This window comes from Trifolium pratense, linkage group LG2 (genome assembly GCF_020283565.1).
Source record: "Trifolium pratense cultivar HEN17-A07 linkage group LG2, ARS_RC_1.1, whole genome shotgun sequence".
Lineage (NCBI taxonomy): Eukaryota > Viridiplantae > Streptophyta > Magnoliopsida > Fabales > Fabaceae > Trifolium > Trifolium pratense.
The window spans coordinates 24,960,986-25,033,074 of record NC_060060.1 but is presented as its reverse complement, the minus strand read 5'-3'; the positions used below and the strand labels follow the sequence as shown (position 1 = coordinate 25,033,074).

The 72,089-nt window shown below is 33.4% G+C and overlaps 4 protein-coding genes and 1 long non-coding RNA gene across 20 annotated transcripts in view; 3 read left to right on the top strand and 2 right to left on the bottom strand.

The window, feature by feature from the left end:
• Positions 1-22,614: 22,614 nt before the first annotated feature.
• Positions 22,615-25,718, bottom strand: LOC123909424 (protein SPIRAL1-like 2). The gene is made up of 3 exons (XM_045960255.1): positions 25,582-25,718; positions 23,639-23,915; positions 22,615-22,918 (listed from the first exon to the last, which is right to left on the bottom strand). Exons 2-3 carry the CDS (start codon positions 23,876-23,878, stop codon positions 22,832-22,834), a joined length of 327 nt encoding a protein of 108 aa, XP_045816211.1. The 5' UTR covers positions 23,879-23,915; positions 25,582-25,718; the 3' UTR covers positions 22,615-22,831.
• A 13,726-nt stretch (positions 25,719-39,444) lies between these two features.
• Positions 39,445-44,199, top strand: LOC123909073 (ninja-family protein AFP1). The gene is made up of 2 exons (XM_045959847.1): positions 39,445-40,696; positions 43,515-44,199. Exons 1-2 carry the CDS (start codon positions 39,877-39,879, stop codon positions 43,937-43,939), a joined length of 1,245 nt encoding a protein of 414 aa, XP_045815803.1. The 5' UTR covers positions 39,445-39,876; the 3' UTR covers positions 43,940-44,199.
• Positions 44,200-54,331: 10,132 nt separating this feature from the next.
• On the top strand, positions 54,332-57,275 carry LOC123908012. 13 transcript variants are annotated; one of them, XR_006809538.1, is made up of 5 exons: positions 54,353-55,066; positions 55,160-55,240; positions 55,313-55,422; positions 56,367-56,864; positions 56,952-57,275. XR_006809538.1 is itself a non-coding variant. In XM_045958511.1 (4 exons), the coding sequence occupies exons 1-4, from the start codon at positions 54,851-54,853 to the stop codon at positions 55,899-55,901; spliced, it is 384 nt and encodes a 127-aa protein (XP_045814467.1). In that variant the 5' UTR covers positions 54,353-54,850; the 3' UTR covers positions 55,902-56,359. The 13 variants fall into 13 exon arrangements, 8 of the variants coding, with proteins under 8 accessions (XP_045814465.1, XP_045814467.1, XP_045814463.1 ...); XR_006809537.1 differs by having other exon boundaries at positions 54,354-55,066; positions 55,139-55,240; XR_006809534.1 differs by having other exon boundaries at positions 54,332-55,240.
• A 788-nt stretch (positions 57,276-58,063) lies between these two features.
• LOC123908014 lies at positions 58,064-58,503 on the bottom strand. The gene is made up of 2 exons (XR_006809539.1): positions 58,379-58,503; positions 58,064-58,113 (listed from the first exon to the last, which is right to left on the bottom strand). It is a non-coding gene; the product is annotated as an uncharacterized LOC123908014 (long non-coding RNA).
• A 7,799-nt stretch (positions 58,504-66,302) lies between these two features.
• Positions 66,303-72,089, top strand: part of LOC123907846 (pentatricopeptide repeat-containing protein At5g50280, chloroplastic) — a 6,369-nt gene continuing 582 nt past the window's right edge. Inside the window, exons 1-3 of one of the 4 annotated variants that reach the window (XR_006809517.1) lie at positions 66,303-67,253; positions 67,804-69,119; positions 70,970-71,121. Coding sequence is in view for 1 of the 4 variants with exons in the window: in XM_045958242.1 (XP_045814198.1) it covers positions 66,400-67,253; positions 67,804-69,091 (2,142 nt within the window). In the remaining 3 variants the exon portion in view is untranslated. Of the gene's footprint in view, positions 67,254-67,803; positions 69,120-70,727; positions 71,122-72,089 lie in introns of all 4 variants that reach the window. The other 3 variants (XR_006809515.1, XR_006809516.1, XM_045958242.1) reach the window with 3 other exon arrangements.

Genomic DNA, 72,089 nt, shown 5'->3' with positions numbered 1-72,089 from the left:
TTTTAAAACACTGTTTTTTTTTTTAGCATGTTTTCCAACAAAATATTGAGAGTTAAATATTTTGTATGTTAGTAATTTGAAAACATGCTAAATGTAACTTTACTTTAAAAACGTGCTCATACAAATACTACAAGAAATTTTGAAAAGTTATTTTGAAAATATTATATTTAATTCATCATACGTAAAACATTGCGAGTTAAATATTGTGATAAAAATATGGTGAATTAAATATTTTGTATGAGCATGCTCATGTGTAACATATTGTGAATTAAATATTTTTCTATGAGCATGCTCATGTGTTTAAGAATTTTTTTTTGAATAAACAAATTTCAAAAAAATATTACTATATTTATTTAATTAACATTAACTTTATCCGATTCATATATATATATATATATATATATATATATATATATATAGAGTCAGGATCCGTTGACACCAACTAGTTTGACACCAAATGTTACACCTATCAATAACGTTTTAACCGATATAAATTTTATAAAATCCACCGTTAGATTGAAAGTTTACATCATATAGATCATTTGTGTAAAATTTCAGACAAATCCAAAATCATTTGATATGCTATTGAGACACATAAAGATTAACGGCATTTAAAAAAATACAAAAACCGTTAATTTTGATGTATCTCAATAACATATCAAATGATTTTGGATTTATTTGAAATTTTACACAAATGATCTATATGATGTAAACTTTCAATCCAACGGTGGATTTTATAAAATTTATATCGGTTAAAACGTTATTGAGAGGTGTAACATTTGGTGTCAAACTAGTTGGTGTCAACGGATCCTGACTCATATATATATATATATATATATATGGGGAATGCTATAACACACCCATTCATTTTTATGAAGGTGTGTATTAGCATGGTTCACCTTCTTGAATTGGGCAAAAATACCCCTCTTTTTAAATTAAAAAGAAATGAATTTGGGGTAAATGTGTAATTTTCTTGTTGATTCCACTCACTTCTCCATCAACCTCTGATCTCTCACGACACTGTTCACATGAGAGAAACTCGGCATGAATTGTTTCTTTCTATATACCACCATTTTTTTCATCATCCTTTTCTCCAAACTATAACCAAACATATATGGTTTTTTAGTAAGTGCCAACCAAATTGATTACCCCAAAACCTCATCACCAAATTAATCTTATCCGCGGATTTCAAAAGTCTCAACCATGTAAGTAGAGGATTCAAATTTCTTAAAAAAAATTCTTGCAAAGTTCCCGATTTCTTAATTTAATTCATCTAAAAACAAAATAAATTTCTTAATTTGATTTTTCGTTTTAAATTCACAACCTGAATCGAAGCTCTTGATTTTATTTATTTTGAAATAAAAAAAAAATCATGACAAAAGGTAGTCTTGGTAGTTTCAAGTTGACTTTGTCGTAAGAGCAAGAGGGAGAAATAGAAGGAATCAACAAACAAAATGTCAAAATTACATATCTGCCCCCAAATTCATTTCTTTTTAATTTAAAAACATGCTAATACACACCTTCATAAACATGAATGGGTGTGTTATAACATTCCCTATATATATATATATATAAAAATAAAAAATTATTTTTTAAATTTATTAAATGATTAATGTATAATAAATTAATTATTAAATTAATTTTTTTAAAAAATTTCTTTATATGAGATATAATGAGACCAGAGAGTATCTATTAGTTCGAGTTAACAATGACTTACTGATCCGATCAGTAATTCAGTAATCCAATATCTTGATTGAATTGATCACCGGTCCGGATTTTAAATCTGCGATCACACTGGAGAGTATCTATTTTTCTTTACATGCACAATAAAGTTGTGCAATAATATAAAGTTGTGCAATAATAATGTAGTAAAAGACATGAGTGATGGAACTGACTAATGCAATGATGACAATATCTTTTAAAAGAATCAACAAGGCAAGTGAAGTAGTACTACTAGTACTAGTTGTGTAAGTAATGTATGGCTAGGGTTAGTTTTACGTACATTAAATTTCCTTTTCTCACTCTTTACATTACTGTTATTGTTATTTAATCATCATCATCATGCATGGTGTCTGGTCCTACTCTATTTCTGTACTACCTCATGGCTATGGCTCTTTTCCCAATACATATGCCTATTTGTAGTTGTCCTTTTACTCTACTTTACAACTTTCTTTACCGAAAACCATTACTATCTGTCCTCCCTTTACCACTTTTTTCACCTTCTGTTTTCTGCCTGTGTTTGCACTGTACTGTGCATGCAACCTGCTCTCTGCCACGCGCAACAGTTCCATACGCAAATGTCATATGGTTACACCCAAACTACTCTAGTTACAATGCAACAAATACCTTTACTTCATTTTTTTATTTTTTTTTTAAATTTAAATGAAATACTGTAGATCAGGAAAATACTAACTACGGCCATGAAACACTGATTAAAAAAAAAAAATGCTATGTCTTCGGGTTCGGGCACTAATTAGTGATATAAATATAAAAATTTTATCTCATAAGTTGTGCTTTCAATGTTTTAATAATGTAAAAAGATATTATCTTTTATAATTAACTTTATTATTTATTTTCTTTTTTAGTATACTTAACTAATGTTCAGGACACTGTTTAGCATGACCCTTAAAAAAATTAAATATAATAAAACTATATTAAAATTTATGTAGTCAATATTTACAAAATATAATTTTCAATTGAAAAAAATTAATTTTTAATATTTTTAATTAGTGTTCGGAACATTAGTTAACATGATCCAAAAAATTATTAGCACTTTTTCAACATTCAATTTAAAAAATTAGTATTTATTATAAAATTTACACATTTCAATTTTTAATATATTAAACTATACAAATATTTATTAAAAAAAAATAAAAACTATACATATTTTTTTTAAAATTTAGTAAGATTTAGAATTGTTAGAAAGTCCTCTGAAGTGCTCCATCCTTAGCATTTTTCACTAAAATATGAGTCTTGTTAAAGGCTGTCCACTAAACACTTTTTAAATATTCTATTTAAAAAAGTATTTATATAAATTAAAAATTAAATATTTTAATTGTTAATTGGCTCCACAAATTTTAATAAAAATTCAGCTTTAAACAAAATATTTTTTTTGAAATTTATAGAATAATTGATGTATCATATTTTCAATATAAATCAAAGAATTTAATTGTTATACACCGACCGTGTAAAGTTATTTTACATATGCATCGAATAATATGTTGCTACATTATTTAATGAATATGACACGTCATGTGTTTTAAAAATATATTACATGATTTTTTGGGTGGAACAATTTTTTGCCCAGACTTTACTTATCTCGCGACCGAACGGTGGATTACTAGGCCCCTTTTCCCTATAAACCAGAAGATTATAAACCAAAAAAATAAAATAATATTACATGATATGTTAATATGTTATTGGATGCATGCGTAAAGTAATTTTACACCGATAGTATATATAAATTAAATTCTAAATGAAATACATTAATTATTTAATATATTCTAAAAAATATACATTATTTGCTTATTATTAAACTCAGAACTTGGTAGGGATGACCGCGGTTCGATCCCCCGCAACTGCATTTGGGAGGGGATTAAAACCACTTGATGTCAAAACTCGCCTCGAACTCTGGACTACTAGGATCTCTTCTCCTGAGAAACAGAGCGTGAAAACAAAAAAAATCAGAAAAAATCTTATTTAAAATTCTTAAAAACCCCCTCTGAAACATTTGTTATCATTTTTCAATAATATTTTTTCTTTGATTTTAATATAAATAAATACATGTGAAGTGTGAACGAAAGAGATAATATTTTCAATAACACAGTGCTATATTTTTACAGTATATAGTACAGACATTCTGTCAAAAGATAAAATATACTACAGAGTACAGACATATTTGGTCCACCTGTGTATAGGGATCAAGTAACGAGTCAACTGCTCAATAAAATTGTATATGCTCTGTCTATTTCGTCTATTTTGATGACGTGACTGTTGACTGCATACGTGATACCTACGAATGTGGCGTCAAACCACAGAGATAATTGATGAGGATAGACGTCACACCGGATAATTGACTAAAATTTACAAAATTAAGGAGCCAATTTCAGGATGTATTTGCTAATTTTTAAATTTTAGAGGGGTATTTGACGAAATTTAAGTAGTTTAATTTGATTATTTTATAAAAATTAAAGTTGACATATATTTACATATTCAGATTTATTTTTTATTCAATTTATTTTTTTTAATAACAAATTGTTAGTATATTAATTGTCACGTTAGTATTTTTATATCTTATCAGGACTTGAACCCTGAACCTCTAACTCTTTTAACTCTTAATTCAATTGGTAAGCAGTTGAGTTACACATTTCATCAATTTAAATTGGATATTGAAGCGAGAAAAATACAACATGTAACTGAGTCAACATACAAATAGAAAAATGTTAGTTAAAAAATTAAATACGATAAACAAGTCCTGAAACTTGTGTATTTTTTCTTGGGTACAAGTGTATTTTAATTTTTAAAAGTATAAATAATGAATATTACGATCAATTAAAAAAGATATCTCATTTTTTTTCTATAGTCAATTTTATTTGGTTATAATCACAGCGAAAACTAATACATGATAGAAAGTATTTTTCATCTCAAATTATAAATTATTTTGACCATTTCAAACACTTTAAGAAATATAATTAATAAAAGGGCAAGTGAAGGATTTGGAGTATAGGTTAAAAAAAAGATGTATAAAAAAGAAGAAGATAATATACATTATTTTATGATGACAGTTAATTATATGATGTTTTTAGTAATAATTTACGGTAGTTTTAATAGTAATTGAAGCACAAAAGCAAGCAAATACTTGGAAAAGTGAAGTTACTTGACCCAAAAAACAAGAAAAGTGAAAAAAACATTAAAAAATGGCAAAAACGTAATAAACAACGCAAGTCATCGTACCTACGATGAGATCTAGCGTGGCGCGATGAGAAGGATGTTTAAATTGAAGAAAAACTGCAACAAATGTTTTCCATCGTACCACGATGACTTGTCATCATGACACGATAAAGGCGATTGAAGAAAAACATAATATCTAGAGAAGATTTTCTATCGTACCACGATACGATCCATCGTGGCCACGATGAGGAAAAATTACACGTCATCGTGGCCATGATGGATGCGATGGACGCGCAGAAAAACCCAAAACCCAGCTGAAAAACTATAAATAGAGTCCTCTTCCTTCACTATTATTCATTCCAAAATATTGAGAACTATTCAATATTCAAGAGAGAGTTAGAAGAACTCGAAGGAGAGACAAGGAGGGTGAAGGAACTCCAAGGCCAATAAGGTTATTTTCTTTATTGTCTTTGTAATTTATTTTTCCTAGGTTAGGTGAAGTAGATGAACTCCCTTGTGAATGCTTGGTATTGTATAGGGATGGCAACGGGCGCCCATGGGTGCGGGTTTGACACTTACCAAACCCACACCCGAAATCATCACCCAAACCCAAACCCAAAGGTTGTTCGGGTGGCAAAACAACACCCACGCCCACACCCATTGGGTTCGGGTTTTTTCCACCCAAACCCAAACCCGCAGCACATTTGAAAATAATTTGCAAATTTAAGAAATTAAATTCTAACATAGACTTTGAATTAAATTACAACTAAAATTAAGGTCTTCCAAGGAAATTCAAACATAGACTTTCAAGAAATTACAACATAGACTTTCAAGAAATTAAATTACAACTAAAATTTAAGGTATTTCAAGGAAATTGAGGGAGACTATGGGGGTAATTAGGTAATTATAAAATATTTCGGGTGGGTGTATGGGTTTCGGGTGTGGGTTTGACTGATACCAAACCCACACCCATATTATCGGGTGTCACCCGAACCCAAACCCAAACCCAGTCAAATCGGGTTTTGCCCGTTGACTTGGGTTTGGGTTCGGGTGGGTCTCTCGGGTTTGGTTTTTTTTGCCATCCCTAGTATTGTATAATTTAGTGTTAAATTCAATTGTTTTTATATAAACTCTTTTATTGTTCGGTTTTTATTCTTTATTTTAATATTGATCATATTAGAATAAACTCTAAGGAAAATTAGTGGATATCGGAATTAGGAAACAAAGCTAATTGTCCCGAATGAAGGACGTACACTCGAATCTCTAGGTGACCATTAAATTCAGTATATGTGGTTTGAGTGTAAGATTAAAGCTAATAAAAAAACAATCAATTCTACCTGAGTTAGGGTGAGGACTAGTATAGGCACACGTGACAACTTGTGAAACCATTGAGCTTCAAGGGTAAGAATACCTAAGTATAATAAATACGAAAAAGTGGAACCGACAGGGGCGATGATAATTATAAGCAAAGTAATTGGCAACCTATACTAGGCTCTAATCAGATTGTAATAGAAATAAGCAAAAAGTGCTCCTGAACCATTTTTATAAAGACTAATCCTAATAGAGGGGAACAAGAGAAATTAACAACTAACTACCAAACATGAGTAAGGGAGGGGTTCGAATCACTTAACCACCTTGTGTGGACACACACGCACCCTTTTACTTTTATTGTCCTTTACTTTCCTGCTATTTACCTTTAGTAAAGCCATTTTCAAACAAACAAAGCGAATGCAAAGTATTTACTTTTCAAATTCCTAAACGAAACTAGTAATTTTGACACAATTCATGTGGAGAACAATAACTTATCACTTTATTACTTGGTTGCGATTTTGTGCACTTGCAGAACCACCGTCATTTTACTAAATTATCTTTCACTAATTATATGAGAAAGATAAAGGTAAATTTAAGAATTAAAAAAAAGAGAAAATAATACTAATAACTCTTTGGTAAGACCAAGGTTATCAAAACCGGACCGGTCGGACCGTGAATCGGGAGTGAAAGCGGTTCGGTTAGGTGCAAAAAACGGACAGCAAACCGACCGGAAAAAACTGTTCGGATCAATTACGAACCGGTTCAAACCGGCAAAACCGGTCGGACGGTTCAGCGGTTCGGCAATTTCATTTTTTATTTTTTTAAATCTGAAACACCAACGAGATTGTTTGCGGGTAAACCGGTTGGTCTGAATTTTATTTTTTAAACCGGGAATACAAATCGTTTTTGTCTGTTTTTTTTTAATAATAATTTTAATTTAACATCTCAAAAAACGCAAGAAAAAGCAGAATTACGTGAAAGTGAAAGTGAAATTAAATTAGGAGGAACGAAACAAAAAAAAAAAGATTAAGTTGTTATGGTTGTGCTGTATTGAAATAAATAATAGATGACAATTTATTTTGTTTGTTTTCATAGATGCAACAGAAGAAATGGAAAAAGATATTAGATGGAGAGGGAGAAAAAGAATAAAGCCATGATGCTTGTATCGAGAGATGACGTGATAGATGAAAATAAAAAAGATGGGGGAAGAAGATAAAAGCAGAGAGTTAGAAAAGAGACATACTATATAAATGAAAAATGAGAGTGAGAGAGTATGTATGGATAAAAATATTAGAAAAGAAGGCGGCTGCATCACTTTGTGTTATAATTTGGGTTTTTTTTTTATGGGTTGAGCTTTATAAAACAAGAAGTCCATAGTAATTTTTTATTTATTCAGAATATTAACAACTATTTTTTTTCCTTTTTGAGTAATTGTTTATATAATTATATATATATATATATATATATATATATATATATATATATATATATATATATATATATATATATATATATATATATATATATATATATATATATATATATATAATTAAAAACGGTCTGACCCGGTTGAATCCCGGTCCGATCAATTAAACCTTGAACCGATAAGCTCACTGGTTCGATGTCCGGTCCGGTTATGATTACATTGGGTAAAACTAAATTTTGAGCTTATAGCTTATAAGCTCATATGACTAAAAAAGACATGTTTTGGTAAACATTTTTCAAAAAAAATTTATATCTTATTTTACTTATTTTTCAAACGCTATTTTAAGTAGCTTATAGCTTATCATTTTTTCGTCCAATCTTATCCTTGACATCTTACTTGAAATAAATTAAATATTATTAAACATATATTTTTTTTTATGTCATTTCATGTTTATAAGCTAGTTCAACCACTAATTTTACCAAACATTACAAATTCAATCAACTACCTTATTCGTTATAAGCTAAAAGCTACTTATAAGCTATTCACTATAAGTTCATCGTTTTTTTTTTAAACTTGGTATCCGGAAAGAAATTGTCAAAGGCATGTTTCGAACCACTGACCTCTCTATAAAAGATGAGGTCATCTGCTTATCAACTATATGCTATTTTTTATCAAAACAGAGCCTAAATGTATAATAAGAAAAGTAACATTACATGTTTCATTTGTATCGTAAAATGACTTATAATGCGGGACATATATTTTCTCAATGCGACTTATAATTTAAGATGGATGCAATTTTTGTTATTATGAAAATAATGTTTAGCTCTAGCGAAATTATTAGTGATTTTTGCACTGTTCCAAAAGATACTTAACACCCAAGTCTTCTTTCTCCATGACTTCCACCATCTCCACAGTAAGCAGCCATCGGTCCATATGTCTCTCTTGTACCTACACATGAAGAAAATGAAAATTAGTTTTTATGAGATTAACTTTGATGTCCACTTAGATCACTATCGCCTCTTTTCTTTTTCACAGCCGCCACACCAACCTTAGCTTTTTTTTCTTGGTTCATCCATTAGAGATGAGTGATTTAATATCAATTTTGATCCGGAATCACCCCTTTTGATCGTTCTTTTAATTTCTTTTTCAATTAAATAAGTGATTTACACATAATTTTATGTTTTATTTTTTGTTTTTAAATTTGTGATTTCTTGTCGTTTTAATCCCGCCTTGGTGTAGAGTTGTTTGTTATCCCGTCTTCGGATGGTGTTTGTTTTGATTTCCCGTCTTTGTACGGTGTTTGTTTTGTTCAGATTTGCAAATTTGCTTTGATCCAAATTCAATGCAAATTCAATGATTTTAGAGTCGTCAACGTTGCAGATCCGAAGACATGACTATTCCAGACACTTGAATTTTGTTATATTCATGGTAGGCTTTGTCATATTTGTAGACATTATGCCATTTTATGCTATTAACCCAGGTGTTGTGAGCTTGTTCGCAGATTATCCTTTTTAATTTTTAGCAAATTTGAATATGTAATGATTTCGATTGATGTATACTCTACCAATTTGAATGAATGAATATCGTTGTCTTTTAGTCAAAAAAAAAAAAAACTTCGATGTCCATTTTATTCCACATTATCTAAGTAGAGATTTACTTTTTACGCCCCCATAATTCCTCACGCACACCCTGCAATGACTATAATAACCTCCTCACTGTTGGCGCAACAATGTTCTTGTGCGTGTGCAGGCCTCGTGAGGCTCGGCGGGCTTCGTGAGGCTCGGCGCTTGCACAACAAGCACTGAACAAGATGAAATAGAACGAAATAATATATTGAATTAAATTTCTAAACTAAACGAGAGAAGATAGAATAGTTGGTAATATGACTTTCATTGGTTATGAATCACACATTACAAAGTCACTTATTTATAGGAGAAAATACAACTAACTTATGAAGCAAGTAAACACATAAAGTAACTAACTAACAAGTTATTGTAACAAACTTTCTAACAAATAACTACTAGTATCCAGCTATGAATTACACATATCTCAACACTCGCTATGTAGAAAGCGAGCACTAATCACATCCTATAAGGCGAGTGTGAAAAAGATGTGACCATTTGATCACCCTTAAAATACAGCCACCCCTTTGAGAAATTTGAAAAACATAACATTCGCTATCTACTATGTGAACACCATTCGTATCCTAGATAGCGAACAATTTCCACGGACCTCCAGACTCAAACAATACACACTTTCACCAACATTTTTTCCCACTTCCAAACCCTCAAAACCGGCGATTTTGGGTGAAAAGGTGTTTCCAAGGCACAATACAAACATCAAGAAGCTCCATAAACATCACATTGTGGCTGCAAGATTGTTTTCCACATCCAATTCACAACAGATAGGAAGTTTGATGAACGTGGAAAAATGCTTACATGAGTTAGTGATTTAGCTTACAAGTAAGGTTCCGTTAATGTGATTGAAAAGTCTGATAATGGGGGGAATGGTAGAAAGGGATATGTTCACATTGGATGTCTAAGAGGCGTCGAATATAGGGAATACGTCCACAAGGAAAGGGAGGAAAAGATAATGTTGAAGTGTGGTTGTTTGTTTAAACCGAAGAGTACTTATCTGTTGAGTAGTAGATAGTGCAGTTTAAATGTTGTCAACAGTGAACACAGTCACGAGATGACTCAACATTTCCATGGTCATAAAATTGTCGAGCGGCTTTGACCGGGCGAGAAGGAACTGGTATGTGTGAACTGATAGAAAATATGGCGCTTCCAAGAAATATCATGTTGACACTGAAGAAGAGGCGGAAACTAACAACTACAACCATCAAACATATTTACAATGCAAGTTATAGATTGAAAAAGGCTAGTCGGGGTCCAAGAATGGAGATGCAATATCTCATGAAATGTTTGGTTGAAAGAAAGTACTTGTATACCCAAAGAGTTTTCTCCGACACTTAAACATTGAGCGATATTTTATGGGCCCATCCTGACTTGGTTAAGCTCTTTAATACGTTTCACACTGTGCTTATCATGGATTCAACTTACAAGATAAACAAATACTGACTCCCGCTGCTTGAAATTGTTGGTTTGACTTGTACTAGAAAATTAAGCCATAGTTTTTACCTTTTTGAAGTCAGAGAAGGAAGACAACTTTGTTTGTGCATTACAAAGCGTCTGCAATTTATTGTGATGTCAAGAGGACGTGAAGGTCATTGTCACCAACAGGGACCAAACTCTTATGTACGTTGTCGACACTATTTTCCCCAAATCCACTACTTTGTTGTGCCGATACCTCATTCAAATGAACGTCAAGGCAAACTTCATAAAGAAAGCAAAACTGGGAAAGAAAAAAAGTGAGAAGAGCCGAAGTATGCATAAACGTGAAAATAGTTTGGGAAAATATAGTGGAGTCTGAATCAGAGGAATAATACGTATAATTCTTGCCACACACATGACCAATCACATTTGACCATGTGTCATTCACCTTTGACTGCATGGGAGGCCATTTTTTTATCTGCCGACCAGTTCGCTATCTAGTTGGCAAACGTATCTGCTCGCCATGCAGCATGCGAACAGTGTTTTAGCAGGTTTTCAAATTTACACACTCGCTTTCTAAGTAGCGAGCGGGATAAATTGGGAATATCAAGGGGGGCGCGTGTAAACTAGGGGTGCAAGAAGAAAAATTCATCCAAATATCCATAGAGAATCCCTAGCTTCAGCCCAAAGAAAAATTTAAAGCCTAATTTTTTTATAGTATTACGGGCAATAATTCCACTACACCGAGTCTCTTGCAAGACAATCCTATCGATTTTATTGTTCCTGCAAAAATTAGTTAGTACTCTTCGAAACAAATAAGGGATGACACATGACACTTAAGGAATGCATAAGGGACATGCATCGAAGATGCTATTAGCCACCCTACAATTTCAAGAAATAGCTTTCATTAAAAAATTAATAATGATTAAGAAACACCAAACAAAAGAGAGATAAAAAATCATGTTATGAACTTTTCAGCGGTAACGTTACTGTTGCCATTATTCCCTTAAGGTGGGTCGTTATTCTTGACCATGACATGTTCGTAGAGTTTTACTTTTCGCACCCAACTCATATGCGCCTGTTGATAATTCAAATAGCGTTTCAGTTTGCACTTTACAGATTGAGTGACAATATTTTATACTCAAACTCAACGTCTGCGCCCTAGATAAAAAAAATCATGAAAAAATGAGTTTGCTTTATAGATAGCAAACTGTAAACTGAGTTCGCTTTCGTCTAGGGGGCGCAGACGTTGGGTTTGAATTAAAAATATTGTTACTCGCTACTTAGAGTGCAAAAAGTGCTCGCATCCTAGAAAGCGATGTGGTTAGTTTGATAATTTTAGGGGGCGCAAAAAGCAAATCTTGCGTAAGGTATTTACGCAAGATTGAAAGTTTATATCTTATAAATCATTCATACTTTTTTTTAAAAAAAAATTGAAATAATAATTTGATATGTTATTGAGACCAATCAAGATTAACAGTATTCAATAAAAACTCATAAACTGTTAATCTTGATGAGTCTCAATAACTTATAATATGAATATTTTCAATTTCTTTCAAAAAATTTATTCCTTAAAAAATTTTATGAAATCTATATGATATAAACTTTCAATCCAAAAAATTATTTTATAAAATTTGTATTCGTTATCGCAATTCTTATGTAGAATTACTATTTTATAATAGATAAAGTTTGAGTTTGATAGTGTTTTGGTGGACCTGCTTAGAAGGGTCTGGTCCTCTCTTGACTGTGTATCCTCTCTTGACTGTGTTATGAAAAAATTTGATTTAATGTTTAAATTAAGTATATTGTATGTACCAAAAAAATAAAAATATATATTGTATATTGGTGTTATTAAATTTTTTTTTATTAACTATCACCATTAAATTTGTCCACAAATTCTAGTTCAACTGAAAGAAATGTAGAAATTACTAGTGTCGAACGTTGTTATCGGAGTTCGAATCCCGGTCACTCTACTTTATGCGTCTGAATTTTAATGGCATTATTATTTCGTCTATCAATAAAAAAAACTATCACCATTAAATTTGGCCCAAAAAAAAATATCACCATTAAAATTTAAATAATATTTGGATGAAAAAATAAAACATATCTCTTTTTGAATTGTCCAAATAAAAAAAATCACAAATTTAATTATATATTTGCTTAAATAAAATTCACACAAACGCAATGCAACCCGTATAGAACCACATGTATACGATTAGTTTTCCTTAGAAAAAAATTCCCATCATTATGTTTCAAGGAAAGTTAATTCTGCAAATATATTTTGCATCCATAAAACAAAGATTGTTACATACAGTACCTTTTTTGTCTTAACCGTTTAATTTTTTAAAAATAGAGCTTGATAATTCGGAGCTTGACCGTCTAATAATGATTATTCTAGGCTTAACTGCACATTGAGTTCCTTACATTTATTTTATGTTTTAATTTGGTCCCTTACGTTTAAAATGTATAAATTTGGTCCCTTACGTTTATTTTAGCTTTCAAGTTAGTCATTTTCGTTAGTTTTGTCACTAACACCGTTTAAACAACACACGTGTCAGTGTATCTAAGTGCCACGTGTCTGTCAACATATGCAAATTGGCTGCCATATGTGATAAAATTGACGGAAAGGACTAACTTGAAACCTAAAATAAACGTAAGGGACCAAATTGATACTTTTTAAACGTAAGAGACGAAATTGAAATCTAAAATAAACGTAAGAGATCAAATGTGTAGTTAAGCATATGGTTTGAACGCATTATTCATAATCGGTTCAAAACTTATTAACCACTTGCAACAACATACTTCTGCATGAATACATTTGAATTTGATATGATTAAGGATTTTCATAGTTTTATAAACCTTTATTTCACTATAATAACTTATGTCTAACTATAGAAAGCATAATCTTTCAACAATTCATGACCCATTCATAAGACTCACATAACAAAGACATATATATACACAAAAATAGATCATGCATTACAATCTGCATTCTAATGAACATGTTATTAGTTCTTGATCCTTGGACTCAACATAATTTTAACCTCCTTTTCAAAACAAAAATAAAAGCACAATTTTCACCTTATTTAGTAAACCAAATTACAACACTATCACTTATCAATTATCACTCAACATTCTAATGAGCATGTTACTAGTTCTTGATCTTTGGACTCTTTCTTCTCATCTATTGAACAATTTTGATTCTTTTCCACTTTGTATACTTTCTCTTCAGGTGTTATCTGTGGCATTTCCATTAGCTTAAGTAAAGCCTTAACCCACACAAACATGGAACTTCCCAAACCAACCCAAGATATAGCTTTACCAACTTCATGAGTATAAACCTGTCCTGAAAAACACCAACTTATAAGCAATACATTTCCATTGAAGAATAAGGAAATAAGTGCTTCTACTGACTTCAAAATTATGTCTTGGGAAGAAACTGGCCTAAGTAAAGGATGTTCATAAAAAGTTGAATTTTCCAACTCTGAGTTCTTCTCAGGGAAAAGAAAAGACAACCCTTTTAACTTAATCTTGCGATCATTTATCCACTCAATTAAATGATGGATCAATTTTGATACTAACAAATGTAACACTCCAATAATAATATTGAAGATTCCAGTTTTCATAATTTCAACATTGAATGTCACCACTGTTTCCCAATACCAATCTATTGGGCTGCGAGTCGCACCCCAATAAACCAGAGAGGGTATTCCAATCCCAACACAGATTCCTAAATGAGCATGAGCCTCAAGTGCAAATTTGAAGTATAAACTTATTGGAACACTTAGACACATTGACCATGGATCATTCATGAAACTACTAGAGAGTGAGGAAGAACCTTCATTGATGAAAGCAAGGATACATACAGAGAGGAAATGAATTATCTTTGAAATATCAGGGCCTTGAAGACCCATGTTTGGTTAATAGGGAAAAAGAGGAGGGAAAGTGTTTTTGGTAGTTGTTGTTGTGGTTGATCATTTGAAGAAATGTTTCAGCTAAAAAGGGTTATTTATAGAACTTTGAGAAACTTCCTAGAAATTTCCATCTTCATCAACACTTGAAAACTGTTATCAGTGTAGAAACAATAATGTACCTGCAATTCCTTTATGTATGTCCAACTGAAATTAGTTTCTTGGAGTATAGATGTTTTGTATTGCTAAGTGAGAAAGAAACTTCAGAGAAATTTCTTCATGCTAATTTAGTGTCAAAAGAATAGTAATTGAAATTTTACTTATAGTTTAATTTTCTAGTGGATCCTAAAATTTGTTGATCAGCTCAACTTAGCAGGAAAGTTCTTAATTTTACTGCCGCGGGTATGTTCTTCTTATAAGCTCATTTTTCAATTTTAGTTTATTTACACTTCTTTCTTATTTTACCCGTCCTTTCCCTGTTTTTCCCCTTAAATTTAAGTACATAGCATGCATGCACAAATTACATTGTTTATTTGGCTTTTACAATCAGTTTAATCTGGTTCGGGGATCAGTTCTGCCATCATGTGGTTTCATCTCCTCCCGATCGCAGTTGCGGGGATCAAACCGTGGTCCTCCCTACCAAATTCAACGCCAATCACCACTAAACCAACTGACGATTGGTACAAATTACATTGTTTGTTGAGCAGGAAAACGGCACTATGGTGGTACGAGAGGCACCAAGTTTCATCAAATGTCATTTGGCTCTGAAAATCCAATTTGGAGGCACTTTAGACGTAAAATACTGCTGAGACACTTGGTCTTAATGCAAATTATGGTGTAAACTGTAAAATCAAATTATTGGAAACCTCCTACGCTAGGTTTTTTTGAAACTTAACTGCGATGCTTCTGTTTTCAAATAGGGGCACCCTTGCTGCAAGTGGAGGAATAGATAAGGATTCATGTTTTTTTTTTTTTTGTGGCTTTTTCCAATAAACTGGGTTGATGTCCTGTTCTTTGAACAGAGCAATGGGTTGCACTGAGCTTTATAAAAGGGCAAATTTCATTTGATGATTGAATCAGAATCCATGTTAGCAGCTAATTTCATTTCATGATTGAATCAGAATGCATGTTAACAGCTATTTGATTAACTGTGGCTGCATTAGATCCATACTTTATATTAGTTTTCGAAAAATTCTCATTTTGTCCCCTCAATATGATCTAAGGTAAAAATCATATTGAGGGGCCTAACGAGAATTTTTTTAGTTTATGACTAGCGCTATGTAGTTGGCTATGTGGAGTTATCACATCCTTTCTATGACTTTAGACTAAATTGTTAGAGTGGAAGAGGGTGATAGAGATGAGAGAAAGAGATTATCAAAAGCATTGATTTTATTATTGACTTTGGTACAATTTATAGAGTTTACAAATTGTACAATTACTTAACAAACAAGCTAACTAACTCTAACTGACATAGTTAGTTAGCAACTAACCAATCAATACACAAAGTAGTTATAACTAACTGTTACAACTAACTAACATCAAATACTAACTTGCAAAGTAAGTAACAAACACAATACAAACAGTGAAGACAAATGTGGTGACAGATGCTCCAACATCTGTTGCAGCATTTGGAGGGATTGAATTGCTTTCTCAACACTCCCCTTCAATTCAATTTCTCTGTCTTCACAACACCTAACATGCTCCTTAGCTCCTTGAACCTATCAGCCCTCAGTGGCTTGGTAAGGATATCTGCAATTTGAATTTCTGTCCTGCAATGCATCACATTCAGTTTGCCTTTGCTGACTTGGTCTCTTAGAAAGTGATACTTGGTTTCAATGTGCTTTGACCTTCCATGTGCAATGGGGTTCTTTGCCAAGCTGATTGCAGATTTATTGTCAACATTCAATCTCATAGGCTTCACATAGTTGATCTTCAATTCTTCTAGTAAGGATTCAAGCCAAACTGCTTGACAAGCTGCTTGTGCTGCTGCTACATACTCAGCCTCACAACTAGATAATGCCACTATGTTCTGCTTCTTTGAAGACCATGAGATAGGTGAATTTCTGAACCTGAACCAGTAACCTGATGTGCTCCTTCTATCATCTTTGTCTCCACACCAGTCAGAGTCTGAGAAACCTTCAAGTTCAATTTGAGTTTCACTGTTGCTTGTTGGAAAAGCTAGACCATAATCCTGTGTACCCTTCAAGTATCTTAGGATCCTTTTTGCTGCAATCAAGTGAGAAGTTTTAGGCTTACTCATGAACCTACTTACTGAGCCCACTGCATAGTTAATGTCTGGTCTTGTATTGCAGATGAACCTCAAGCTGCCAACTACCTGCTTGAACAAAGTAGCATCTACTGCTTGTTCATCTTCATTTTTTGACAATTTCAAATTTGCATCCATTGGAGTTTCAGCTGCTTTGCAATTCTCCATTTGAAATCTCTTTAATACATCTTCAATGTATTTTCTCTGATGCAATACAATACCATCTGAAGCATAGTGAAATTCTAATCCAAGGAAGTAATTGAGTTTGCCCAAGTCACTCATTTCAAACTCACTTTTCAATCTCCCCTTGAATTTCTCAATGCTAGTTGTGTTGTGACCTGTAATCAGCAAATCATCTACATACAGGCAAATGACAATAGCATCTGAGATATCACTTCCCTTCATGTATACACCAAATTCAACAGTGCACTTCACAAAACCTTCCTTTTGCAGAAATTCATCAATCCTTTTATTCCAAGCTCTTGGAGCTTGTTTAAGGCCATATAAAGCTTTGTTAAGCTTATACACTTTGTTCTTTTCTGATGCAATTTCAAACCCAGGTGGTTGCAGTACATAAACCTCTTCTTCCAATGGACCATTGAGAAAAGCAGATTTTACATCCATATGGTATAGTGACCAATTGTATGAACTGGCTATTGCAATCACTAACCTGATAGTTTCCATTCTTGCTACTGGTGCATACACCTCAGTGTAATCAATTCCTTCTTGCTGAAGAAATCCTCTTGCAACCAACCTTGCCTTGTGTTTCACTATCTTGCCATCTGGATCCTTTTTCAATTTGAACACCCATTTCACACTAATAGCTTTTTTTTGTGGAGGTAGCTCAACCAATTTCCATGTGTGATTCTTTTCAATTGAATGGAGTTCTTCTTTCATTGCTGCATTCCACTTTGAACTTACTACAGCTTCTTTCCAGTTAATTGGCTCAGCATCTGCCATGAATGCTAAATGTACCAAGTCACCATCTTCATTCACTGCACTATCTGAGGTGATTTCATGATCATTAAGCCTGACAGAGGGAAATTTGTTTCTAGTTGATCTCCTTGGAGCTTGAGCAGGCACTGATGATAGTTGAATTCTATCATCATCATCACTTGATGTATGCATATCTTCTTCATGATGTGTGCCTTGATTTTGATTATCTACTGGTTGATGTGTGATTGCAGCATCATTCACTCCATCTTCCAGTTGCATTGTGACTTGTGTGTTTGCTTCTGAGCTCCATTTCCATTGTGATTTTTCATCAACAATCACATCTCTGCTAATCACAACTTTCTTATTGTTGGGATTATACATTCTGTAGGCACCTGTAGCATCATATCCAATGAGAATCAGCTTTTCACTTTTATCATCTAGCTTTCTTCTTTTCTCATCTGGAATATGTCTGTAACACAGTGAACCAAAGATTCTCAAGTGTTTCACACTTGGTTTGTGACCTGTCCATAATTCCTCTGGTGTGTTATCCTTCAATCTTTTTGTAGGACACCTGTTCAACACATATGCTGCAGTGTTGACAGCTTCACCCCAATAGCACTTTGGTAAACCTTTACTCTTCAACATACATCTAGCCATATTGAGCAGAGTTCTATTCCTTCTTTCTGCTAAACCATTATGTTGAGGTGTGTAGGGAGCTGTTACCTCATGAATGATGCCTTTCTGAGTACAGTAAGTTTGAAATTCCTTAGAATTGTACTCTCCACCTCCATCAGTTCTGAGTACCTTTAGCTTATTTTCACTTTGTCTTTCAGCTAGTACACAGAAATTCTTGAACATTGAAAATACTGTTGGAGTAAGCCCTAAGAGCCAATCTATTTTCATAGTATTTGCTTTAGGAGTTTGAATATAAATATGGCATTTCTTTATTATATTTGTAAGGTTGCAAAATAATGAAGTCCCTAGAATAGAAAGTCCGTTTAATAATTAAGTGTGACTTAATCATGAGATAATATTAAACATAAGGACACTATTCTTAAAGTATCCGTAGTCGAGCTTTAAGGTAAAGGGGATAACCTTAAAGCATAAAGACTATTATGAAGATAGACTGATGATCACATCTCATGGATCATGGGATAAGGAGTTATCAAGTCTTGACGTAGGTATAAATATTAGGAGTAATATTTATACTGGATTGACCCGCTATGAGAGTACTACATGCAAAGTTATGCAAAGTGTCATAAGTTACTCTCATGGTGATAATGGTGTAAACCGCCCTTAGACCTGAAACCACTTTGTACCCTAGATGTGGAGTCAAGTACTTTGTTGCTGATCTAACGTTGTCCGTAACAGGATAACCATAAAGGCAGTTGATGGGTACTTCACAAAGCATGCTGAGGGACAGTAGTGACCTAGATGGAATTTGCCAATCCTGCATAACAGGATAAATGTCATGGGCCCAATATTGAACTGGACAAAGATGACACCAAGTATGTTCTGTGTTCAATATAGACATAAAGGGCAAAGGGGTAATTATACACACTGATATTATCACAAGAGGTTATGTTTAGATCACATGTTAATTTCTCGTAACTTGAGTAGCAGTGATGTGTTGCTAGATACCGCTCACTGTTTATTGTAATAAATAGTGATTTATTATAATTGTCAATGTTACGGAAACCTACAGGGTCACACACATAAGAACAATCTAGTGAGATTGGAACACCGTAAGGTACGGTGCACCTTGGAGAAATAAGGAAATATGATAAGGGTATTATGGTAATTAAAATGAGCATTACATCATATGGTATGATGTAGCAAGAAGGGGGTGCAAATATGTACTAGACATATTTACATGAGAATGGCGCCCACTATAGCCCATTTAGTTAAAAGGGCTTTAGTGTAATTTTGCCATGGCAAGTGGTTCTATAAATAGAACCCTTGTGGTAAGGAGAAATAGTTACACACTTTTGTTACTCATTCTCATGAGCCTTTGTTCTCTCCTCTCTTGAGAAACCCTAATCACCTTTCTAGAGTTTTTGTGAAAAACCCTAATCCTTATTTTGTGCCTCCTTTCTCCTAACCCTTCAAACCATTGGAGCTAGCACTCCATTGAAGGTTGTTGTTCGTGTGGACTGGCTAGAGGCGTTATACCTTTAACGCTTGTGATCAAATTCGTTGGTGACTTGGTGGTGACCTTGTTCGTGACGGTTCGAGGTTCTTGTTCGTGACCTTGTTCGTGATTCGAAGTGTTCGATAGCCGTTCGTGATTTAAAGGGAGTTTTCGAACCAAAAGGTAAAACTCTAAACACAATTCATGACCATTCGTAAGGATCACAAAAGGAAAATTTTAAAATTCCGCTGCTTTTATCGTATCAATTTTCCTTCAAATACTTCACTCTTTTCTTTCAGCAGATAAATCCAGACTTTTCTGGTGAATTCATCAACACAAGTCATAAAATATCTGCTACCTCCTAGAGTTGGAACTTCAATTGGTCCACACACATCAGAATGGACTACATCAAGTGGTTGTTTTGACCTAGAGTACACTGAACTCTTAAATGAATTCCTGGGTTGCTTGCTTACAAAGCAACCTTCACACAACTTCTCTGGTGTGTGAATCAGTGGTAACCCTACAACCATCTTCTTATTACACAAGTGATTCAAACTTTTAAAGTTCAAATGTCCATACCTGTAATGCCACAGCCATTTCTCATCTTCAGTGATCAAACTTGAAAAACACTGAAATGCAGAAGCTTGAAGATTTACTCTGAATGTTCTATTCTTTGACAATGGAGCTTTCAGAATCAACTTGTTCTTAGGGTCAAATACTTCAATGCTGTGATCTTTTGTGGAATAATTGAACCCTTTCTCAAGTAACTGTCCAAGGCTCAACAGGTTGTGCTTCATAGATGGTACATACAGCACATCAGTGACAAAAGTGTGATTACCATTCTTCCTCTGAACCATCACTTTGCCTTTGCCCTCTACTGATACAGTGCTGTCATCTGCAAACTTCACTTTGCTTTTGAAATTTTCATCAAATTCCAATAACCAATCTCGATGACCTGTCATATGGTTTGAGCATCCAGTGTCAAGGTACCATAGCTTTGAGGTATCTTTCTCTGAGTTTGAAGTCACCATCATCAAAACACCATCTGAATCTGAATCATTGTGTCTTGCATGATTTGCCTCATTCTCTTGCTTCTTCTTTCCCTTGCTTCTGCACTCAGAAGCATAATGACCCCACTTATCACAACTATAACATTGAATCTTGCTCTTATCACCTTTCTTTCCACCATTCTTGGTTTTATTCTTTGAAGATTCAGACTGATCCTCCTCACCATTATGATGATTCTGATCATGACTGCCATCACTCTTTCCCTTATTCTTATTCCATTTATTCTTTCCCTTACCATTCTTGTTCCAAGAACCTCCATTCTTTGCATACAAAGCCTGATCTTGATTTGCCTTGTTATCTTTCCTTTCTTTCCTTTCTTGAAGCCTCTGTTCATGTGCCTCAAGTGAACTGTGCAGTTCATTCACAGTCATTGTGGAAAGATCTTTGGATTCTTCAATTGCTACCACTATGTGATCGAATTGAGGGTTTAATGTTCTGAGAACCTTCTCAATTACTTGCTGATCAGATACAGTTTCACCATAGTTTTTCATTGAATTAACCAAAGTCTGCAATCTAGTAAAATACTCACCAATGGATTCCTTATCCATCATGCCTAGCAATTCATATTGCCTTCGAAGGTGTTGAAGCTTCACTTTCTTGACTTTATCTCCACCACCATGAGCATTACTGAGTATATCCCAAGCTGCCTTAGCTGTTCTAGCACCAGAAATCTTCTCAAAATTCGATGAATCTACACATTGATGAATCAAGAACAGAGCCTTACTATCTTTTTTCTTCACTTCTCTGAATGCCGTTTGTTGAGCTTCAGTCGCATTTGCTGCAAGAGGCTCAAACCCAGTACTGATGATTTCTTCAACTTCTTGATAGGTAAAGATGACATTCATCTTCACACACCATTGATCCCAATTCTTTCCATCTAGAATCGGAAGATTTGCAGGCAAAGAATTACTGTTATTGTTCATCGTGATGAATCAATGAACAATAGAACAAGAAAGAACGAATTTTCTGTGTAAAGGGAATGGAATTGATCGAAAACCTAAAGGCTAACTGATACCACTTGTTAGAGTGGAAGAGGGTGATAGAGATGAGAGAAAGAGATTATCAAAAGCATTGATTTTATTATTGACTTTGGTACAATTTATAGAGTTTACAAATTGTACAATTACTTAACAAACAAGCTAACTAACTCTAACTGACATAGTTAGTTAGCAACTAACCAATCAATACACAAAGTAGTTATAACTAACTGTTACAACTAACTAACATCAAATACTAACTTGCAAAGTAAGTAACAAACACAATACAAACAGTGAAGACAAATGTGGTGACAGATGCTCCAACATCTGTTGCAGCATTTGGAGGGATTGAATTGCTTTCTCAACATAAATGTCTACATAATTAAATAACTTCACAAAATTATACTATAAAGTTGTCAACTGTTTCAAGCTTTAACCAGGCCAAAATACATGTGGATTATTATTATTATAACAACTTGGAAATACATGTGGATTATACTTTTATATAATAATAAAAAGGGAAAAATTCATGGTCGAACTCGAACTAAACTCCAGCTTAATGTGCCTCAATTTCAGCTCAAGTCATTTGTATCAATAAAATTCGGTGCATGTTAACATTATTAAAATAACTACTAAGAAAGCATATAATACAGAACTTAAAGCAAATATGCAATTGATAATAGAAACTTGTTTGACAAACACAGCTTTTTAATCGATGTTAAGCACATCTAAAATATAATATTTTTGATCAACTTATCCCAACAACCATAAACTATAATACATCACCCATTTTGTTCACACAACTTGAATTTTAAATTTTTAACAGAGATCATTCTCAAGTGAAAGCTTCCCAAACGAGGTATCATTTTCCATTACCAGGTCCACCGAAGAGATAATCCAAAGAAGAGCCTCCACCAGGTGCAGCATGAACCTTGGTTGAGGGTCGGTCCTACAGCCAAATCAACAAAGAAAAATATCAATCAAAATAATTCCAGAGAAATCTATCCGCAGGCAGAAAAGCTACAGTAAGATTTCTAGTTTTCATTTAATTCTTCAGATTTTTTTCAGAAGTCATGTATTAACGTAGTTGCAACTTGCAAGATATCACTGTCTAGTACAACAAAAATAACAAAAAAAACACTTTTCCATCATATGCAGGGTTGAGTTCAGTTTACATAACAAGACAGATACCCTATCACTAACATAAAAGTCATTATGGTACTTTGATATACCAGTTTAAAAAAGGTCAACAATCAATATCAACCTTAATCATTATGAAGTATGAACATACATAGATCAGTGCTAACAGCCTGATATACACGTGACATTTACAGAATAGATAGATCAATAATATTTCTAATTTTAGGTATTGAAGAATCTAACTCTTGATTGTGATTTTTCTTTCCTTCTTCAACACATGTGGTGACAAGCGGAAGGAAAAGGGTCGAGACAAGTTCATTATTGTAACAAAAAATACTACCAAATATACTTGGGATAGTCAAATATACTAAACTACCATTATCTACTTTCATAAGTAAGCAGTGCACAAGATTTATTCCTCAGTGTTTTCATATTCATGATGTTGTAAACCAGTTCAGTCTTTAACTATCACTCTAATATCGCTTAACACGGAAAAGAATAAATTATATATAACAAGCACAACTAATACCGTGATGAAGTTGCCGGTGTTCAGGCCATCAATAGAATTACTATTGATACCAGCAGGCTTGCTTGGGTCTATTGTTCTAGGAGCAGCTGCTGGTTTTGAAGGGGGTGCATCATTTACAGGCTGGACTTCAGGTTGGGCATTAGTTGTTGCTGCTGCTGCTGCTGGTTTTGGGGCCTCTCCACTACCAAAAAGGTAACCCAATGAACTTTGACCACCACCACTGCTATTTCCACGACCCATGTCTTTCAACTACTTTCTGAAAAGTAAAATTTAGTCCCTGCCATGACATGGGTGAACAAGTTGCAGAAAATTGGAATTATTAGATCAGAATAAGTATAACAAGAAAAAGGAGGAGACGAACTACGGGAAACTATAAATATTTACTTTTTCATTCAACAATCACTGCAAAATACATACTGAAAACTGAAAAGTAATCAAATGACTTTGCATTCAAACAAGCACATTCTTTTCCATTTCTGTCTTTCAAAGGAAACCTAGCCATCAGTACCAACTAGCAACAACTACAAAGTTTGGTGATAATAAATCACAAATAAAACAACCAAGCCAAAAATGAACAACACAATCCCCATAGCACACTGACCTTAGTTCTATGTTTAACTACCATAGATTCCTTAATCTAGTGGCCAATTGATCAAGTAATTTGATGGGCCTATAACCAAGGTTTATAGGAGAAGTCACCATAGTCCCAATGATAAAGGTCCAAATGTGTACGAGAGAAAGAAGAGGGAAGACATCCAGTTAGAGAGGATGACTAGGTAGGTGGAGAAGGGAGAGAGAAATAACAGAATGGGCTATGGGGTTGGGTAAAGGAAATATTTAGGAATAGTTTGGGCAAGCCTGTGGTTTGAGGTAGGAGTCCTTCCTGTCCTCATTCTGATTTTCCCTCTTACTATAAAGAGCTATCACCATTTCTCATGCCATACCTACTTCAATACATGTATCTTGTTACTATCATAATTCTATCCCATTGAAAACATTTAAAGATATATCATAACGAATTTTCAATGTACAATACAATAGAGGCAGCAAGCACAAAATTATAAAATGGAATAAACATTCATGTTTATCTCTCTGTCATTATTTCTGACCAATAAAGACATCCCTAACTTCCTCCCCCCACTTCCTTACATACCCTACCCTTTTCATCTAAAAATAAGGAAAAAGTATAAGATATTTCATAGTTCTAGTGTTATCAAACAAAAGTAAAATTTTAATAAACTGAGACAACTAGCATTTTGGATGACTCAAAAAGATCATAATCAAAGTTTTGACAGGAACAGTTAACTCAGAGGTGTGCAAGCGCTCTAACTCGCAATTTGTCCCAATTTGTCTATATTCCTTAACTAAGCCTAGCCAATTGAAGCATTCCTATGATCCATTTACCGTTCCTATGTAATCCTCCAAACAAACCACACAACATGCACAGAATCCTTTACCATTTTATATAACAATACCTCATTTCTTTTTTTTTTCAGGAATCCTTATCCTCAATTCTTTCTCTAGATGATTTCAATGCATCTCTAATCTACGAACGCTAGTATAATCATTCACATTTCAAATCATAAGCACAAAGTAACGAATCAAATCTAATTAAATCAAATAAATGTTGATCCGAAAATAAAGGCATAACAAAAAACAAATCATCTCGAAATCAACAATTCACAGATACAGAGATCATCAAGAAAATATAAAAACGAAAATTGAAAATAGATCTGAACAAATGAGAATAAACATCGAAATGGATCTCACGTAAAAAAAAAAAACACATAGATCAAACGAAAATATAAATGGCGTACGTACAAGGAGAGGGGATTTGAGATCCAGAAGATAAATTATGAACGGAATTTGGATGAAAATGGAAGCGAATGAATGATGATATATAAACCCTAATTGGAAATGGAAAAAGGGAAAGAGAGAGTTACCTTTCGTTGGAGAAGCAGATCTGGAAAATGGAAGGGACAGGGCAGAGTGGTTAGTAGTGGGTATAAGAATAGATGTATGTGCGTTATAAATAGCGCTTCTCACATTTCAATAATTCATATTCATCTTATCAAAAAAATAATTCATATTTCTTAAAATAAATAAATAAAATTCATATTCATATTCATATTCATATTCATATATACTTCCCTTAGTCTTCTTTAAAAGTCTTTTTCGAATAATAACATCAAATTAACGAAGTGTATTTTTCATCTTATCTTTCTATTCTATTATATCTTCATTTTAACCCGTCGATAATTTTTTTTGCACACACTTTCTCTTTTCAATAAATTTAATATATATTATGTACAAAATTTATTTAAAAAAATATAAACTTTAGCTTCCAAAAATATAACATTAATTAATTTTATTGAAAAAAAATAAGAGTAACTAACAGAGGTATAATTTACGAATTGTATGTATTTATTAATAACCGTACATGTATATATAAGTTTAATTATTATAAAAAATGATATTTTCAAAGCTCATGCAGTATTTTATTTTTTTTTTACTTTTTTTTGACACATTTTTTTTTACTAATATGTGCAGAAGTGTACATATTTGTTTCGATTCACTCAATTTGACGATTTGAATTGGGTAAGTAAATGAGTATTAATGATTTGTAAAATTGCAAAATTGAAGATAAAATATGAATAACGATTTTCCTCAGACACAGCTCAATAAATCATTCAACCCACATAAAAAATAAAAAAATAAAAAATCACTAAAATTATGTACATTCACCAAATTCATCCTAAGTTTTTTACCTTTTACCCTAAATAGTAAATAATACATCTCACACCCTCTTTACCAAAAAAAAAAAAATATCTCACACCCTGTAAAATTCACAATATACTTTATAATTATCGAACTCAGATTAATTAATTATAACTTTGATGTGTTTTTCACCTTCTTACAAAAAAAAAACTTTGATTTGCTTAGGCTCTTTAATGCTATGTTTAGTTGGATAGAAAGAAATGAGAGAAAAAAGAAATAGAATCGATTGATGAATTTAGACTAATCAAACACACCCAACCAATACGCCCTAACCTTCTTATTATGTGAATCATAACTTTAGTTAATTCAAGGTTTTGCACTTTGATTATTTTGTTTTGAAGCTTGCAAGCTAGACTTAAAACTTTGATCATTTGAAATCTTTGTTGTTCGTAAAGTTTTTTTCTTTTCACCACCAGTTTAATCTGGTTAAGGGGTCAGTTCTGACATCAAGTCGTTCCAGCTCCCTCCTGATTGTAGTTATGGAGATCGAACCATGATCCTCCCTATCAAGTTCAACATTAATCACCACTGAAACAACTAATGATTGGTTTTGTTGTTCGCAAAGTTAGTTACAAAGATTTTGTTGTTGTTTTGTATCCTTTCTTACCAAATAAAAAACCATAATTATTTTTAATATTGATAAACTTAACTCAATTGGTAGAGACATCACATTATATATAATATACGTCGAAGTCAGGGTTTGAATCCCAAACACTCTACTTATTCACAATAATGGAATTTTAGCCACTATGTTATTTGACAACAAAAAAAAAACTCTAATTACTTTTAGGTTATTTATTTTATATTAAGTATACATTTTTTATAAGTTAATATTATTGCATGTATACTGTAATAATATATTTAAGAAAGAAAAAAAAAGTTACAAAATACAAAAATTGGGGAACAAAATCTAACTGAGTGAATCCACACAAAATGTTGTAGGTCAACCCAAAAAGAAAATTACAAACAATTAAAACAACACCGGTGGATCCAATCTTTTGTCAACCCTATTTTACAATTAAATAGTTAATAACTCAACCTCTAGTATAATTTTGATTTTATAGATGATATAAATTACAAAATTATCCTTGTTAAAAAATCGTGTATATATTAAAAAATAATTATTTTATTATTTTATTGTTTTTATTTTATATTTTAAAATATATTTTATAAAATAAATTAATAAATTATTTTATTATGCTATCCTGCTGGTAATTCAACTCAAATTCAAAATAATTTTTTTAACTAGAGAGACAAAATATAATAAGTTTCTGGATTAACTTATCCTAATCATATGTCTTACTAAACACTAAATTAAAATAGAATGTGATATAATTATTTATCATGTCTCTTATCCTGTGGCTTAAAAGTTAAGCAATATATATGTCCTACCATACAACTACAACAACAATGTTCTACCATTCCAATTTTGAATTTGAATTCATGGGCATATATGCCAAAATTTGAAAGGTGCAAAACAATACCCACAACAACTCAACTCAACCATCACTCACTGTCTATACGTCTCCCATGTACATAAAAATGATCAAGAAGCTGAGAACCACTCTTAACAAAAGCATATTCGATCTGTTTCCAATCACGTTTAGAAGTCCCATGCCCCATCCACATGTATTCTCACTTGACCTTTATGTTCGTCTCACTTGACTCTAATTTGAATTTGTTATGTAATTTATTTTGATGGACCCAAAATGCGCGGTCGCCGGTCGGGTGATGCTGGTTTGTGTAAACTGATCTTGATGTTGAAATGTTCAAATTGATCTTGGTATTGGAAACAGTGGTGAAATTCAATGTTGAAAATATAAAAAAAGAAACCTGTTTCTTCAATATTATTATTGGAGTGTCACATTTGTTGGTCTCAAAATTGATTCATTGCTTAATTGAGTGGATAAATGATCACAAGATTAAAAGGGTTGCCTTTTCTTTTCCCGGAGATGAGAGTTGGAAAATTCAACTTTTTATGAACATCCTTTATTTAGGCCCGTTTCTTCCATGGAAACGTATTGCTTTTTTGGTACATGGAAATGTATTGCTTTTAAGTTGGTGTTTTTTTGACACATTTTTTGTTTTTGACAATTTTTTGGACAAATTTATTTATATCCATGGGGTTGGTAAAAGTAAAACTATATCTTGTGTTAGTTTGAGAATTTTCATTCAGGTTGTATCTAAGACAAAGTGAAAAGGGAGACCTCCTAAATCCAAGAAATAAGTTCACAATTTAGGCTCTAATATAATTTGTTTTGGAAATCCAATAAGTCAAGAAAAGAAAACTAAAATTCTTTTTTTCTTCTTCTTCCTTTTCCCTACAGCTTCTTATTCTATATCAACATATTCCTCCCTTAGATTGTCTCTCATATTGCTCCCTCATCATGTATCACATACTCATTATCGTCTTCTTCTTCTTTTGGGGTTTAACCTTATCCGTTAATTAAGTAGTTTTATTAGAGGTGATGATGTGTCATCTTAAGTGACAAAGTGGCTTGTCACAATCTTTGGATAGAAAGTTTTTTTTTTCTTTTAGAGAAAAAGTTCACAAAAATAGATGACACATGTCAAAAGAGGAGTGGGGTTACTATTATAAATTTATAAGTTATGTTTTTTTTTTCAAAGTATATGTTTTTTTTTAAGTATTATCCTTTTGACTTTTAGAGAAAGGGTTCACTAATTTAGAGTTACACCGAGAGGTAAATAAAATTTTGCAAAAAAATATTTTCTACTACAAATGAAATTCGGGTTCTATTAAAGAAAAAAATTCATGATATTAATTATGCCCATATTCAAACCTTTTTTTGAAACAATCCTATATTCAAACCTTGATTCTTCTACACTCGGGAAAAAGAAAAAAAATTGCTACTCCCTCTGTCCCAAAACATGAGTCCTTTTGGAGTTTTGCACGGAGATTAAGAAATGATAAAAAATGATAAGTAAAGTCATTTTTACGCTTACTTTATTAAAAAAGATAAAATATATTTAATTAATGTTTTAACTTTAGTAAGAGTACAAATAGTAAAATATAACTAAATGTGCATTAATTTCTTAAAATGACTAAAGATTTGGGACGGAAAGAGTATTTTTTTTGGTACAAATTCAAACCTTGCTTCTATCAAAAGAAAGAAAAATAAAAATCTAAACCTTTCTATTGAGCTAAACAGGGCTGCGAACAATTCAGGCCCAATTCTTCAACCAGTAGAAAAACAAATGATAATTTCTCTTCTGACCCCACGTTTCTTTTATACCCCATAAAATTTTATTTTGCCATTTTAACCGAAATTTTTAAATGATGGAAAAATATCGGTTCGTAGAAACCGAAATACCTTTCAAGGGCAAAAACATCAGTTAGGGGATGTAAAAGAAACGTGGGGGTGGGAAGAGAAATTTTCAAAACAAATAACATGGTTTTTGCAGCATAAACAATCTAGATACTCCTTCCGTCCCAAATTAATTGACACAATTGACTATATTGCACTATTCACACATATTGTTTTGACCATATTTTTCTAATAATAATAAATAAAAATAAATATTAGCATATAAGATGTTGTTGGATTCGTCTCGATGAGTATTTTCAAAATATCAAATTTTTATTATAATATAATTTAAAGTATTAATCTTCAAAATTATGCATCGGCATGCGTGAAATAGTCAACTGTGTCAATCAATTTGGAACAGAGGAAGTATATATTTTGTGTTTTTCTTTTTAAGTCTCCCAATCTTCTCGTCCCCCCACCCCCACAAAAATTCAAGAAACAACCAAATTTAGGGTTATAGAGTTGATTTCAAGTTCTAAAATTCGAACTAATGTGACATGAATCAAAATTGCACTCGAAAATAAAGTCACTTGAGAGATCTCCTCCCCACTTTTTACTTAATTCATTTGTTCCAATTTATCTTTACAATGCAAATGATGCATATATATATATATATATATATATATATATATATATATATATATATATATATATATATAGGGGAGGGATCAAATTACACCGGTGTAACATTTGAGTAATGTTACACCGCTCAATAATGCTTCAACGAATACAAATTTTACAAAATCCACCGTTGGATTGAAAGCTTATATCGTCTAGATTATCTATGTTAAATTTTATAAAATTCTAAAATCGTTTGATATGTTTTTTAGATAGATCAAAATTAATGGTTTATGCGTTTTTATTGAATACCGTTAATCTTGATCTATCTAAAAAACATATCAAACGATTTTAGAATTTTGTAAAATTTAACATGGATGATCTATACGATATAAGTTTTCAATCCGACGGTCGATTTTGTAAAATTTGTATTCGTTAAAGCGTTATTGAGCGGTGTAACATTACTCAAATGTTACACCGGTGTAATTTGATCCCTCCCCATATATATATATATATATATATATATTCTCTTCAACCCTTAATTATATATTATTCTCTATTTTTTCAATTCTTTAATATACTTTTCAAATATCATTAAAGAAAAATAATTTTATAAAATTGCTCACAATTTCTTTTGAAAAATATTAATATGTGCGTCCATGTTGGGAAGAAAAATGCAATTTTTTTTTCAATTATGCATTTAATCTTATAAGAATGAATTTTTTTAATCATTAAATATAAAAATGTGAATATTTTTTTTGGCGTAAACTGAATATTCCTACAACTGCAGAGACAAATCTCTCAAGTTTTCTAAGACTAAAATGAGTAACAAACTCTTCCTAAGAATTTCAACACTACTTTATGCCAAAGGCATGGTATCGAACCGCGTCACAACATCTAAGTACTCTTGGGCTATACTTTAAGTATCTTAGCATGTGTCTTAAGAACACACATTAACATGACATTTTTTGCTGACTAGTGCCTTCCGAATATTCTTTTAAGTATTTCATTTAAATAAATAATATATTTAAAAACCGAAACATTTTAGTTTCAATGTGTCAAATTTCACAAAAATTTTATTTAAGTATACTTAAACGAGTGCTTGTAATTTAGACCAATTATAGGGGAGTATTACTAATTGAAGCAAGCAGTAGTACTGATTGCTGTCTTTAGGGACGCGGAAGGGTCGTTTTCATGGTTTTGTTACTATTGCTACAGCCTACAGTTCACTGGGTCTCCTCCAAACAACCGTACTCACACGTTTATCTATGCCTGTTAAACTCGTGGCATCAGCACATACACCAGTCCTTTTATGTGTCCTTTTTCAAAAACATAAATAAATAAAGTATTCTTGTCACTTTTTCAGTGTTTTAAAAACAAAAAATATTTTAGTGTTTTAAAAACAAAAAAATAGAGTACTAAGTGCAACTTGGTTCGGGACCTATTATTTCAATGATGATGACGACTCTATCCTTCCTTTCATATAGACTAGGGTCTACGATCAATGAATTCTCTGGTCGGGGTTCGGCCCATCTATTTTACAGGAGTCGTGTTCAAATTTTGAATAATTAATTTTTTTAGGAAAATGCAAAAGATAAATTTTGACACCAACACAGTATACAAGATAAATTAAAATTTTTGTTTATTTTCTATAAATTTTTTTAGGAGAATTCAAATAAAGATACCAATTAAACCAAAAAAAATAAATAAATACACCAACACAGTATACAAGGTATAATTTGAGGTGACGTGTAACGGACTTTATAGCAAATGTCATCTCTCGAGATAATTAACAGACTAATTTGCATAAGTATATTCTAAATTAAAGTGGGCCTATATTCTTATGAGTTACTATTACTTTAGTAGAATTCATAACACAGTTTAGGTTATATCATCTCAAGCACATTTAAGTCATTCTCATACTTCAAAGTGCTTGTTCGTTCAACCTTATAGTTCTGACATCGATCTTTCGTTTTTTGGTAATTCGATCCACATTAAAGATGTATCATAGTTGAGTACAATAAGATTGGATAAGGTGATATTTGAAAAATCTATCAACAAAAGCACACAATGAAAACAAAATAAAAACTTTGTGTTTGATGAGAACGAGCGAGGTTTTACTACCTTTAAATATTGTGTTTGATGGAGTTTTGGTGTTATGTCTCCTCCATCTTATTTTGTTGTCTCCTATCTTTTAGTATCTATATATTTTGGGTTGGTTAGCTTTCTGCTACCACCTTTTTTTGCTTAAAAAAAAAAAACCTAAAGAAACAAAAACTAAAACTAAAAACATGTATTGCAACATTGGAATAGATTAACAAGAGTGAGAAATGTAAGTTTACGATGTCCTATTTATAACCTAAAGAACTTTGATTTCACAAATCTCAGTGGTCATTAAGGCATTATTTCAGATAATGGACAACAAAGAGTGAACTAAAGAGACAATAACTAAAATTTTCAGTTTCTAGGGCTGCCACCTCCATGCAAAGACACTGTGGGACGTGGGAGATGCGTCCCAAGCCTCCGTAGAGCTTGTCACGCCCATGGCAGGATCCAAAGATAGCAAAAATGTGACTTTTCATGTATTCGACTATTAAAGACAGTTTCTTGACCTTTATGGCTTACGAACAACTTTGATTTGCATTGATTTTTCATCTTTTTCTTCATTAATGAATGTCTTCCACTACTATAAAACAAGTCTTGATCTTTATGGCACCTTAAAATATATCAAAACCACTCTTTTCTTCATATTCCAAGAATTTATTATACCTAATAATATAAAAGCAACAAAAACAAGTAAATAGTTCCAATAAACTTTAATAAAAGCTTATTTTATTTATTCAAAATACAACTAAAAAGTATGCATATTTGTATACTACTATTAATTATATTGAATTGAGTTTTCCTACGGTTGACAAGAATCCGCATTCATGCAGTCAGTCATGGGAAACTGTCTAATCTTAATCAGACAATGCACATTTAAACTTGTATTTTAAATTATAAAACAAAAAATTCTAATTTGCCTATTCTCTTAACTTATGGGACAGTCCACATCATCCTTACCATGTAACTGCGTCCTTTTATTAAATGCACTGGATAATTTTTCAACTATCTTTGACAAAAAAGTTTGACACATGTACTTTGATACAAAAACATGCTCGATGTCCAGGTTAATCAACTGGCATTATTATGCTCACTACAGTATAAAAGATTTATCCGCTCAAAGACTTTCAACGAGGAAACTTCTGCACGACAAGTATCCTCCTGAATTGTATCATTCGTGCTCGATGACACATTTTGTAGAACTTTTCTATAAGGCAACTTGTATGTGACCCATGTCCTCGCCAATAGGATCATGTGGTACCAACCCAGACACCTCTTGTTAAGAATGATGCAAAAATCGCATTTCTTTCCACAGACCATTCATCTTTGACAATACAAAACTTATATCGACTGAGCCAATGTTAAGAATGATGCAAAAATCACATTTCTTACCTTAAGTCACTACTCTTACACTTTAGAATGATAACTCTATTCTGGACTGAGCCAAGACTTATGCTTGCCAATGTACCTAACCCTTATTCGAGGACTTGTTAGGCCTAATTATTCTCCCTAGATTCGAATAAGCAAAATAGAAAAAATGCTAAACAGTGTCCCTGAGGCAATGATTAAGGAAACAAAAATGATACTCCCTCTATTCCAAAATGTAAGTTACTTTGAGAAAAATAATTGTATCAAATTATAAGTCACTTTACATTATCAATGAAACATTTAATGTTTTTTTTTCCTATTATACCCTTAACTATTTTTTTTTTATCTTCTTTCAATTCTTCAATTTATTTTTCTCATACCATTAATGAAGGACAATTTTGTAAGCTAACTCATAATTTCTCTTTTTCATACAAGATTAATCACATTTCTTAATTTGTGTAATATGGTCAAAACGACTTACATTTTGGAACAGAAGGAGTAGTAATATAATCTTAAAAGTAGTGCTTTTAAGATCTTGAGATTTAAAAAAAAATATCTAATCTATATAAGAAAGTTGATTGTTCTGAAAAACCCACAAATAACCTTGCTTCAAATGCTGCCATGTGTCTAAAGTAAGAGTATTTGGTGTCCAAATTTTGTGTAACTAAACTAATATCGGTGGAAACCGAGCCATATTATGAGCCAACCAAACCTTTTTGTAAACTTGTGAGAGAAAAAGTTGTATTTTTGGCAAGCCATGGTTACATGAAAACAATTTTGGTTGTTTTTGAAACCAAGTCTGTAAGACCCGTAATTTCACAGTTTATTTTGTGTAAGGAAAATAAATATTGGATAAAAACTTTAGGGTTTTTGTTTAAGTCGTTTTGTAAGTATCGTTGTAATAACGGCATTTTTGCTGAGTTTAAGTCTGTTTTGTACTCGTGCGCTGAAAAGGCACAGACTTTTGGGCTGTAATCCTCTTTTATGTATGAGAAGGTTTATGCATTTTCAGAATGACGAGTTTTGGATTATTCTTGTTTTTGGAAAAACGAGTAGGAATTTTACCCGCTGTTGTAAAATTTTACGGCTTCTGAATTCCGTAGAATTTTAGATGGAAGTTTTATATATCTGCGCGAGTTAGGATATGTCCTGAGAATAATTTTCAGGAGTGTGGAAGAAAATTACAGTCGCGGAAAAAGATTCGGCGATAAGTTTTGGAAATGTCTTAAGACGGACTTTTATTCCGTAGGTTTTCTGTTTTTACAAGTTTTGTTCGTCGCGGCGCGCGAGAGCTGTGAGGCGTGAGAAGGAAAATATCTAGATATTTATGAAAGTTGTCTTGGTGACCAAGACTTGATCCAAGGGCTAGGATTGGCCTAGAGACTTTTCCTTTTGATCCAATGGCCAAAATTGATCAAGACCACATTAGGAATGATGTTATACCACATTGAATCAAAGAGCAAGAATGATATATACTCCCTCATTTCTCTTCCTCGGCCAATACTCCATTTCCTCACCACCTTCTTCATTCAAATTTTGTTTTCTTCTACAAAGCTTGGATTCTTGCTCTTTGGATCATAGACTTGCTAAGGAAATCACCTTCACTTGAGGTAACTAACCTCCTCCCTTCTTTTGATTGGTTCAAACTCTTAGATGTTAAGAAAAATATGATTATGTTCTTGAGAGAAAATTTCCTAGAATTTAGTTTCATTTAGTTTTGGTTACATAAAAGTGTTCATGAGGGTTTAACTAGTACATTTAAGTTAAGTAGGTGTTGATTCCCATGGTGATTTAAGTTTTCACAAAATTTTGAGTTAGGGTTTTGATGAGAAAATTTGAAATGATCATAACCATGAGTAATTGTTTTGTGAATTTATTTTTGAAGTTAGTTATGAACTTTGTGACAAAATGGATGTTAGATTATTAAGTTGTTTTGAGAAACAAGAAAAATTATAATTTGGTGTTCTTGAGTAATTGATGAACATTTTAGAAATTTTGATTTGAATTCTTAAAATGGTTTGATTGATCAATTAAATGACTTTAAGAACTAGTAGATTATCACTAGGATTTTGTAATGGAAAAATTGTGAGTGTTGGCCTTGTTTTTGTTGATTGGCCGTGGCACCCCCCTTGTTAAAGGATCAAGAGTTTCAAAATTTTCTAAGTCCACAATGATAAGAAAATGATCATGATATTAGTGAGTGATCATAGGTTTTAAAAGAATGGTTATAGGGTTTTTATTTGAAAGGAAAAACTTGTAACTTGTGATGCGAGTAAACTTTTATTTTTGTGAAATTTTTTTAAAGAGTTCATGGGTTGCTTTCAAATGGTTTTAGTATGTGGAATTGATTACTTTGGGTTGGAACTAAATGTGTTTCATAGTTTGTTTTGAAACGAAATTATTTTCGCGTAGCAAGAAATAGTGCATTTAACTTTGTGAATTTTTAATCACTATGGGGAGAACTTGGAATCACTATCCGAGAGTGTTAGGAAGTGCCTTAGACACCTCTAGACCTTTGTGGATAGGTTTAGTTTCGTTAAAAAAATTTTGGGAGAAACTTATGGATTGTACGCTGCTTATTTTAGGGCGCGCGAAAGTGTAGAGAGTAGCGCTTGTTAGGCTACATTTTGGTAGGCTTAGGGCTTAGTTTGTATTTTGGATGACTGTATGTCTTATACATTTATACTCGGACATGTTTAGTGCCTTTTGGCCTTGTGATATTTTCGGTTCATAACTCGTGTCTTTTGGTTGATGAACTTAATGTATCTGCCGTATGTAAATTATTCAGGTACACACTTTGCTTCGAGGAAGCCCTGTAATATAATGTGTTGATGTTATATTTATTTTCTATTGAATGACGAATTGCCGAGATAGCTGCGGGCGTTCACGCGCGCCATTTTATTTAAGCGTGTTGTTTTAAAAAAAAAAAAATACCCCTTTTTATGCTTTGAAAAATGGGGTGTTACAAAGTCAACCAAGCCATATTTATGTCAAATATTAAATGCAAATGTCACATGTCATTGTCATCTTTTCAACTTTGTCATACACTTATCTAATAGGTCATACTCATATTCAACTCTTTATTTTCCTACCAAAGAACAATTTGAAATTTGAATTCAAATTTCATGAATTATATTCTTTATAACTTCTCATTTGTCTCTCATTTTATACATTTTTTTTTTGGAATAGAATATCATCTATACATTTTACACGGGATAAATTCTAACTGATATAAATTTTAACTATCATATATAGGACAAATTATTACCAATAAAAATTTCAAAAACAATTATCATATATGAGACAAATTTTAACTAATTTTTTTTCTTCAAAAAAACTATTTTACATGGGATAAATTATGACTGACATAAATTTTAACTATCATATAAGGTTTAAACCATCACTGGTAAAAATTTCCAAATAACCATCACATACGAGACAAATTATCACTGATAAAAATTTCAAAACAATTATCATATGTGAGACAAATTTTAACTAATTTTTTTCTTAAAAAAACTATTATACACGGGATAAGTTATAATTGACATAAATTTTAACTACCATCGGATAACTTTAATATCAAAATTTACATTAATCTATACTTAAATAATTATAATGTACTAAATAAATCAAACACCGTTGTACAAAAAAAAAGGATAAAATATGATACGGGACAAATTATAACTGATAAAAAAATTCAAAATTATTATCATATATACTAATTAAATCATACGCGGGACAAAATAGGATACTGATTCAAATACGAAAAAAATTATTTATAAGTACAAAATATATACATTGGTAAAAAAAATATGCTTTTGCATACGAGATAAATTATAATCATTAAATATTTATGAAGTCTTCTGTTTTTTTTCAAATGACTGTCTTAATGCAATATTTTATTTTCTTAATTTAATTAGAAAAATGTAACTTAAAAAAAATATTGGCGTAACGTTACGACCCGTGCGATAGCACGAGTCTATTACTAGTTTTCAATATATTATTTCTACTAGTTTTCAATATATTATTTATACTTTTGCTTCGTTAACATGTGCCTTTGGTGCACATGTTAATAAGGAAAATGTTAACATGTGCACCAAATGCACATGTTAACGAAGCAAAAGTATAAATAATATATTGAAATTTGTGTATTGAAATTTATGCAGATGTTAACTTGACCTTAAAATTTTTGCTTTTACTTTTATTTTTGTTTCTTAATCATTGTCACCGAAAAGACTATATTTAATATGACTAATAATCTTCTTCAGTAATATCCTCTCGGTCAATTAAAGCCTTAATAACCTTCATTCCCTTATACTATGAGGGGAATGATTGAAGACTCCGTATCAATCATATAAAGACTTCTATTCAAGAAAGGGAGCAATTCCTGCTTGGACACAAACACAAGAAAAAATTAGTTAGGCACACATACATGAGAAAAAAAATTAAAGGAAAAATAATTGAGTGATGTGACAATTTTAATTTTTTTTAACTTTTTAACTTTTGTGAGTGTGTGCCTAAATATTTTTTTGTTGGGTTTGTGCCCAACTAAGTATTTTCCCAAGAAAGATTATGTATGCAATTTTTAACCTTAGGGTGTGTTTGGTAAGTCCAATAAGCTAGCTTATAGCTTATTGGACTAGCTTAGAAGCTTGTTTGAAAAAAATAAAAGTGTTTGGTAAAAAGCTTTTCTCACGAGCTTATAGCTTTTTTTGAGATGCTATTTCAAGTAGTGTTTGAGCTTATAGTTTATAGCTTTTTACAGTTTTTTCCATTTTTAACCTTTAATTTAATTTAATTATTTTTTATAAAATAAAAAACTACCCACAAAAACAAAAACTACCCACTACATATAAATGTCCGTTTATGTCTTTTTATATTTATCAATCATTTAAAAAGCTAATTTTACCAAACACTTTAATTTCAATCAGCTAACTTTTCAGCTATCAGCTATAAGCTAGCTTTTCAGCTATCAGCTAACTTATCAGCTATAAGCTAGCTTATAGCTTTATTTTACCAAACAGAGCGTTAAACATTTCATTTCACATTTTCATACCGATTAATACTCCACCAACACCAACAACTTCAATCTTAATGCGACGCTGTTCGATATCGGAAACAAATTCTAATCACATCCTAAATGAATTGTTTAACAATAAAAAATGACATTGTTGAGCACATGGGTGCCAATGAGCTGGACCAATCGCAGAAAGTAAGCATAGTCAGGAACGACCAACACGATGCGACACAACCCACGCCACGCCAGAAGAAAATCACTCACTTACACAAGAACCAACTTAATGCTTAACTAAAGCCGCAACAATATTTATACCATCACCAAACAAAACCTTCACTGACTTTACTACCACGCGTCCAATTTTCACCTTCGCTAAAAATCACAATCGACACGTGGCTTCTCTACCAACACGTTCTATAATATCGACACGTGTCCTCTTTCTTAACAAAAACAAGTTGCTTGACAGCGACATCAATCGCAAAAGCACAAAAACATTTTGCAGTGAAAAATCGCGTCACTCTCACCACGTGTCGTTTATACAGTAACCCTCCCATGATCGCCACTTGTCTCTTCCTTCAACGACCTCATTGTCACATCATAAGGGCATTTTCGGTATTACATTTATTTTATTCTTTTTTTTTTTCTTCCTTCATTTCAATCAATTTCAACAACAAAACAATTTTTTGTGTTTTTTTAATTATTTTTGTTTCACTTCATTTCATTCTTCGTTTTCTCTTCAATCTTTGTTTTTCCCATTTCTTCCTCCGAATTGCATTCATCCTCCAATCTTCTGATTAATCGGAAAATTAAATTTTCCCGGGATTGTTTCCTGTTTTAACGGAATAATTTTTAAAATTTATTTATTGAAATTCAAATTATTTTCCCATCGATTTCAATGGGATTTTTGTCTCCGCTTGAAAAGGAACGTTTTTGTGATCTGGGTCTATGCTATTATTGGGTTCACCATGTTATGTTTCACGGGTATTGCTTATTCCAATAATCATCATAAAAAAAAACTTATTTTATTGCTGTTTGAAATTTTGATGATTGTGATAAGAATCAAGAATATTTTTTTATGTGTATGATTGATGAAGATGGAGAAGTATCCTAGAGATCTGCTTGAAAGACTCTTTGTATCAAGCGGTGGAAGTGATAATAGCAATATTCATAGCACAACAACAACTACTACCACTACTACTACAACGATATCACAGATGCAACAAATCCAAAACACACAGCATCATCATAATCAGTATCATCAATATCTTTGTGAGAATCAGCATGGTGAAAAAGAGGAAGAAGATGAAGATGAAGATGAAGAAGAAGAAGGAGTTGAGCTGAATCTTGGTCTTTCATTAGGTGGTAGATTTGGTGTTGATAAACATGCTAAAAACAAGAAGCTTTTGCGATCTTCTTCTGTTGTTGGAACAATGCCTTTACTCCGGGAAGATTTAGCTGCAGCTGCCGGAGTTGCTTCACCAACTCCGGAAGCACATCATACTCTTCTCAGAGCTTCGTCGTTACCGACGGAGACTGAGGAAGAGTGGAGGAAGAGGAAGGAGTTACAGACGTTGCGGCGGTTGGAAGCTAAGAGAAGGAGGTCAGAGAAGCAGAGAGTTTCTAAATCGGAGAAAGATTCATCTGCTGTAACAACTGGTGGTTGTTTGGAGGAAATTGAGGGTGGAGGTGTAACAATGGGGTTGAATAGGTCAACGTTTGGTGCACCTATTGGTTTACCAAATTGGGCTATGGCAACAAAGCAAGTTGTTCTTGGTGATGTATTAGGAAAAGGGAAAATTGGGATTGGTTTTCAAGGTTTGTTTGCACAGCCATCTTCACAAGGCTCAGTAGATTCACAAGGTGGAAGTTCTTCATCAGTTTCTGAAATGGATAGCAAACCTTTTCTAGGTAACACTATAGTAATTTTTAGTTTTACTTTTACTTCATTCATTTGGAACTTTTTTGTTATTTATTTCATTATGAATTTTCTTTATTCTTTTGTTTGTTTTATTTTAAGTAAGTTTTTGATTGTTGATAATGATTAGTATAGTTTCCTTGTATGTCTGGTGTTTTTTGTTGCTGAGGTTATGTTATGTTTTGCTTTTTTGGTTTTGTGTGTGGACTATGCTTGTTTTTGATTGTGTGTAGTGTAATCATTGATGAGGACAGGTTCTGTTGTCTATTTCTGATGTTGTGTTTCTTTTATTTATTATAATTTTTTAAACAGGTTATTATTTGTATGGTTTACTTGTTTGAAAGTTCTTATGGATTATGTGAATTGGTTGGTGTGTTTTTTGATTCCATTCCCATTTGTTCCTACACTTTCTCTCATGAATTTTAAAGAATACCTAGGTGATTGAAATGGTCTTGTTGTGTGTTTATTAGAGTTTATTTACAATTTGCTTAAATTTATTTTATCAAGAGCTTGTAAAAAACAAGTTATAACATGTCTACAAGTTGTTTTGAGCTTATTATAATAATAAGTTTTACATGATGCCTTAGGAAAACAGCTTATGTATATAATTGAAAACACTTATTGTTTGTCACTTGTACAAGAATTAAATATTTAGCAAGATTGAAGTGTGATCTTTTACACGTATTGAATTTCAATTAACTAAAGTTGCTTTACTTGTTGGGCTATTCTTTTTTTTTGTTGTTTTTCCTTTTATTTTGGCCATTGATGATTTAAAACTTGGGGTAATTTTCCACCCTCTTTTTGGTCTCTCATTCATATCATATACATTATTAATTAGCAATAAATAAAGATTATCTTAAGGCCACAGAATACAACATTAAATTATTCTTTTTATCTCGATCTATGTTTGCATCATCTGGTCTGATAAATTTATAAATGAGCGGGGGAAAAGACTATTTTCGTACTGGCTTTTGAAGGGGAAAAAATTGCTACATTTCATTATTTAGGATTACGATTATGCTGACTGACTTTGGTTTCTAGATTAAGATTATTGGTAAATGCTCTTACATTGAATGATGTTATGGGACATGAACTTCCGCTACATTCTTGGAACTTTTAGCTTGAAATTTTTTTGACAATTATTTTTAAACTTCTTATACCTGTCTCAGGACATGAATCATTTTGATGACAAGTACTACTTATTTCTTGCTCCATTTGGTGGTTCATCTTTTCAAACAGTTTGAAATGTCATGCTATAAAAAACCTCTTTGCATCCTTACTTGCAAGATCAACATGTCTTTTTGCATGCTTGCTATACATGTGCCAGATGGTTTGTCTTCGCGCATGCTTACTAATATTGCAATATCACTATGAATTGCCATCCTTGTTTGAACACTTTCCATTTATCATTTATCCTTTTATTTGTTCCGCCGTTTTGTGCTATGACAATCTCGACTGTGTTAGATGAAACTAGAAACCAAAATAATGCATCTTATGTCCGAAGGCTGTATCTCTAATGAAAGAATCCTTTCCTTATTGATTGTATAAAACTATCTTCATTAAATCTATGCCTAGTTATTGTCCCATAGGACTAATGGGGTACGCATGAAGAAACAAGATAGGGGTGTGGGGGTAGGAACAATGCTGATAGAGCACTCCCTTGAGGAACAAGGGCAATAGAATAGATACTTCTTAGTTCATTAGTTCTACTATACTATATAAGGGGTGTGGGTGATCATGTGCTAGATACTGCACAGTCATTTCATCATTATTCTTCTATTCTCGCCCAACTCTCTGTATATGTCAATTGGTCTCAATGCCAAAGTAGAGAGAAATCTCCAATTCTCCGCATATTAGTGGCAAAAAAAGTATGTCTTCGCAGATACTATTGATTTTGCTGGTTTAGGGTACGGTAATAGCCTCATTTAGAAAAACACTTTTCAAAAACAGCGTGGTTTAACATATGCCAAGTTTCTAGTTATTGATAGCTGACTTGTTTGACCTTTTTAGGACACAATACCAGTTAGGATCAATGGCATGCTTCAGGCACGGGGGAATTACAACCTGTTGGTTGTGGACGGCCCGTCCAATAAAAGCCCTCAATCCTTACTAGTTATTCACCATCTAATTTATTGCATTTACACAAAAATCTAGTTATTCACCATCCTTTGCTCGTTGTTTGACAAAAATATACCTTTCAGTAAATATCTGTAACTCCCTATCCTTTTTGCTCTACAGACTGGCTTGGGCATTTTGTTTCTTTCAAATCCCCTACTTGTGTTTAAGCGATTGAGCATGTGTGCATGTTAGAATAACGTACTTTTATTTGGAAGCGTTCAAGATACATTACAGAAAATCATGAGTGGGCATAATCAAGAACACTTTTTTTTTTTTTTTTTACAGTTTTTAACTTCTAAGTTCATGTCATTTCCTTTCTTTAAATTAATTTATTGTTGTCGAATGCGCTCCACTGTCTTCCCAAGGATTTGCAGTATTATATCCCTTTATATCTCATAAATTGAATAAAGAGAAGGGAGCTAAAGGAAATAAAAAATCTCCAGTATTATATCCCTTTCCTTGCATATCTCTGACTTCGATATGTCACTTTTGTGTCTACTTTCAATGATAAAATTTGGATGCAATTCTATTACTTGGCTGGAAATATATGAGAAAGAGAAGAAAAGAAAGCATACACTAATTTGGATACATTTCTATTGTTTATGATCCAAGAAACACATTTTTGTTAGTATCTGTGTTTTTACACGAGTTCGCTGCCACTAGTTTTATTCTAAACTTCGCTCTACATGACAGGATCAAGCAGTTGCGGCGAAGCAAAAAGCCCTGCTAGTAATCAGTCCTTACATGAAAGAAGCAGCCAGGAAGCCGTGGGTTCCTCAGGAGGGTCGAGGATAAATGAGAATTTGACAAGAACAAGTTCAAGAATTGAGGCAATGGAGAATGCATCTAAGAGACCTCATCAAAATAGTGGAAAGGAAATTGGTACAAACTCAATGGAAGATATGCCCTGTGTATTTACAAAAGGGGATGGTCCTAATGGAAGAAGAATCGACGGAATCTTGTACAAATATGGCAAAGGGGAAGAAGTAAGGATAATGTGCGTGTGTCATGGAAACTTTCTGTCTCCAGCTGAGTTTGTTAAACATGCTGGTGGTGGAGATGTTGCACACCCTCTTAGACATATTGTTGTTAACCCTTCAGCTGCTCCTTTTTTGTGATGATGATGGGAGAGTCCCTTCAACATTAGGGCTGTGTAATATATTCATTGTTGAAGAGATGGAATATGTTAATTAGTTTCATTCATAGTTTCTTCTTTAGTATGTACCTCCTTTTTGTTTTTTGGCTAATATCTTGAGGATTAATCAAACAATGTTATATAGAGTTAATTGATTCCCTTCTGGAATGGAATGTTAGATTTGTCCATTTGATAAAGCATTAAAGCATATAATCAGAATAAGCAAAGCACATTTGATATTGCTATGCTTCCATAATAACCACTCATAAACTTATCTACTGAAATAACATAGTATTGAATAATACAATCATAAACAATATAAATTGTATTTTTTTAGCAATGCAACAGTAAAAACAAAAGACTTGGTAGTAGCTGTCAATAAGGAATCCTCCAATTATATCATTCCTAATTAGTGTTGTGATTTTGTCATTACTATAATTTATATTACTTGCAAAATACTCCCTCCGTCCCAAATTATAAGGGAAAATAAAAAAATCACACTTATTAAGAAAAAATAAAATATGAGAATTTGAAGTATGTTTTTGTGGGTTTTCCTTGGAATAAGTTGCATAGGAAGATGTAAAAACAATTTTTATTGGTTGTTGTTTATTGAGAAAATGAGAGAGAGAAGAAATTAAATGCAATTTGCATTTAATTTTATGAAAATAAGGAAAAAATATTCTTGAAAATGATTTTTTCTCTTATAATTTGGGACAAAAAAAATGGGCTTTTTTCCCTTATAATTTGGGACGGAGGGAGTATATGCTAGGCTGTTTATGATTGTATAGAAATTATAGGAATTAGAGTAATTGTATCATTAATGCCATTATTGGCTGTTGTATTATATATTGAGATATCAGATCAATGAAAAGTCAAGAAAACAGAAATTCTGACATGGTATCAGAGCCTATCGGGTCTATCGTTGGGCTTCCGACATCTGAGGGGGTGTGTTAGCGGCTAACACTCGGTGGGATTTAGTCCCACATCGGATAGATAGGACTCTTGAGAAGATTTTATAAAGAGGAGGCAATCCTCACCTTACAAGCCGGTTTTGTAAGGATGAGTTAGGCCTCGATATTCGTGACATGGTATCATCCTCTTTGTTCTAATTTGTGTCTTCTTTGATATCGTGTTTTTTTTAGCGACACCGCTTTCTGTCGCTCTTGTTTTTCACCCTCTCAGTCACTCTTGGTTCCTGTAGTCTTGTCTCTTGTATTTTGTCTTTGTTTCTTGCTCTTGGTTGTGGTTTCATGGCTTCAGAAAAGAAAAGAGAGAACTTTTGTATTCGATTCACTGGGAAAAACTATCCTGCCTGGTCATTTCAGTTTGAAATGTTTGTGAAAGGGGAATCATTGTCTGGTCATCTCAACGGGACTTCGACAGCTCCAACCGACGTGGCTGCGTTGGATAAATGGGAAAAACAGGACGCACAAGTTATTACTTGGATCCTTGCTTCTGTTGAGCCTCAAATGATTAATAACTTGCGCTCCTTCTCAACCGCCAAAGAGATGTGGGATCACCTGAAGACTATTTACAAACTGAATAATGATGCTAAACGCTTTCAGCTTGAAGTCGATATTGCACATTATCGACAAGGCCCCATGTCCATTCAAGATTACTACTCTGGTTTTCTTAATATGTGGGCTGAACATTCTGAGATCTTACATGCTGATGTTCCTAAAACATCGCTTGCGACTCTTCAAAAGATTTTTGAAGTCAGCAAACGCGATCAGTTTCTCATGAAACTTCGTCCAGAATTTGAAGTTGCTCGGGCTGCTTTGCTGAACCGCAGTCCAGTTCCTAATTTGGAAGTTTGCGTAGGATAACTTCTTCGCGAGGAGCAGCGACTACTCACTCAAAACAGTATGTTGCATGACCAGAGTACTCCTGACGCTCTCACAGTCGCTTATTCAGCCCAAGGCACAACCAACGGACGTGATATGCGACCTGTCCAGTGCTTTTCCTGCAAACAGTTTGGTCATTTTGCTCGCGATTGTAGTAAGAAATTCTGCAATTACTGCAAACAACGCGGCCACATTATTACCGAGTGCCCCACGAGACCTGCACGCCGTCGTACCCAGGCCTTTCATGCTACTACCAACAATGCTGATACCACATCTGATGCTTTAACTCCAGAGAAGGTGCAACAGATTGTTCTCTCTGCTCTCTCAACTTTGGGAATTAATGGTAAGTCTACTGGTACTTCTACACCATGGTTTGTGGATTCAGGGGCTTCTAATCATATGACTGGATCGTCTGATCATTTACAAAATGTCTGTGCTTATAAGGGCAACCAAAACATTCAAATAGCTGATGGTAACACGCTGCCTATTTATGCTATTGGTGATATTAATCCTTCCTTTAACAGTGTATTTGTGTCACCAGGACTTGCCTCAAATTTAATTTCAGTTGGTCAATTGGTGGATAATAATTGTAATGTTAATTTTTCACGCACTGGCTGTTTTGTGCAGGATCAAGTGTCGGGGAAAGTGATCGCGAAGGGACCTAAAGTGGGGAGATTGTTTCCGCTCCAATTTCATTCCTCTAGTTTTTCTTTTGCTTGTAATGATGTCCCGCATCCATTTATGGATTTGCATAATAAATTGGGTCATCCAAACTTTGTTGTTTTGTCTCATTTAATAAAATCTGGTTTGTTGGGCAACAAGAATATTACTCATAACTCATCTTTTAATTGTTCTGTGTGTAAACTTGCCAAAAGCAAAACTCTTCCTTTTCCTGATCATGCTCATCGCGCTGAAAAATGTTTTGAAATTATTCATAGTGATGTTTGGGGCGTGTCTCCTGTTCTATCTCATGGCAAGTATAAATACTTTGTGACATTTATCGATGACTTTAGCCGCTTTACTTGGGTTTATTTTCTTCATTCTAAAGCTGAAGTTTTTGAAATGTTTAAGAAATTTTTGGCTTATGTTGACAACCAATTCCACACCACCATTAAGATCTTGCGCACCGACTCTGGTGGGGAGTATATTTCTCATAATTTTCAGGAATATTTGCAGCAAAAGGGTATATTGTCTCAACGTTCATGTCCCTATACGCCTCAGCAAAATGGCATCGCAGAACGCAAAAATCGACATTTACTTGATGTCACTCGTTCCTTGCTTCTTGCTGCCTCTGTCCCTCCCCAATTTTGGGTTGAAGCTTTGACCACCGCTGTCTTTCTCATCAACCGTCTACCTTCCCAGGTTCTTGGGTTTGATTCTCCCTATTTTCGTCTCTTTCTTGCACATCCTGATTATACTAATCTTCACCCATTTGGTTGTGTATGCTTTGTTCATCTTCCACCACCTGAACGAAACAAACTTGGCGCCCAATCTGTTATGTGTGCCTTTTTGGGCTATAGTACTACTCATAAAGGCTTCTTGTGTTATGATCATACTTCTCAGCGCTTACGCATGTCTAGGAACGTTGTTTTCTTTGATCAACAAAATTATTTCCCATGTTCTAAACCTTCCTCTACTGATTCTGTTACTCTTGTTGATTTTTCTAATGATTCTTCTTCTGTAGAACGGTTTAAACCAGGTCATGTGTACGTTAGACGCACTCCTACTTTGTCCCTCTCCGTCGCTGATCCGCCACCTGAGCCTGCACCTGCACCACTGCGACGCTCAGAACGAGTGTCCCACCCTCCTGATAGGTATGGATATGGGTTTACTTCTCTTACTGCTACTCTATCTGGCACATCTATTCCTACTTGTTATTCTCAGGCAGTTAAAGATGTTCGGTGGGTCACGGCAATGCATGAAGAACTACATGCCCTTCAAGAAAATTTCACTTGGGACATTGTTCCTCGGCCTCCGGGTGTTAAGCCCATTGGGTGTAAATGGGTATATTCAGTAAAGCTGAATTCTGATGGTACTCTTAATCGTTACAAAGCTCGATTGGTTGCATTGGGTAATAAACAGGAGTATGGTGTTGATTATGATGAGACCTTCGCCCCCGTTGCAAAAATGACAAGTATTCGGACCATATTGGCTATTGCTGCTTCTCAAGGCTGGTCACTTACTCAAATGGATGTGAAGAATGCATTTCTGCATGGCGACTTAGCAGAAGATATTTATATGACTCTCCCTCCTGGGTTGCCTTCCTCATCTGAAGGTGTCTGCAAGCTTAAACGCTCTCTATATGGATTGCGACAAGCTCCACGGGCATGGTTTGAAAAGTTTCGTACTACTATTATTGGCTTTTCTTTTACTCAGAGTCAATTTGACTCTTCCTTGTTCATTCACCGCACGTCAACTGGTATTGTTCTTCTACTTATCTATGTTGATGACATGATTATTACCGGTTCTGATCATGCTGCGATTCAACGCATTAAACACCAGCTCCAGGATTCTTTTCATATGAAAGATCTTGGTGATCTTCACTATTTTTTAGGCCTTGAGGTTTGTTCTGATTCCAAGGGAATTTTTCTCCATCAACATAAATATATTGAAGACCTGATTTCGTTGGCGGGTTTAACTTCAGCAACTCCAGTTGATACTCCTCTTGAGATTAATGTTAAATATCGCCGTGATGAGGGAGATCTATTGTCGGATCCTTTATTATACCGGCAGCTGGTCGGTAGCCTTAATTATTTGACCATTACTCGACCTGACATTTCTTTTGCAGTCCAACAAATGAGTCAGTTTATGCAAACTCCTCGCCATCTTCACTTGGCTGCAGTTCGTCGCATCATTCGATACTTGAAAGGCACATCTTCTCGTGGCCTATTTTTTCCTACTGGGAAACCTCTTAGTTTGATTGGTTATAGTGATGCAGACTGGGCTGGCTGTTCTGATACACGAAGATCAGTTACTGGTTGGTGCATGTTCCTTGGTCCCGCGTTGATTTCTTGGAAGAGTAAAAAGCAGTCTCGTGTCTCTAAGTCTTCAACAGAGTCTGAGTATCGAGCTATGTCTACGGCCTGTTCTGAAATTATATGGCTTCGTGGACTTTTGGCTGAACTCGGTTTTCCTCAAGATACAGCCACACCACTCTTTGCTGACAATACCAGTGCTATTCAAATTGCTACTAATCCAGTTTTTCATGAACGTACAAAGCATATTGAGGTGGATTGCCATTCTATTCGGGAAGCATTGGACAATCATGTTATATCTCTTCCTCATGTCACATCACAACTTCAACTTGCAGATATCTTGACTAAGGCTGTAACTCGACCTCGACATCAGTTTCTCGTCAACAAATTGATGCTTCTTGACCCGCCGCATCAATTTGAGGGGGGATGTCAATAAGGAATCCTCCAATTATATCATTCCTAATTAGTGTTGTGATTTTGTCATTACTATAATTTATATTACTTGCAAAATATATGCTAGGCTGTTTATGATTGTATAGAAATTATAGGAATTAGAGTAATTGTATCATTAATGCCATTATTGGCTGTTGTATTATATATTGAGATATCAGATCAATGAAAAGTCAAGAAAACAGAAATTCTGACAGTAGCTACAAAAGTCTACTCTATTTATATGTTGTTTCCACATTTGAATTACAATGAGTAACAATGGGAGGTTAGTCCACATATGAGTGACGCTTGACCTCCTATCTCCTTTACTCCCTCCGTCCCATTTTATAAGAGCAGATCTAGTTTTACTAAATGACACTATTCACTTATCTTGTTTTGACCATATTTTTTTAATAATATATAGATTTAAATATTAGCATATAAAGTCTTGTTTGATTTGTTTTGATGAGTATTTTCAAAATATCAAATTTTTATAATTTTTACTAATATAGAATTAAAAATATTAGTGATCAAAATTGTGCGTTGGCATACGTGCAGTGGTCAAAGTAGTTATTATATTTTGGGATGGAGGAAATATAATTTTCCAAAATTCAATGAATAGATAGAGTCAACTGCACGACAAACAATGCGGCCGCCGTCTATCTATCATTATCATTGATTCACACAAAATTTAATGATTGCATGTCTACCACTAAGTAATTGAGCTACACAAATGCATCTAAGAGCCTATATGTCCATATTACTCAACTTGGTGGTTTAAATGAACCTTGCATAATAAACCAAAAAAAATAAAAAATTAACCCTGCATAATTTTTTATATTATTTGTGAATTATTTAAACAACTCAACTACATTTTTTTTTTTTATAAAATAAACTCAACTACATTTTCTAAATATTAATACCATCCATCAAAAACTTTAGAGTGGGTCATACTAAATTCACAATTTATACTCCAAATGTATGCGATAGAGTTTTGCTTTGGTTCGAAAACTGTCTATAAAAAAGTAGATAAAACAACTAAAATAGGATGACAATTTTTTTTTTTTGAAAAGACAAAAGCTAATATATTAATAAACCCATAAGGAATGCTAAGGTAAAGAAATAATAGTACAGGAATTCATTGTCTAATACATGGTATACACCTCTCATAACACTACAGGAAAATATGAACATCACCACTACATAGAATTAAGCTGAATCACCGATACTGAGATTAGAAAACAGAGATTTACTCATCCAGGCATAGAATCAAATTAAGGATAGAACATAAAATCTAAATAAGGATCGAGAAATTTGGATCTCTTGGGATCTCGCTCCAAGTCACTAGTGAGCATCCAGACGGTTGAAGAACATGCGATGATGCAAGAACTTCAAATCTAGAGCCAAATCCGGACAAGGATTTTGAGATTCAACCAAAAAGATACCAAAAACTCAATCACCTTTCCTTTACAAGATTCTACGCCACAGATTAAAAGTATGAGCAAAATTCACTTCCGGTACCAATTTGATTCTCTTAAAGATCGCAGCCGCAGTAGATTTAATAGTCCACACAGCCAAGACATGCTCTAGGATTCAAATACCAAAGAATGAAGTTATAATCTATGCTGCTTGATTTAACTTTTAGCCAATTCCAAGACCACCTTTTCACATATTCAACCATATTGATCAAATTAATTTCCTTATTCTTGAACAACTTCTCATTTCCGGACCTCCATATGCACCAGATGCAAGCGAACCATATCACCCTAACTCTCTCGGTGTAAGCTCTTCCACTTCCGATAAGACCTTCGAATTGCTCTAAATGATTCATCCCTTCTTTATGCAATGCTGTTGATATACCCATCCATTTCGAAACATCGTACCAGATACCTGCAAAAACCGGACATTCAAAAAATAGATGGAAGACCGATTCCTCGGTCCCACACCCACTACAACACATCAAAGAACCTTGTCCGATGACACCTCTCCTAAACAAATTATCTTTTGTAGCTATTTTATTCTGAAGAAGCCTCCAAACAAGACATGAGACTTTTGACGGGATTGATTTATTCCAAATCTTCATCCACGAGAGATTGTTCAAAATTGTATTAGTCTCCATGATCTTCTTATAACCAAGCATTCCCGACACAATTGGTATAAGTTATTGTGAACACACTGTGCTTTACAACCAATGTGCATGCTCTAACCTAGTTTTGAGAAGTTGCAAAGGAATTTAACGCATGCATTGAATGCTTTCGCACCCTTAGGGTATGTTTGTTTTAGAAGAAATAGGGGAGAGAGAAAGAGGAAAGAGAGAAACGGAGAAGAAAGTAGTTATTTCCCTTATTTAGAATAGAAGAGAAAAAGAGTGGAAAGACTAATTTTGAGTGGGGTCCACAATTTTCTTTTTCTTCTCACCCATGCGAAGAAAAGTGGGTTAAGGTGTAATTTTTGGCTCTTTTCCAATAATGCCCCTCCACTTTGTTTTATTATCAAAGATACATTTAGCTGGACCCCACATTTTTTATTATTTCTTTTGCAAGCATATAATTGTCTTTTAACAAATTAAACACACTTCTCTCTCTTTTATTTCTCGCTTCTTTCTTTTATACCAATCAATACATTAAATCCACTCTATTTCTCATATTTTTCTCTCTTCCCACATTCTCTCTCACATATTTCTCTCCTCATTTTCTTCTGACAGCCAAACACACCCTTAGAAATTCGTCTACATATAAGTGGCTCTTGATCTCCTATACAACTTTACAAGCTACGCATCTATCTATCATTGAATCACAAAATTGAATGCTTTGTACGCCAATGCAAACAAGACTAACTCGCTTATACAACTTCCCAAGTTGCACGCCTATCTATGATTGATCCATACAAAAAAAATAATCAATACTAATTTCATGGCTACCACTAACTAAACCGTGGAAATGCATCTAACCTAGCTTTGGGAAGTTGCAAAGGAATTTAAATAGTCATTGAATGCTTGTACGCCATTGGAGAGCAATCCACACACGAGTGACTAATATCTCCTATACAACTTTCTATGCATATGCACACTTATCTATATTTGAGCCACACAAAAATTAATAATTGCACATCTAACCATTCAACCACACAAATGAATTTAAACAGTTTTTGGAAAAATGCAAATAAATTGATCTAAATGGTCATTTAATACTCGCACTCTTAAAAATAAGTCAACACATAAGTGGTTCTTAGAGCATCCACAATGGAGAAATTCAATTTTGGGTACTTAAGTGGGTCCTGCATGTACACATCACTCATTTATAATTTTTTAATAATAGTACCTAATAAGTACTCAATCTCTCCAACCCAGCACCTCTTAAAAAATTCTAAACCGGTCCCACAAATAATTACACATTTCATCAATAACTCTACATATTTATAAATGGGTCCCACAAATTCTATTAAGTACTATGAGAGAGAGGGTGCTTATTTGAGAAGTGGTACCTATTTGGTACTAAAATGTGTTGTGCTCCAATAGTAGTACCTAATAAGTACCATGAGTACCTAATAGGTACTACACCATTGGAGATGGTCTTATGCAACTTCTAAAGATGCACACTTTTATTTCGATAATTAATTGAACACACGATATTTATGATTACACACCTTTGAAAAATCCTCTTTAATGCATGCATACATATCATAATCCTATCAATTTTTTTGAAGGAATTACTCCTCCCTCCAAAACAATCATGCTAAAAGAATTGGAACTCCTCCTCCAAGACACCATGAGAGGCATGGTGGTTGGGTCATAGTCTAATGGGTCTCCTCATCTTCACTTCTAATAATCACCTAAATGTATTTTTGGACTAACCACAACTGTGTCATCATATACCAAAAAGATTAATATTTAGGTCACATTCTCAAATTATAAGTCTCAGGTGCATTTAGATATTTATTTTATATGCTAAGAACTCATCAAAATGAACCAATTAACCAAGCCAAAATATTTGAGAACGAAATATATCATCCACTTATTTAAGAACAAACAAATGTGATATCATATCATATAGGACTGTCACTATATGCTACTGTAAACAGAAAAAAACAAAAAAAAGGATTTTGTAATATCCTTCATATTGTGTACAAACCAAAAGAACTATGTCTATGTGGATATATCGATCTACACCGCATAATGGTGATACTGCTAACAAAAAAAAATTCATATTCAATATTGACCTCAATGAAATTAAGGTAAAAAATTTTGGCAAAAACTTTGAATTTGGTTCAGCTTCTCTCATATGCAACATGTGCTTCAAATTGCTGCACCGATACCAATAGTGATCATTTCCTTCCATGAATCAAATACGACTGAAAAAACAATAATCACACTAAATTAGTAATGTTACACACAAACATAAACATACTACTCCGTACAAATTTGGGTCATACATCAATGAAATTAAATTCCTACGCATTTGTTGATTATTTATATTGAAATTAATTCTCATCGATGATGAGTTTAGTTATCATATACCAAAAACTCAACACATAAATCAAGCAGTTCATCATATCATCATAGAGAAAAATTGAAGTTTAAATTTGTCAAAAACCCATAGACATATAATGAATTACAACAAATTCAATAAAATATCCTACATATTTTCTGCCAAAAAAAAACCTAAATATTGTCATTTAAATTAATTCTCATCATAATCTAGAAATTAGATACAATAAATGAAGAAGCTAGAGATAATGAAAATTGAAGTTAATTTTTTTCCAAGTCATAGAAACATGGTGAATCAGGGACATGAACAAATTAAATGAAAGTTCTATTATTGAAAATTCTTGTCACACTCAAATTCTAGAAATTCAAAACATAAATCATGAAACTCTCTGATAATGAAAATAAAGGGCACATCTATAATAAGTATTATAAATTACAGATTCGATATTAATTATTAGACGAGTAAAAATTAATCGAGGAATTCGACCAAAAAATGAAAATTAATCAAGAAACATACATACATACATACATCACACATTACGAATTTCATAGCTACTAGTTCATGCATTGAAATGTACCATACACCACCATAATCCTTCTTTCTTTATATAGTAATAAGTTATTATTTCACTGCATAAGGTAATCTAAATAGATTAATTAATTAAAGCGATCTAATTATAAAAAATAAAAAAGAAAGAAGAAATAAATAGAAAGAAAGATGAAAGAACAAAAAGAGCGTACCACCGCATATCCAAAAGCAAAGATGAGTAAGCCAGTTACTACGACGTCGTTCCGGAGCAGAGTAAGAGGGGACGCCTGTGGTGGTTCTTCCGTAGCGGAGGTGGATGGTTGATTCAGAGTAGCGCGTGGTGGAGGAGGGGGTGCTGGTTGTTGCTGCGAAGGAGGAGGAGGTGTTGTTTTTTGTGGAGGAGGGGGAAGTGGTAGTTTCTGTTGCGGAGGGGAATTGGTTGGTGAGGGATCAGGAGATTTACCTGATGAAAGAAAAGGTGGAAGTGGTCGTTGTTGTTTATCCGGAAGCGTTTTTCGTAATGGAGAATCCACTTCAGGATGATGTGTAGGTACGTCAAGTGGATTGAATTTCTGTTTCGGTATCGGAATCCCTTTCGATCCAGATGATTTTTTAGGTGACGGTGATCGAGATGATGATGATGATGATGATGATGATCGACGAGGTGGTGATTGCTGAAGGGATAGTGGAAATTGAAGAAGATAATCTTCAGAAGAGGTTTGTTGTTCCTCAGCCTCAGAGGTTGGTTGAATATCATTATCAGGAGACTGCTCTTGTGATTCTTGTGGAGGAGATTCTGGCGGAATTCTTGTTCTTGAAGGAGAATTCGATGGAGGATCATTTTCCGGTGACTTCACTTCTTTTTCTGGTGGAGGTATGTCAATTGGCTTTGCTGCAGTTGATGAATCTGAGTTTCCAGGTGCTGAATTCGAAGTTCCAGGTGCTGAATCTGATTTTGGAGGTGATTCAGCCATGGTGATTCTTGTTCCTGAAGGAGAATTCGATGGAGGATCATTTTCCGGTGAGTTCACTTCTTTTTCTGGTGGAGGTATGTCAATTGGCTTTGCTGCAGTTGATGAATCTGAGTTTCCAGGTGCTGAATTTGAAGTTCCAGGTGCTAAATCTGAGTTTCCAGGTGCTGAATTTGATTTTGGAGGTGATTCAGCCATGGTGTGTGGTTGTTTCTTTCTCAAAGAAAACAGAGTATGAAAAATGCTTCTTCTTCTTCCAAGATTATATTTTTATTGTGATTCATGAAAATGATACTCTGATCATTGGTACTATTTAAAGAGTGTGTTTCATTTGGAACCTTGATTCACAGATAACTGTATTTCTAACTGATTTCTAACTGTTTTCAGTGTGTGCATCTTTCATTTCATTTGGAACCTTGCTTCACAAGTAACTGTAACTAATTTCTAACTGTTTTCAGTCTTTACAGCTGTAACTGCAACTGATTTCTAACTGATTTCTAGTTAGTTAGTTTGTTAAACTATGATAACTAACTAACTAACTGTAAGTTGTAACTGACACTTAGTCAAGCTTGTTAAATTGGCTTTTAGCTGAACCTTGGTCTCTCATTAGGATGTAGATTTGGTGTTGACTAGCATGCCAAAAAACAGTAAGCTTATCCGTTCTTTCTCTGTAGTTGGAACAATGCCTTTGCTCCACGAAGACATGGCTGAAGCAGCCGGAGTGGCTTATCCAACTCCTGCATACCCGAAGCTTGTGAGGGTGTCTGTGGATTGTTTGAATTATATGCATTTCCTTATATCCTCTCGCTTGTTTTATTTTAAGTAAGATTTTGATTGTTGATTAGTAGTTTCCTTGTATGTCATGTGTTTTTTGATGTTTGTTGTTATCTGTGGTGGATTGTGTTCGCTTTTGACTGTGTGATCATTCCTTCACAATTAATTTTAACTGATTTCTGCCGTTTTCAATGTATAAATGTTTGATTTAATTTGGAAACTTAACAAATAACTGTAACTGAAAATATGTGAAGCAGAATAAAAGAAAGCATACACTGAAAGTTTGAAAAGAAATATAGCCTTATAATTTCCCTATAATTTCGTTTCATTCGCAAAACAGTGTTATAGTATCCAGGTTTTTACCATTACTATTTATACTATACACTTTGCTCTACATGACAGGATCAAGCAGTTGTGGTGAAGCTAGAAGCCCAGCTAGTAATCAGTCCTTACGGGAAAGAAAGAAGCGGTCAGCAGGATGCTGTTGGTTCATCTGGATGGTCAAAACAAATGAGAGTGGTAATGGAGATTGCATCTAAGAAACCTCATTCTACACAAAAAATGGGAAGGAAATAGGGACAAAGTCAATGGAAGACATGGCTTGTGTATTTACAAATGGGAATGGTCCTAATGGAAGAAGAATTGAGGGAAATTTATCGTAAAGGGGAGGAAGTGAGGATAATGTGTGTGTGTGCCATGGACACTTTCTGTCTCCAACCGTGTTTGTTAAGCATGCTGGTGGTGGAGATAACATGCTATAAGCTAATGAAACATAAAGTCACGATCCTATTAAAGGACTTACAAGTTGAACAATCAATGATCAGTGATTCTACATTTTTGTACTATCAGATAGCAACAGGGAAGCAATTGATTTAATACTCAGATACCAGCTGAAACCAAGTATGTCTCTATGAATTTTATGTTTGGAATTTGAAACCAGCATTGAAAACCCTATTATATAAGAAATTGATTGTAAACAATATCCAGCAAAATTTTGCCACATGACATGCAAGAGGGTGTATTGGAGGCTATAGCTATTCAAGCAGCACCAGGCCAGGTACTAGTTGATCAATCTCTAGATTTACAAATGAATGAATTTAGTTCTTATAGTCCTTGAATTTAGTTTAATGGTACAACTTTTCATATTCAAATTATGTCAACTAGCGTTCTATTGATGCTTTGTAATTCCAATTATCGGTACATATCTTTCATATTCAAATTATGTCAAATAGCGTTCTATAGATTGTGAGGATGATTTTCTTTTCCTTTGCCTTTCTATTGAAATATATGGAAAATGATTACTTATAATGAGATCAAGAGAAGAACAGTTATCTATTATTTTGAAATAGAAGTTGTTTAAGGTTTCTAAACATACTTTTGAGAATAATATAAACTTTATACAGAAAATACTAATTTTTTTGTTTGAGGTATATTTCAACCAAGATTGCATCTAAACATGGAAATAACTGTTCATTGTTTTTAAAAAATTAAGACACATTTACATTTTTGCAATTCATATGTAAAATGTTTTTGTAAGATTTAGTAGTTCTTCTCTAAGATACCTCTCATTAGTTTTATTTTTTAAATAATCTTTATTTCTATAGAACAAATTAATCTAAATATAAATTTAATTATATTTTATTATAATTAAAACCAGATGAAGCAAGGATTATATTTATAGTACTTAGGACTTATAAGTTATAAACAAAGTAAAACCACTGTTAATGAAATTAGAATACACAAGCTAGGGGAACAACAGACTTATAATCTTAGTATTCTTTTATTACTATTGAGTTTAACATCACAGAGTCACCGAGCTAGGTGAACAACAAACTTATAATCTTATTATTTTGATTTAGATCAGCCATCACATAACTTTATCATGCCATAACAAGAAACACAAACTTCTGAACCTAGAAACAAACTACGAAGCATTTGAATGCCTTGTGATTGGATTAACCAATATTGGGCACTCGAGTTACAACATTTTGTTTGTCAACAAAGACACGAACCCTGTCACACCTGAAATCAGTGGTAAAAGCCGAGTCTTCTGGCAAAGTGCTTGCACTCACTCTTGAATTTTCACTCATTATTATTTGTACTGCTGCATCTCCATTGATGCCAACCAATTCCGGCCAAGACTTTTTACCTACAATTAATACATCCAATTTTAGATACTATTAACATATGAAATATATAGACACAACACTGATACTGTACATAGACACTTTGTAATCATTTAGAAATAAGAAATTATTATTTAATCATACGTATCAGTGTCGTCAAGCCGTTGATACATATCTGACACTTTGAATACTTCCTCATTATGAACACATAGTAATTAATGAAAATATATAAATATCTTTTTTGTTGAAAAAGAAAAGAATAATGAAAGTATATATGTCTGTAATTACCCTTGCAACTTGACATGTTTTCTTCTCCTTGGGTTACCTTTTGATGTTCTAAGACATGATGTAGTTTAATGGTACTTATAGGAGAGGATTCATAGAGTTGGTTTCAATTTGCCTGCAAAAGTAATTTCCATTTGTCCTTAACAAATTAATAGCCGGCTAGTCAAGGTTTTCTTATTTCCAAAATAGATATTAAATTATTGAATTTGTTTTATAGCCGGTAGATAGTAGTATATGCTTTTTATTTCATACATAATTGGTGAGGAGGAGTGGGTGTGGAATGTTAGGACAAAAATAAAAAAGTCACTTAAATACTAACAAAGGTATACTTGGACGGCATAATTGCATATCCATCACTTTTTTAAGTCATGGACTGTGCTTTGAAATTGTCGCATGGTAGCTTGCTGGTAAATACTTAAATTAATTACTTTTTTTTCTTCTTTCCAAAAGCAATCAGTTAAGTGTGTTTTGCTGGGGCTATCGATGCAGTATTGTCGCTTGTTGGGCTTTGGTTGCGAGAGAGAAGTTCTGCCCCTTTTATGTTACCGGAAACGTGCAAGCCTTCCGGTAGTGTATTCGAAATATACTGCCGAAAACAAGTTTTTGGTAGTGTAATTTGACAGATTTGAGGATATAGGGAACAAATTGAGAAATTATCGAGATATTAACCCTATAACTCCTTCAAGAGAACTTCTTTCCTACATCCGTAGTTCTTAAAAAGTAAAACCTCTCCCTACCAAATATGTCCATTCCGCCGGATAAAAATAATAAAACTTTTTTCTTTTCTTTTTTGATTTTATTCGTTGAAATGTGAGAAAAAACAATTTCTTTTTCCATAGGAAATGATAAATCCAATGGCGTGGGTTTTTAAGAAATGAGTTAGGGGAGTAAAAGTAACTCCTTTAAATGAAGTAAACTACTTAAACTAAACACTTGGAAAGTTAAATTACTCTTGGATTATTTTTCCTAATGTATCCTCCATGAACTGCATAAACTAAACACTTTGAAAGTATTACAGAGTCGCCCTCTCTCAAATGCTAAATATTTATGTGCATGGACCATAGAGAGCTGCTTACTTTAGTAAAATTACTTTAACTTTTTTTTTTTTTTTACAGTATATTGTTCTTAGGGCACTTATTAACATTTCGCATACTTGTAATCGTTTAAACTTCACAAAATTTTGTTTGCACAAAATTAACTTGATATTAACCGACGAAGTAAAAGAACAATGATAATTTAATGTTATCTGATGATATATCTAGGAACAAAGTCCACCAAAATTATGCAATGGTTTGTTGAATAAGTTTTGCAAAATTAGTTACAAAATTATAAGTTATTTCAAGTTTTAGAGAATATTAAGACGATGTTTAGTTGTTCACGAATCACTATATTGCTAATTAATTAGGAAGCTAGACTTCAAGGCCTATACAACACGAACATTTCTCGGATTAGGCGCGTCTCGGTGTCGGACATACGTCGGTATTCGACACTGACACGACACACATGATTTTATTGAATTTTGTTATTTTCTCATGTTATTATCGGTATCGATGTGTTAGTGTCCGCGTCATATCCGGTATCGGTGTTTGTCGTGCTTGAAAGCTTCAGACAATTTTATTTAAAGGCAAGGGGTGAAACATACGATATTAAAATTATTTATCCAAGATGGTAACTATAAGAAAATGTGGCATCTGAATTATGTAAAACTCAGTCCATTAACAGCAACATTTGAACCCTGCACAAGAAAGCTTACATGTACAACAAGTAAAGCAATGGAACCAATTGCAACTATTACAACTTGAGTTGGAACAAAAAGCACATGCTGGTTTAGATTGGATAATTGCTGTCTCTGATCCTTCTTTATATGATTCTTGTCTAAGAGCATCATCTGTCTTCACAAAACTATTTCCATCTGTTTCTCTCAAACTGCAACAATTCCAAACAAATTGAAATCAATGTGCTTTTACAGTTTTTACAGCTTGTGAATAAATGGAGCAAATAATAAGTACTTCCTCCCATAACTTAACTATCCGCATCAATCGTTCTTGTATAAAATGAAGGGTATATTAGAAATAATAACATTAAATAGTTTAAAAATAGTTAACTTTTACTTATAATAGTGACCAAAATTTGAAACAATTTTTTTACTTTATAATAGTGACCAATACATACTTATGATCAAAATAGTAATGAATAAGGTAAATTGTCGTAAAAGTAACCGTATAGCATAATCCAAGGAGAACAGTTATGCTTTCCAACTTGGTATATAACTAAATATGATACATAGTTAAGAAAGAAGAAAACCTACATAGGAGTGGAAAGACTACTGTTGCAACAACTGCAGAACAACCAGCCACATGAACACTTGCAGCTTGGCCAGCAAGTCGGCCCTTTATGGTGGCAGTACCCCCAACTGCAATTACAGAAGTTGCAAGAACGCCGCGAACTCTTGTTTCTGCCATGCATAGAAGATATATTCCTCATTGAATGGATATAAGTTTAGAGATTTTAATTTTATATATCTATACATGAGCATATGCATAATTTCTTCATCAATTGGTTCATATTTATAACAATGTACTATTAACATGTATGATAAATAATGTATATGGATGAAAGAATGATATTGACTTGTCTCAAAAGGAAAAGGAATAGAATAGACTCACAATGGGACAAAAGCGTGCCTGATTGTTTGACTCAGAGTCGTCGCACTCGACTTTGTAGACATGCTGCGTGCAGCTTCATGAAGAGACTTTATGTCATGTTGGTCTTCTTCATTGAGATGTGGTTTGAACCTGAAAGATTCTTCTAATGGTTCGAGGTCCTCTATGTCATCACTTTTACTGGCAATGTCTATCTTCTCTATTGTTACTGATGGAATTCGGTTAAACGTATTTTGCTCGACAGGTTTGGTCAATTCTTCTGACTTCTGTGATTCACGAAACTTAAATGTATCTTTGGAAAAACTATATTGGTCTATATGAATGCTAAATAGTGAATCATTTGAAGCAAGACTCCATTCCAGTGGATTATGATTATTATTTATTTCAAAGATTGAAGACGGGATCCTGGTAGGATCATATCTTCCTGATCGATCCATCACTTGGATAGGAGGACTTATGGTTGGTGACATACCCTTTGGGCTATAGGCCACATTGTAAACTTGATATGTTGATGCTGGAACTGGAGGGCTATGTTCAGTCTCAGATTTGGCTGAGCTCTCGTCACTACTAGAAACATAATTTTTCTCAGATTTTGATGCAGGTTCAGATGCATCAGATGCGGTGAACTTAAAAGTATCTATTCCAAATAAATCATCTGATGATAATTTTTTCTCATATTTGGCCGAGCTCTCGTCACTACTAGAAACATAATTTTTCTCAGATTTCGATGCAGGTTCAGATGCGGTGAACTTCAAAGTATCTATTCCAAATAAATCATCTGATGATAATTTTTTCTCATATTTGGCCGAGCTCTCGTCACTACTAGAAACATAATTTTTCTCAGATTTCGATGCAGGTTCAGATGCGGTGAACTTCAAAGTATCTATTCCAAAGAAATCATCCGATGATAAGTCTGATAAAGAGGAAGAACTCGACTTTCTACCTGATGAAGATAAGCTTTTGGTTCTTTTGATATGCGTCTCAAGGGAATTATTCTCACCACTTTCATCTCTAGTGATTTCATCTATATGCCTTTCTGAATCACTACTGCTGCTTTCACATCCATTTAATACCTCAATGCTAGAATCTCTAATACTTGGACTTCCATTGATAGCTTCTGGATATATTTCTTCTATCTTATCTTCTATGCTATGATCAAATGTTTCTGTATACATTTGAACACTTGTAGCTTCCTTTCAAATGACCCTGCACACATGTGTTTTGCAGTGCTTGCTTAGTACACTTTACCTTGTTTCAAAATCATTACTAAGAATTTAAACTTATGAGTGAAGGTTCTAAAGTTATTATTTAACCCAAAAAAGAGCAAAACGATATAGACAAGAAACAAAGGTATTTCAAAATTGTTAAATATAAAAGTTCTATAAAACACAGAATCTAAACTGACATAATTGGCCAAACATCTCTTAACTAAGAAGACACAAATGAACCTTAAGAATAACATAGTACACAGTTTAATATCACGGGGGTTTGGAATGATCACGGTGAGCGACTGTCATTTTGTTAAAACTACAAATTTTGTCGAATAAATCATGATACCAAACAAGCACATAGATGCAAGGGTTTACACATAACCTAATATGAATATCATCACACTATATATATATAAAGGATTTTCCCATTTGACCAACACTTCTTCTTGGAATAAAAATCACACTAAAAAACCTTGAAAAATTCAAATTTGGAAACTACATTTCAAAAAAAGGCAAGAACAAAAAATCTCATCAATCAAATGTCTATAATAAATTTCAACAAATTCCATTTTAGATTCCCATTTACATTTCCTCCCTAGTTCATATCTATTGCCAAACTTGCATAGATCATTATTAAAACAAAAACCCCAATGTGAAATATGATAAACCACATAAAAAAAAAACTCTAATTTATAACAAAATTTGAAAAATTGTATAAACCCTAGAAGTAAAAAAAAAAAAAAAAACTTTGAATGTACCTGAAAAACATGGTTTTTTGTTTTGGATGTTTGCGGTTGCAATTAAAAACAAGAATTGATTGAATATTGAATATGAATTGAAAATGAAATGGGTTTGAGAATCAGAAATTGAATTGAAATGAAAAATTATGGTTTTGTGGGAAAATTAGGTAACGAAAATGTTGCTATATATTATTGGAAAAGTATGATTACATTCTGTTATTAACTATTTCTGCATTTACCGCCACATCACTGACAGATCTCACTAACAAACTACTAACGGCCAAAGGTGGAAATTGGATTTCATACATTTTCCCGTATTACACATTAATGTATTCGAGACATCAATGACCACCGATCAAGATCGAACGGTTTACAAAAATCCAATTTTAATTTTATTATATAAGAAAGTAGGTTTGCAATAGAGTCTTAGCAAATTTTCGGTAAAAATACAAAATAGTCAATTTGGTCCTGATGTTAAGAATTGCCCATTAACTTTACGATAAAGTTTATGTGACATTTTTTAGGGACACATAGCATGCTGAGGTGGGATCATTAATTTACAAAGATTTTGTGCCTTGTTGCATGTAATTAGTTGGTTGTGAACGTGAACATGAATTCGGAACCATCTGAGGAACGGTAGAATCAATGTCACTCAGTAATGGACATGCTGAACAAGACTTCCGTTGATGGAAAATGGGGGCTCTAGTGTTCTTGCTCGGCCCTGTTGGTATTTCAAGTGTGAGTTGAGTCCCACATCGGATGGGACAGAGAATGTTAAATGGTTTATAAGTGAGATGACCCATAAACCTAACATCTTAAGATTTTGGGTTAAAATGCGGTGTCCAACTCACTTATGAAGTTGTTCAGAGCCCGATGTGATGATCCCCGGATCCTCTCAAGACCTAACAGTGGTATCAGAGCCGATGGTTGTTGATCCGGCTCCTTGTGTCAAAAGTCTTCCTGACAAGGTGGGGGAGCATACCCATAAAATAATGGATGGACTCACAGTTGAGGGGGAGATGATGATATTTCAAGTGTGAGTTGAGTCACACATCGGATGAAACAAAGAATATTGAACGGTTTATAAGTGAGAAGACCCATAAACCTAACATCTTAAGATTTTGGCTTAAAGTGTGGTGTCCAACTCACTTGTAAAATTGTATCCAAACCTGAATCTCCAATAGTAGGGACAACATCCATCTAATTGAAGCCTAAACAAATTAAGAAAACAATTTGTATCATATAACTCAAATAAATTAGAATCCTTTTAGATATTGAAATTAGTAACAAATAAAGAAAAATGTCAAGAAGATAAAACAACATACATCTCAAAAGCAAAAACACCGGTGAGCAAAAACGGCAAGATATTCATGGAAGACATCGAGATAAATGGGGAGGACTGGTGCCACACATACAATCATATGATATAATAATAGGTATACTTACTTCATCAAGATGAAATTCAACATAATAGGTTTTATACTTGATCCGACAATAATTAACGTACTTCTCCAAGTCAGTTATTGGATTTGGATCCAATGGTGCTATGTGTTTAATAACAACAACAAAAAAATCATCAATAAATATAAAACAGGGCGAGAATGATTAGTTAGAAGATATAAAAGAGAGATGAAAACAATAAAAACATTTTAAACAACATAGCGCAAGTTGAGTTTCTCTATTTTGATGATCCATATTGGCAATTAAAATAGAAAATACGTGAAACTTCATCTATATATTGATGTGTTTTTAATTAATGATTTTTATTTAATAAAAAAATGAATATGGATAAAACGGGGAAAAAATTCGGGTTTTGTATAAAAAAGGTTAAAAAAACGCAGTAACATATTTGATTTTGTAGATGTAAAAAAAATGGTTTTTGTTTTTAGAAAGAAAAGTAAAACATATTAAGTTTAAAAATTGTGCATTTAAATGATGTTGATTACTTGTTGGTTACTAAATTATTTCAACATAATTGATATGGCTTAGTGGTATGTCTATAAAGAAATATAACTAAAAGGTCATGAGTTCAAATTCTGGTGAGTATTTTTTTAACATTTCAATATGAATTATTAGGGTTAGGATTAGGGTTAAATTAGGTTTAACTGTAGGCATTACAACTTTTAATATATAAAGAAATTTATCTTTTAGGGTTATATATATATATAATGGGCTGACTCCTTAATCTGATTGGACCTAGCACACCCCATAAGGCAAGAAGCCCAATAAACTGTAAAGATAATTTCCAAGCGACTAAGTAGCCAACTGGAAGGATATAGATGGACTAAGTCATAACCTGAGAGGTGGATCCTTAGAAATAGGCCTAGCACACCTATGATCATTAGGTTAAGACACGTTCTACATAAGCTACTACACTAAACCGAGAGTAGATTCTCTCCATTGTAAATTTCTTGATGTTTAATCTTCACCACATGTTTTGTACTATTGCAAGATAATCATTTAATTAAAAAATGAATCATTGGTCAGCATAACAAATTTACTCCCTCCAGTGAAAAACAAGCTGGAGAGGATCCGCTCTGCACTAAATCCTAGCTCAACACCATTGTTGATTAGACATTTCACATAAATAAGCTTAACAAGAACATTTGGCGTCCACCATGTTATTATTTTGAGTAAATTACACTCCACTCGCTTAAAAAATGCTTAAATTATATTACCTTCCCTTCTTATGTTAAAAATATACAATTCCCTCATCTGTTATACAAGATATATTGGAGAAAATTGCACTTCCCTCCCTTGATAGAAGCTTAAATTTCATTCACCTCCCCTTTATATTAAAACCTACATTTTTCTCCTTTAATAAACATTTTTAGCCACCTAACTTTAGTCCCTTTTGTTGCAAAAGGATGACCCCGCTGATTTTGAATAAGTCAACACACATGTGGTAAGTGACTCACATGACACGTCAACATGTCTTGCCATGTAGACAATGACTTAGATGCCAATCATGCCATGCCAACATGGCTTTTCAAATATGCTGCTGTGACATGTGAGCATGTGAGTCATTATATGCTAACATGACATGTGAGAATCCCTTACCACAATATTTTTTTTTTCAAAATCAATACGCAAAAGTCCAAGATCTCTCTCTAAGAATCTTTCAAGAGCTAAGCTTACCTACAAATGTTTTTCATGCTTGAGCTATGTCAATTTTTTGTGTACAAATATCATTGAAAGGCTTTGTAACCACCTGAATATTTTCAAATTTTAATCTCAGCCTTTAGATAATATTTTGCACGTGTCTTACATCCAACATCTAAATGGACTAAATGGATGAGACTCTAAATGGAGCATACCTTAGCCTCACAACAAGATATATGAACTGAAGTGAACTGGGTAACAAACAAACATGTAAAAAACGAGAAGATTGATAACAGTGAAAACAAAGCATGATTCTGAGTCTTAATTCTTCTTCTTATTGCTTCTTCTTCTATCTTCAACCTTCAATTTTACACAATACTCACACAAAACTCTCTTTCCCAATTCACTCACACAACAAAACCCCATCTTCATTAAATGCTACTCCCACCCCCCTTTTCCTCCCATTGCTCGAACAACAAGAACGTGAAGAAAAACAACAACAACAACAACAACAACAACATAAATTAGAACAAAAACAGGAAGAAGAAGAAGAACAACAACAACAACAAGAACAAGAAGAAGAAGAAGAAGAACAAACCTATTATGATGACCCAATTTACAAATTCTTCAAAACCAGAACTATGGTTTCATCCCAAAACCCTAAAAAAGAAGGAAAATTGTTACTTCATAAGAACCGTCGCCCGGCATGGAAACTTGCTTCACAAGAAGATGAAATGGGTATGGAGGAAATGCCGCCTTTATTGGTTGAAGACAATGAAGAAATGGGGTCACAAAAGAAGAAACCATCATCGCCTGAAGGAGTTGTTGGTGAAATTGTTCATATTGCAAGGAATTTACCACAAAGTTTGACTATTGAAGAAGCTTTGGGAGAGTATGTTAAAAAGGTCAATGAGAAAGAGTGTTTAGAGGTTATGGAGATACTTGGGAAAGAAAACCTTGTGGGGCGTTGTTTGTATTTCTTTCAATGGATGAGGTCTCATGAACGATCACTTGTTACACCAAAGGCTTTTACTTTGCTGTTTCCTTTGTTGGGAAGAGCAAGTATGGGTGATAAATTGTTGGTTTTGTTGCCTTCTATCAAGGAATTTAGAAGTGTTTCTGTTTATAATGCTGCGATTTCAGGTCTTCTTTCTGATGGAAGGTAGATCCCTATACGATAACTAACACCGACACATATAGTCACATTCAATCATTTCTATGTTTTTCAAATTTATTACTAGTGTCTACTTGTTAGTGTCAGTGTTTTGTCTGGTGTATGTGTTTGTGCTTTAGGTACACAATCAATTTGGTTGCTTGTTTTCTCTCTTGTTGATTTGGTTGCACCTAGACTAGGGAGGCTAACATGAGTAACAACGGTATATGCTATAAACTTGTTATTTTAGCAATGGTATAAAACCGTGATTGCTTGTTCATTCTCTTTTGTATGTCTTAACAACACTGGTAATGAATGAAACATTGAACCAACCTTTACCTGCAATTCTGATCAATGATGACATTTTGAATGATGAACAAATATCAAACAAGACAATGTTATGACGTACTGTCAAAAAAGATGTTATGACATGAAAATTCACTGTTCTGATGTAGCTGTCCATTTACTTTGCATGTTCTCTTAATGGTCTGGCCTGTACTCTAGAATACCGCATAATATAAGAGTTCATTATTAATGTCTTCCTGGTTGTGTTTATTAGGTATGAAGATGCTTGGAAGGTTTACGAGTCGATGGAAACTGATAATATTCTTCCAGATCATGTGACATGCTCTATTGTGATTATTGTTATGAGAAAACTTGGCCATAGCGCAAAAGATGCATGGCAGTTTTTTGAGAAAATGAACAGAAAAGGAGTCAGATGGAGCGAAGAAGTCCTTGGTGCATTGATAAAGTCATTTTGTATAGAGGGTTTGCTGAGTGAAGCTCTCATCATCCAATCCGAAATACGGAAGAAAGGGATTTCTTCAAATGCAATTGTGTACAACACTCTGATGGACGCATTTTGTAAATCAAATCGCGTGGAGGAAGCCGAAGGTCTTTTCGTTGAGATGAAAGCTATAAGGATTAAACCGAACGCAGCTACCTTCAACATTCTAATGCATGCATACAGCCGAAGAAGGCAACCAAAGATTGTAGAGAATCTGCTTGAAGAAATGCATGACTTTGGCTTGAAGCCAAATGCAAATTCGTATACCTGTCTTATCAGTGCGTATGGGAGGCGGAAAACGATGAGCGACATGGCAGCAAATGCATTCTTGAAGATGAAGAGAGTTGGTATAAAACCCACTTCACATTCCTATACAGCATTGATCCATGCATATTCGGTTAGTGGCTGGCACGAGAAAGCTTATGTGACATTTGAGAACATGTTAAAGGAAGGTATAAAACCTCCAATAGAAACCTACACTACTTTACTAGATGCGTCCAGACGTACTGGTGACACAGAAACATTGATGAAAATATGGAAGCTGATGAGGAACCAGAAAGTTAAAGGAACAAAGGTTACATTCAACATTCTTGTCGACGGCTTTGCCAAACAAGGTCTCTTCATGGAAGCAAGAGATGTAATCTCTGAATTCGGGAAGTTCGGATTGAAACCAACGGTGGTGACATATAATATGCTGATGAATGCATATGCACGAGGAGGGGTAGACTCGAAGCTTCCGCAGTTGTTGAAAGAGATGGAAGCTCTTAAGTTAAGACCAGATTCTGTAACATATTCAACTATCATATATGCTTTTGTCCGTGTTCGAGACTATAAGCGGGCATTTTTTTATCACAAGGAGATGGTCAAAAGTGGGCAGGTTATGGATATCAGTTCTTACCGGAAGCTTCGCGATATTCTCGATGTCAAAGCTGCAGACAAGAACAGGAGTGATAAGGTAGCTTTGCTTGGTATAGTTAACAAAAAGATGGGTATTGTGAAATATAAAGGGAAAAAAGATGAGTTTTGGAAGTACAAGACAGGACGTGCAATAAGAACTTAGTTCTTCTGATGTTGATGTATAGTAAAAGGTAACAGTGCAATGCCTTGTAAGTTCAATTTTGATCCAACTTAAGTTTCTTCATTTTTAACTTTGAACAATGTCACACTGTGTTATATATGTTGCTTCTTGAATCAACAATATATGTCACTCATTTTTCAGGTAGATATGGCTAGTTTCAAATTTAAAATATGTGTATGCATTAGTTTGAAATTTAAGATATGGCTAGTATTCATCACTTTAAAAACAATGATAAATGAAAGAAATTAATGAAGTTCGTATGCTTAAAATATCCACCCTTTTATCATAAAAGTCTGGCAATTTGAGTTAATTGTAAACATGTATTGTGTGTTGGCTGACAAACCACTGCTCCTATCATTAATGGGGTTGTTTGGAGTCTTGGTGTAATATATTGAATTATACACTGAAGAATTTGACTTGCGACACATGGTTAATGACTTTTATAATCTTGGTTAATAACGTGTTGAGCTTAGTTTGGTTAACAAGTATACATATCACTGTTGGTTAATGACGTTTAAACTCATGGTTGATGTTGTAAGATAAACTATGAATTTTCATTGTTGTTTGAAAAATATCCCTTATCCGTGTCAGGATAAAAACAATTATAATGACTATTATTGTACTACTTATTTCTTAATGACTATTATTGTACTACTTATTTCTAGCTCAATTTGGTGGATAATCTTTTCGGACAGTTTGAAATGTCACGCCATAAATAAATCTTCTTGTGTCCTTACTAATATTGCAAGATCACTATGAATTGCCATTGTTGGTTGAACAATTTCCTTTATCCTTATATTTGTTCTGCTGTTTTCTTGCCATGTTAGATGGGACTAGAAACCAAAAACAGTGCACTCTTATGCTGTATCTCTTTAGAATCTTTTCCTGTATCTGTGCGTAGTAAGTGTTCCACATGGCTTGTTCCACAGAAAAAAGTGCATCGTTCTTTAGTTATGAAAGGCAATAGACATACTTCTTAGTTCTACCAAAAGGAATTAGGTGATCATTCTGCTAGAATATTGTGCAGGGATTTCATTATATGTCACTTAGTTTCAATACAAAAAGGAGAGAAATTCTCATGTCAGAAAATCATTTGAGCAGGAGTAATCAAGAAAGCATATGCTTTTTGATAGTTTTTTAACTTCTAAGTTCAACAAATTTGCTTTGAAAAAATTCATTGATTATTGTTTAATGTCTGCCACTGCTTCCCAAAGATTCCCAGGGTAACTACCGTTTAGAAAATAAAACAACCTAAATTGAAACTTTTTTAATTGAATGCCACTGTCTTCTAGTGCTATATTCCATTCCTTGCATTCAGATTTGAATGTCACTTTCAAAGATAAAATCTGTATGCAGTTCTTTTACTTAGCAGAAAATTTGAGAAAAGTTTCATGCATAGAGACAAATTTATGATGATGTGGCCTTTCTTTTATCACTGCTAGTCTTAAAATTTGTATTGGATTTCATTCTGCCAATTGATCCTGCATTAGGGGCTGAAATGTGGGTATCTGGAAATTGCATGGTTTGAACTAATGATGCATTTGATGGTTCTGTTTGCTAACAGTATATTTAAAATACTATGCATGCTATTTTTTTTAATCTTTGTTGATTTGTGTAGTGGAGAAAGAAACGGGCACATAGCAGAACATGTTTGAGTTCATTCTTCTTGTTCTTAGTAATTAGCATACATCATGTTTTATTGTATGCCTCAGACACACTATGAAGAGAAGGTCTTTGCTTTGAATAGTTTTGTTCTCCTTAACTAGTGAAAACATATTGAATGCAGTTATATTGTTGCCAGTGTCTGTGCAATTCATATTCACAAATTATTGCCATTGTCTGTACAATTCTATTACTTAGCTGAAAATGCAAGAAAAAGAAGAAAGGAAGTCTTCCTCAGCACACATATCTTGACTACACCATCGCCAATCTCTTGGCTGCCTGTTATCATTGCTTTCACATTTGGTCAAATAGGCACTGATCATCCAAACTTCTTGTCTCAGCTTACTCAGGTTTGTATTATCCTCTGTTCTTTCTGAAGGGAAGGATACACTTATGATCGATACATACTTTAGTTTTAAATTACATTTAGCGATGTGAGGTTCATCCTTGATAATCTCCTCTTTTTTTTTTTTTTATAATCTCCTCTTTTTAATGGTATTTAGTTTAAATTGAGTATATACAACATTAATTCATGTGAGAACTATTATATACAAACATGAATTTGCTCATACTCCTTTTTTTTTTTTGGGTACGCTCATACTCCATTTTGATTAATACATGATATTCGTTTAGCCATTTTTCCTGTAGACAAAAAAGTAAGAATAATTAAAGATATAGGGCTTGTTTGAAACACTTTTCACACAGCTCGAAAGTGAATTTTAACATAAGTACAAGATCTAAAGTTCAGAACCAAAAGATCAGCACCAAAGTACCTATATATGTCCTATGTTCTATGTTAATATTGTGTGCCAGAACCACCTCTAAAGTTCAGAACCAAAAGATCAGCACCATGATTGACGCAAATAAAGTAACAGAACCACCTCCTATGTTTTTTTGTTTTTTTTTAATGGCAAATTGTTAGTATGTATTGTTAATTATTACGTATGCTAGTAACTTTTTTCTCCTTGCCATGACTTGAATTTGGACCTCCAACTCCTTAACCCTTAGCTCAACCAGCTTAACCAGTTGAGCTATCCATCCCACCCCGAACCACCTCATATGTCAATACTCAATTTTGTGTAAAACTAAAAAGGAACCCTGTCTATCTATATATGTCCTATGTTCATATAGCACCTCTTCAACTTCAAGTTCAATCTACTAATTAACGAGGGAGTTACACTAGTAGTGAATAGTGATGTGCTCAACAAGCTACATAACTGACTTACACCGATGGTTCTCCCTAGTTAGAGCAATTTTCCCTCTCCAGTTGATAAATCAACAAAATTTCAAGACATGTAATGGTTTTGTATTTATTTAT

Coding starts and splice junctions, on each gene's coding strand:
- LOC123908012 (XM_045958506.1), top strand. CDS start 54,851: ATGATGATGATGATGATGATGATGATCGACGAGGTGGTGATTGCTGAA. Junction 55,160..55,312: donor TGCTGAATTCGAAGTTCCAG/GTGCTGAATCTG, acceptor CTGAGTTTCCAG/GTGCTGAATTTGAAGTTCCA. Junction 55,423..55,864: donor TCTTTCTCAAAGAAAACAGA/GTATGAAAAATG, acceptor CTTTCTCTGTAG/TTGGAACAATGCCTTTGCTC.
- LOC123909424 (XM_045960255.1), bottom strand. CDS start 23,878: ATGGGTCGTGGAAATAGCAGTGGTGGTGGTCAAAGTTCATTGGGTTAC. Junction 22,919..23,638: donor ACACCGGCAACTTCATCACG/GTATTAGTTGTG, acceptor ATTTGGCTGTAG/GACCGACCCTCAACCAAGGT.
- LOC123909073 (XM_045959847.1), top strand. CDS start 39,877: ATGAAGATGGAGAAGTATCCTAGAGATCTGCTTGAAAGACTCTTTGTA. Junction 40,697..43,514: donor GGATAGCAAACCTTTTCTAG/GTAACACTATAG, acceptor TCTACATGACAG/GATCAAGCAGTTGCGGCGAA.